Source organism: Scomber japonicus, chromosome 3, assembly GCF_027409825.1.
Source record: "Scomber japonicus isolate fScoJap1 chromosome 3, fScoJap1.pri, whole genome shotgun sequence".
NCBI classification, from domain to species: domain Eukaryota; kingdom Metazoa; phylum Chordata; class Actinopteri; order Scombriformes; family Scombridae; genus Scomber; species Scomber japonicus.
In genome coordinates, this window is record NC_070580.1 from 34,058,406 (window position 1) to 34,130,494 (window position 72,089).

The 72,089-nt window shown below is 40.8% G+C and overlaps 1 protein-coding gene and 6 non-coding genes across 7 annotated transcripts; 6 read left to right on the plus strand and 1 right to left on the minus strand.

The window, feature by feature from the left end:
- Window positions 1-31,899: 31,899 nt before the first annotated feature.
- Window positions 31,900-50,556, minus strand: zgc:171566. Its single transcript, XM_053316713.1, has 9 exons — window positions 50,441-50,556; window positions 49,003-49,117; window positions 43,071-43,121; window positions 42,043-42,127; window positions 41,035-41,173; window positions 39,115-39,221; window positions 35,173-35,263; window positions 33,988-34,125; window positions 31,900-32,179 (listed from the first exon to the last, which is right to left on the minus strand). The coding sequence occupies exons 1-9, from the start codon at window positions 50,550-50,552 to the stop codon at window positions 32,058-32,060; spliced, it is 960 nt and encodes a 319-aa protein (XP_053172688.1). The 5' UTR covers window positions 50,553-50,556; the 3' UTR covers window positions 31,900-32,057.
- Window positions 38,780-38,851, plus strand: trnat-ugu (transfer RNA threonine (anticodon UGU)). The gene has a single exon. It is a non-coding gene; the product is annotated as a tRNA-Thr (tRNA).
- On the plus strand, window positions 43,741-43,797 carry LOC128356337 (U7 small nuclear RNA). The gene has a single exon (XR_008321186.1). It is a non-coding gene; the product is annotated as a U7 small nuclear RNA (small nuclear RNA).
- LOC128356325 (U7 small nuclear RNA) lies at window positions 44,538-44,594 on the plus strand. Its single transcript, XR_008321175.1, has one exon. It is a non-coding gene; the product is annotated as a U7 small nuclear RNA (small nuclear RNA).
- LOC128356338 (U7 small nuclear RNA) lies at window positions 45,408-45,464 on the plus strand. The gene has a single exon (XR_008321187.1). It is a non-coding gene; the product is annotated as a U7 small nuclear RNA (small nuclear RNA).
- Window positions 46,199-46,255, plus strand: LOC128356336 (U7 small nuclear RNA). Its single transcript, XR_008321185.1, has one exon. It is a non-coding gene; the product is annotated as a U7 small nuclear RNA (small nuclear RNA).
- Window positions 47,067-47,123, plus strand: LOC128356315 (U7 small nuclear RNA). The gene has a single exon (XR_008321165.1). It is a non-coding gene; the product is annotated as a U7 small nuclear RNA (small nuclear RNA).
- Window positions 50,557-72,089: the final 21,533 nt, after the last annotated feature.

The window sequence follows — 72,089 nt, forward strand, 5'->3', positions numbered from 1 at the left end:
CTTCCTTACTTCCTTCCTTCTGTCCTTCCTTCCTCCGTTTCTTTCTTTCTTTTTTCCTTCTTTCCTTCCTCCATTCCTTCCATTTTTCCTTCCTGTCTTCTTTTCCTTCCTTCCATTTTTCCTTCCTTCAGTCCGACCTTCCTTCCTTCCTTCCTTCCTTCCTTCTTTTCCTTCCTTCCATCCATCCTTCCTTCCTTCCTTCCTCCCACCCTTTCTTCCTTCCTTCCATTTGTCCTTCCTTCGTTCCTTCCTTCCTCCCACCCTTTCTTCCTTCCTTCCATCTGTCCTTCCTTCCTTCCTTCTTTCCTCCCACCCTTTCTTCCTTCCTTCCTTCCTTCCTCCCACCCTTCCTTCCTTCCTTCCTACCCCCCATCTTTTTAATGGTCCGGCCCATATGAGATCTAACTGGGCTGTATGTGACCCTTGAATGAAGATGAGTTTGACACCTCTGCTTTAAGACAAGATATATAAAAGTCCATGTCTGGCTTAGGGTTAGAGAGAGACTTGCTTTAAAGAATGAATTGTTGGTCTTTCCATAGGATTTACAGCAGCCACCTCAGGGTCTGTCATTAAATCTGTATGATTTACTGTGATGCCCCATGGTTAAGGTGGATGGAGGAGCTGTCACTTATCTCCATCGACCCAAAATGGGAAAAAAGGGATTCCTCAAGGTTCTTTTCAGAGCTTCTCTTTAAAAAAAGACTTTTAAAACTTTCTGAAATTCCTCAAGCGATATATAAATGAAAAAAAAAAGTTGTATTTTGGTCTAAATTTGACCTTTATGTCATGGTCTTTTTTTAAATTTTCTTTTATTGAAAAACTTTTACTCTCCTGTTGTCCTCAGGGCAAGAAAGGAATGAAGGAAAGGAGTAAGGAGGGAGGGAGGGAGGAATGGAGGAAGGAAGGAAAGGAGTAAGGAGGGAGGGAGGAAGGAAGAAGTAAGGAGGGAGGGGGGACGGAAGGAAGGAAGGAGGGAGAGAGGAAAGGATGAAGGAAGGTAGGGAGTAAGGGAGGAATGGAGGAAGGAAGGAAGGAAAGGAGTAAGGAGGGAGGGAGGAAGAAAAGGAGGGGAAGAAGGAAGGAAGGAAAGAAGCAAGGAAGGATGGGAGGAAGAGAGGAAAGAAGTATAGAAGGAGGGGAAGAACGAAGGAAAAATTAAAGAAAGAGGGAGGAAGGAAGGAAAGAAGGAACAGTCAAAAGAGAGACTTGGGAGGATGACAGGAGGGTTAACAGCTTCTCGAAATTGTGACAAAAGTCTAAGTGAGAAAACTCTCATTACTAATATGACTGTAAAGCAGGGGTGTCAAACTCATTTTCATTCAAGGGCCACATACTGCCCAATTTAATCTCACGTGGGCCGGATCATTAAAAAGATGGAAGGAAGGAAGGAAAGATGGAAGGAAGGAAGGAAGGATGGAAGGATGGAAGGAAGGAAGGATAGATAGAAGGAAGGACGGAAGGAAGGAAGGAAAATAAGACAGGACGGCATGAAGAAAAAGAAGAAATGAAAGAAGGAAGGAAGGAAAGATGGAAGGAAGAAAGGGAGGAAGGACAGATAGAAGGAAGAAAGGAAGGAAAAGATGGAGGAGAAGGAAGGAAGGAAGAAAAAGAAGTCATGAAAGAAGGAAGGAAGAAAGGACAGATGGAAGGAAAGAAGGAAGGAAGAAAAAGAAGACAGAAAGGAAGGAAGGGAAGATGTAAAGAAGGGAGGAATAAGGAAAGTGGGCCGGATTAGACCCCTCGGCGGGCCGGATCTGGCCCACGGGCCGCATGTTTGACACCCCTGCTGTAAAGTATCTGCTCAGCGCTGTTTATGACGGGTAGAAAGAAAATCCACACTGTTATATTTTAGGGGATGAACAAATGAAGGCTGATTATCATTTAAATAAATACAAGTTTGAGCAGTTAAAGCTGTTTTTTTATGAATATTTAAAGTTATTTTTTGACGCATTATCTATTTTGCCCTTGCAGCAAATATTCAATTAGTTGCTGTGATGGATGTTTGCTGTTGCAGGGGGTATGATAATTTTAATTTTCTCTTTTGTTAACTTAGAGATTTGTATACAGCCATAGTCTGGTTATCTGATTCAGGGACTTACCGGTGCTAAAAATGGCCTTTTTGGACTTTTAAACCCAATTCAGCCCACAATAACCAACCCGCAGATACTCCACCACCCCCAACTGATCTCTGACAAACACACCAGCCCTCAATACCACCACTTATACACATAATGGATGGATACTCTAGGCTATTGTAACACTAATAGGGAGCTATTTTAAGAGCAAGTAAAAGGTTTGTCGCCAGCAGGACTCCACTGTGAGGATACCATGATAGATTCAGTCAGTGTTTCATGATGAATGCCTGATGAATGTCTATGTTTCCACAGCCCTATGTTCCCTCAAACCTATGTTCCCACAGCCATATGTTCCCACAGCCACATGTTCCCACAGCCCTATGTTCCCTCAAACCTATGTTCCCACAGCCATATGTTCCCACGGCCACATGTTCCCACAGCTCTATATTATCTTATCCTTATGTTCCCTCAGCCCTATGTTCCCTCAAACCTATGTTCCCACAGCCACATGTTCCCACACCTCTATATTATCTCATCCTTATGTTCCCTCAGCCCTATGTTCCCTCAAACCTATGTACCCACAGCCCTATGTTCCCTCATCCCTATGTTCCCACAGCCCTATGTTCCCTCAAACCTATGTTCCCACAGCCCTATGTTCCCACAGTCCTATGTTCCCTCAGCCCTATGTTCCCTCAAACCTATGTTCCCTCAGCCCTATGTTCCCTCAGCCCTATGTTCCCTCAGCCCTATGTTCCCTCATACCTATGTTCCCACAGCCCTATGTTCCCACAGCCACATGTTTCCACAGCCCTATGTTCCCTCAAACCTATGTTCCCACAGCCATATGTTCCCACAGCCCTATGTTCCCTCAAACCTATGTTCCCACAGCCATATGTTCCCACAGCCACATGTTCCCACAGCTCTATATTATCTCATCCTTATGTTCCCTCAGCCCTATGTTCCCTCAAACCTATGTTCCCTCATCCCTATGTTCCCACAGTCCTATGTTCCCACAGCCATATGTTCCCTCAGCCACATGTTCCCACAGCCCTATGTTCCCTCAAACCTATGTTCCCACAGCCACTTGTTCCCACAGCTCTATATTATCTCATCCTTATGTTCCCTCAGCCCTATGTTCCCACAGCCCTATGTTCCCTCAAACCTATGTTCCCACAGCCCTATGGTCCCTCAGCTCCATGTTCTCTCATCCCTATGTTCCCTCAGCCCTATGTTCCCTCAGCCCTATGTTCCCTCAGCCCTATGTTCCCACAGCCCTATGTTCCCACAGTCCTATGTTCCCTCAGTTTAATAATAAAATAAAGAATTCACATTCAACAGGCTGTGTAATCTATTTCAATACATGAAATAAGTCAGAATGCCAGTTTTTGATAGTGGAGCCAGCAGGTAAAGTGAAGCCAGTAGCACTCATGGAGATGAGGTGTTTCACTTGGCAGGAGACTCTGTGTTCTCTTGACAACGCTGAAGCAGGAGAACGCCACAGAGCCACAGACAGACGAGAACCAGGAAGTACTGAAGTTTATATTAATAGGTAGATTCTTCATGTGTTGATGAAGAAGGAAACCACTGATGACACGTCTCACTTGTATATTTGAAAGGTTTTATTACAAAAGAGAACAGTGTCAAACATCCAATCTTGAGAGAGTCCTGGTCCCAATCTGAAGCTCTCTCCCTACTCCAATTCTTACAACACTATATATAGTACCTCCACCTTCTAAACAAATGGCCAATCTGGGAAAACAGCCCTTGTCCCATCATTTATGACTTGTTTTAACACATGGTCAGTCTAAGGAAATAGCCTTCGTCCCGTCCTTTATGGCTAGCTGTAAACTTTAACTTAAGTAAATGTCAAGTTCAAGTGACACGGGATGTCTTAAAACGTCACAGAACCGACGACCAAGGCAGAACAGACACCTCAGTAGACAGCAGGTAGAGACGAGGAGAGGAGGTCAGTCCATGAATAAGTGCTGGAAGGTCTGACATTTGAGCAAACACAATCTGGTGACGAGTGAGTGGACCGAGGCTGCTTAAATACTGGCTTGATTGGAGATGGAGTGCAGCAACAGGGAGCAACAAGTGGAAACGGGGAGGCTGATGAGGAGGTGTGGCAGAGTGGAGAGTGAGATGGAGGCAGGTCTGAGTGGAAACTTCAACAGCAGCAGGGGGGTAACAGAGCAGGCTGTCACACTGAGAGGGGGGAAATAGAAACTTGAAGCCTTGAAGTGCTTGACTGTTAATATATGGACATGGGTCAGAAGATTTAAGTTTGTCAGTATTGTCTCATACTTGAGGTTAATCATTTTGCTTTGACTCAAGCACTGGTCTTTATAGTTCCCTGACAGTATGAGGAGCAAATCCATATAGAGCCCCTGATCTGGGTTTCCAAAGACCTTCTTCAATGGGGGTCATCCCTATGTTCCCACAGCCCTATGTTCCCCCATTTCTAAGAAATGTTCCTCCAATGAAAATTAGGCCCTATGTTCCCTCAAGTATTTTCCACAAATTTCCCTAATGTACATAACGGGTTTCATCTATGAAAATGAGGTGACGGGTGAAATTCTGTGAGTCTGTGGGAACATAGGGCTGAGGGAACATAGGGCTGTGGGAACATAGGGATGAGGGAACATAGGGCTGTGGGAACATAAGGATGAGATAACAGAGCTGTGGGAACATATGGCTGTGGGAACATAGGACTGTGGGAACATAGGGATGAGGGAACATAGGGCTGTGGGAACATAGGGCTGACGGAACATAGGGCTGTGGGAACATAGGGCTGAGGGAACATAGGGCTGAGGGAACATAAGGATGAGATAACATAGAGCTGTGGGAACATATGGCTGTGGGAACATAGGGCTGTGGGAACATAGGTTTGAGGGAACATAGGGCTGAGGGAACATAAGGATGAGATAACATAGAGCTGTGGGAACATAGGGCTGAGGGAACATAGGACTGTGGGAACATAGGGATGAGGGAACATAGGGCTGTGGGAACATAGGGATGAGAGAACATGGAGCTGAGGGACCATAGGGCTGTGGGAACATAGGGCTGAGGGAACATAGGACTGTGGGAACATAGGGATGAGGGAACATAGGGATGAGAGAACATGGAGCTGAGGGAACATAGGACTGTGGGAACATAGGGATGAGGGAACATAGGACTGTGGGAACATAGGGATGAGGGAACATAGGGCTGTGGGAACATAGGTTTGAGGGAACATAGGGCTGTGGGAACATAGGTTTGAGGGAACATAGGGCTGTGGGAACATAGGGATGAGGGAACATAGGGCTGTGGGAACATAGGTTTGAGGGAACATAGGGCTGAGGGAACATAAGGATGAGATAACATAGAGCTGTGGGAACATAGGGATGAGGGAACATAGGGCTGTGGGAACATAGGGATGAGGGAACATAGGTTTGAGGGGAACATAGGGATGAGAGAACATATGGCTGTGGGAACATAGGGATGAGGGAACATAAGGATGAGATAACATAGAGCTGTGGGAACATAGGATTGAGAGAACATAGGGATGAGGGAACATAGGGGTGTGAGAACATAGGGGTGAGAGAACATAGAGCTGTAGGAACATAGGGCTGAGGGAACATAGGTTTGAGGGAACATAGGGCTGTGGAAACATAGATATGCTCCTGTTCAAGGCATCATCCTGAACCCACCAGCATGAAGCGCCTGTGTCATGTGTCCTGGTTCTGGTAGTACTCACGTAGAGACACAGCAGTGTCATGATGAAGACTGAAGAGTGACCTACTTGCTATCCCAATTTTTCTTGTGTCAACCAAGACCAGAATCAGAACATGTACATCACACCACAACATGTACTTCACTGGGAGACTCAACAGAGCAGAAAACCTTTATATTGGCCTTGCATGTTGGCAGCTCTGTTTGTCCAATTTTAGTTTTTTCCTCTACCTCTGTCAGCAAACTGGGCAAAAGCACATAATACAAAACTACAAAGCCGAGGCCCTTAAAAAGTATGTTTCAGCACAATTCCTTTGCACGCCACTCTTTTCACGCTCCTTTTATACGTTGGTGGACATGTTTGCAATCTTTCATGCCAGTTGTGAAAGCACTGCTGTCAGTCAGCGTTGCAAATACCATACAAACCAAACAACCAGATGCTCCCTGAGAAAACTTTCTGCACCACAATGTTCGTCTGATATTTTCTGCTGTGGATGGAAACTAAAAAAAAAACCTATTGTAAAGTTGTCTGATTTTGTGCGTGTAAAAATCATTAAGGGGGCGGCTGGCCTCCTCCTTTCTCTGCAGCTGCCGAACCTGGACATGAATGAATAGACACAAATCAATCAAGGTCTAACATACTCAGGCTATCTTTGATCAAAGAATACTTTTTTTTCTTTCTCCATATATTCACAATATGTTTCAGTAATCACAGGCCTCCATGTTGCATCCCTGCCAACATGATAATCTCTGCACCTGTGAAACATAAATAATGATATTTAGCATCTAATTCTCCGTTTTTCAGCACTTACACTTATGAATGAGTGTTAGACATTGTAGCAAAAGCCTTAAAATTGTTTAACCTTTACATAATGTTCATATTCTGACTCATAATATTAGTCTCCACACCAATTAACATTCATGAATTCCTCATCAGTCATTAACAAATGGTCGATTAATCCTAAATGAAGCTGTCAGAGAGGAGTGTATTCTATTTATTTATGGGAAAAAGTCATTCACAATCACTATATAACAGGAGAACATTTGATAGAATATGAACAATATAACATTTGCAAAAAAAAAAAAGTTAAAAAAGGGGTTTGTGTATAAATGTAAAACCAAAATGAGTCAATTTTGACCATGAAAAGTAAATAAGGGTTAAAGAAATGTTAAAATAATACAATATTTAACCAAGGAAGGAAGGAAGCTGGGAGGGAGGGAGGAAAGAAGGAAGGAGGGAGGGAGGGAGAAAGGAAAGGAGGAAAGAAAGAACAGTCAAAACAGACGGGTCAGTTTGACCCGGGAGGACGACACGAAGGTTAATCAAACTAAGGTAAGACACTTAAAATTACTAATTAGTCAGATGCGGCAACAGACTGACAAAAAGCTGCAGAAAGAAAGAAACAGAAAGGAGGAGGAAAAAAAGTGGATAACTAAATGGAGAGAGAGAGAGAGAGAGAGAGAGAGAGAGAGAGAGAGAGAGAGAGAGAGAGAGAGAGAGAGAGAGAGAGAGAGAGAGAGAGAGAGAGAGACTTGTCGTTAAGCTCCACATTGATTTGACAGTTCTATTATGAAGAAGGATGAGTGGTAGAAAAGTGGAATTCAAGCAGATCACTCTTTTCTCTCGCTCTATCCAGTTGTCTCTCGCTCTTTTTTCCCCTTCTTTTTTTTCAGACCTTCCCTCTTTTTCTACATCTTTCTCTGTCTCCATTGCTCCCCGTGTGCCTGCCACCTAAATGAAAAAGGAGAGCTCTAATCTTTCGCCCCTTCTGGATGATTACCATTTTATCTTTCAATTACCAATAATACTTCTCCTCCATCACCTCCCTCCCTCTTTATTTCTATCTCATCCCTTTAGTTTCTCTCTAGCTTTTTTTTTCTCTCCATCCTTCTGAGATGTGGTGTGGTCAGTTCTGGTCCTCGTGTCATAAAACTTTTTTTTTTTTTTTTAAATAATTGTTTTATTTAAAACTTCTTTTGCTAAATTTATTGTGACTGAAAAACAAGTGAAAGTGTTGAATTCATGATATTAATTTTTAACCCTCCTGTTGTCCTCAGGTCAAGGCAGGACAGGAGGAAGGAAGTAAGGAAGGAAGGAAGGAAAGAAGGAAAGGAGTAAGGACGAAAAGAGGAAGGAATTTAGGAGAGAAGGAAGGAAGGAAGGAAGGAAGGAAGGAAGGAAAGAAAGAAAGAAAGAAAGAAAGAAAGAAAGAAAGAAAGAAAAAGAAAGGAGTAGGGAGGGAGGAAGGAAAGGAGGAAGGACGGAAGGAAGGAAAGAAGGAAAGAAAGGAGGATGGAATTTAGGAGAGAAGGAAGGAAGGAAGGAAGGAGGAAGGAAGGAAGGAAAGGAGTAGGGAGGGAGGAAGGAAGGAAAGGAGGAAGGAAGGAAGGAAAGAAGGAAAGAAAGGAGTAAGGACGAAAAGAGGAAGGAAGGAAGGAAAGGAGTAGGGAGGGAGGGAGGAAGGAAGGAAGGAAGGAAGGAAGGAAGGAAGGAAGGAAGGAAGGAAGGAAGGAAAGAAAGGAGTAAGGAGGGAGGAAGGAAGGAAAAAAGGGGGGGGGGAGCGAGTTAATTGTATGTTTGCCTTGCCTTGCCTATCTCGTGAGTGTAGCAGAGTCGCTGCCAAAGAGGGAAACTATCATGGAGCTCCTGTGTGCAGCTGCCCGGTGTCCAGTCCCGTTTCCATTGGCGACACAAACGTACAACACCAAACACCTAAACTTAAACTTGGACTCCTTCTCTTCGGCTGAACTTTGCATGTGTGCTCCTCGTCCCAGTCCAACCGCCGGAGGTTGATTAGTCAACTCACCCCAGCTGAGCTAATCAACTCACCTGACTCACCTGTCCAAACCACGCTCACCTCCACAGTGACTATTTCATGAACTGCCGTGAGACTGCGTTGCAAACAGGCGGGGAGTTCCTGTCCTCTGAAAAGAAGCCAATGCGGAAGTAACTTAGAGCTGCATTCTAGCAAAAGGCCACCAGGGGGCGACCGTCTCTATACAAGTCAATGGAGAATTCACCAACTTCTCACTTGATTTCTAACCTCAGTAAACGTTTTCAAAATGTGTTTATGGTCTCAATCGCTAGTTTAAAGCCTTCTTCAATGCAGTCTGATGTTCATTTGGGACATTTTGGCCTCCCTGATTTTATATTTGACGATAAAGCAAGCTACGTGGCTACGTTGTGATTGACAGGTTGATTGACCAATGTCCTTGAGATCCAGCCCTCGCAACCAATCGCAGCCTCCCCGCTCCGCCGTTGGTCCCGCCCATACGTCCGTTCATGACTCCGCCTCATGCCCATATAAGTAGAATCCGTGTTAATTTTTTCCCAGAATGCACCTAAAATGTTCAAGATGGCGCTGCCTAGATTCGATACTATTGGCTTCCGAGCAGCAGTCCACAAACCAATGGGTGACGTCACGGATGTTACGTCCATTTCTTATATACAGTCTATGGTTGCAAAGTACAATAAAGTAGAACTAATACTTATGAACTAATGAATTTGATCGTCATCCACATGGACTAATCCAAATCATTGTGACTGATTGTGTAATGTGCTTCAGCATCAACATAATAACCTCTACTTGATGAAGAACTAATTTGGCCTCAATGCTTTTTGTTCTTTTTCTAAATGTATGAAAGTTTCTAAAAGGGATTATTCTGCAGACTTTAGGAAGCATAAAAGCAACATTATTTTATATTACATTGCAAATTGTACATTTCTCAATGCTATGGTATTGCTTTTGTAAATCCAACAACCAAACACTTCAGACTACACCATCACCTGCAGTCATTTTAGGGATGTTTATTTCCTGTAGTTTTTCAAATTAGACTTCGGATAACAGTGAAGCATTAAAATGGGCATTTTCACATCACAGTCACACAGGTGCAGCTCTGCTCAACAAACCTGAGAACAATGATTTTCTTTTCTTCCAACAACTCCAATCAATTCGTGCTGAGCTACTGTAAGTGGTTCAGTGCATTTCGGAGTTAGATGAACAGTGACATTTTACGTAAATTGGCAGATGTTCTTACTCAGAGCAACTTGCCGTCGCCGCTCGGTATTTGTGATAAAGACAACAGATCAGGTGAAAAGAGACATTTCATCAAATCATCTCAACGATTTACTGTCTGCAAGTACAACAGGTGCAACAGAGAGTAAAGCTGGATGACAGACTATAAGCTTCACATTGTGCAGAGGAAGGGTCTTTTGTTTTTCATAGAGAACACACTTAACCTACTCTCATTAAAACCTGACAAGGACATCATACAACATGATATAACATACAAAATAGAAAAGAATCAATAGAAAATGAGATAGTCATAAGTCTTTGCCTCTTGAACTCCATGAGAACAGCCCTGAGAGAGAGAGAGAGAGAGAGAGAGAGAGAGAGAGAATGCGGTACTGAATTGTGGAGATAGAGCCTTAAACTGTTTCTCACCTTCTCATTTTTCCTGATTTTCTGACCCTGCAAAAAAGGGGATACTCCGTGACATAGTGGCATGCTAGCGTGATCTTGGTCCCTCCCCTACTATATAAGATCAAGAGGCCGCTCTCCTCAGTGGTTAACCTGCCTAGTGGCGAGTCATTGTTACTACATCTAACACTACTACTACTACTACAGTCTATAGTTAGCCAGTTAGCTGAGTTAGCCGCCGAGTTAGCTGCCGAGCTAGCAGCTGAGTTAGCAGCAGAAAGCTCTCAGACGTAGCGTCCATGTTTCTGGTAGAGGTGGTGACTTTGATTGACAGGTGACACTTGGTAGGGGGCGGGGTTTCAGCGTTTGGGAGCAGAGAAAGAGGCTGATTTTTACACAACTTTGAAGCCTAATTTCATATATTTGGCGATTTTTTTTAATCATTCAAATTTGGCAGGGTGGTTAACAACACACTTTTCTGTGGTATGTCAAACTCAGAACACATATTTATTCTTACTTTACACAGACATTAAATGGGGCCCATTTAACCAGCCCACGTGGGCTTCACTAGTGGGGCCCTTGTTTCTGAAACAATATAGGGCCCATACAATTTGCCTTGTTTATGCCCATGCCCACTTAGCTCACTTACAACCCTTATGGGGCTCATACAGTCAGCCCATGTGGTCTTCACGTGGGGCCCTTGTTACTGAAACCAAGTGGGACACGCAAAGTTTACCCAGTTCAAGCCCCTGCCCACTCAGTACCCATGTAGCCCACATTTAACCCATGCTGGGCCCACATGGACATACTGACTAGGAAAAACATAAATGCTGACCTGGTGCATACAGGTTACCCTAACACTTTTAACTATCAGTTTCAGTGTGGCCAAATACTTGATAAATGTTGATATTTATTTTATTTTTTCCTATTTATGTTTTGCACAGGTAAGAAACTGTGGTTTGATGTTTGTTGCAGCAGCTGCACAGTTACCTTTACCACTACTAAACAGTAAATCATGTCAACATTAAACAGCATGTCTATCCAAATAACTTGAATCTGTAAAACGCTTTTCACTGATTCTTCCTTTCTGCAGTACCTGCCAGCATGCCTACGCTATTTTACCTTGACGAAATCTGATGATTTACCTCAAAGCTGCACCTCTGGAGCTGTGCAGTGTAGGAGTCGCTGAAACATTAATGATGGGAGACATGTCAGGTAGAAACAGACACACAAACATGACCATTCCTGACTTCTCCTCTCTTTCTACAACTCACATACACATTGTCTTTTGTCTCTTTATCTCATCCACCACCTTCATATTCTTGTTCTCTTCTATCCCAATTGTCCTTCTTTCTGTCTCTTTTCTCATATCCTTTCTCTTTCCCCTCCTTCTCACTTTTTTCGTCTTCATCCTCTTCCCTATCTATCTCTTTCTAAAGGTTTCTGGTTTCTCCAATTGATGTATTTTACTTCCAGGTGTCGGACCCACACACACACACACACACACACACACACACACACACATACACATATTTACTCCCCCCACATCGTCTTCCATGTTTCCAACTTCAGCCAACCAATGCTTCATCTCACTTCACAGGCGAGGCGAGCTGCAATTACCTACAAACTATCTCGTCTCATCCAGACTTAGAGTGTGGATGAACAGGATCCCTGCTGTGTGTGTGTGTGTGTGTGTGTGTGTGTGTGTGTGTGTGTGTGTGTGTGGGAGAGAGACAACAGAACAGTCTAGATGTGAACGTATGCTGTGTTCTAATACTTCTATACTTACGAGGACCAATACTCACATAAAATGAAACCTGAGGGGAAACCTTCATGAGTGAAAACATTAAGTCACATTTTGATTTTAGGGCTGACTGACACCTGTAACCTTCCACTCATATTTGTCTTCATTGGTTGAATCTGAAATGAAGTTTGAACTTCAATAAAAACTTGCTTGGGGAGTTGTGTGGGAGGCCTCTGCAGTTTTTTTTTTTTGCAAGTTACAGCACCTACTGCATCTAAACATGATGCTACACTGACCTTGTGCTGTTCATTTTAAAATGGAAAGCTATACAGTTGTGTATACCTGTATAGAAATATATATATATATAAATATACATAAGCTGAGCCACTTTACTAGGAATAAGTGAAATGTCCATGACACAGAAGATCATATATTGTGAGGCTGAAGAAAAGGAGAAGGTTATTTGCGTGTTTGTCAAATATTTCTCTTTAAGCAAAATACCTTGTTGGTTTATTCTCTGAACTTTTATTAACCTTTATAATATTATTCATATTCTGACCAAGTTTAAGTAATCCTTTATATTTTATACCTTTACCACAATTTGAACCACATTCATGTTTTGTTTTGTCATGTTATCAAAGCCATAATTATTCCAGTTCCTTCCTTGCTCCCTTCCTCTTTTTCTTTCTCCGTCCTTCCTTCCTTCCTTCTTTCCTCCGTCCTTCCTTCCTTCCTTCTTTCCTCCCTTTCTTCCTCCATCCCTCTTTTCCTTCCTTCTTCCTTCCTCACCCCCTCCCTTCTTTCCTTTTTCCTCCTTTCCTTCCGCCTTTCCTTCCTTCCTTTCTTCCTTCCTCACCCCCTCCTTTCCTTCCTTCTTCCTTCCTCACCCCCTCCTTTCCTTCCTTCTTTCTTTCCCCCTTCCTTCTTCCTTTCAGCCCTCCTTTCCTTCATTCCTCCCTCTCTCCTTTCCTTCCTTCTTCCTCCCTTCCTTCCTTGACTCGAGGACAACAGGAGGGATAAACTTCCTTAGGTCTAGCACTGAGTGGCTTGTTACCTCAATCATTTTGTTCAGTTTTTAAATGAAGGCATATTGGTCCCTCACCGCCAATCTAAGTAATTAATGAAGCTCACATAAATGAGACCATTGGGGGAAGTTTGACTTAGTAGTAAATGCTGCTTTACCTGTTGGCCATTGCTCCATTGACACACTCCTTCTAACAAGTTTGTTAGGGAAACTTTGTTATAATAATCTGTAATGTATACTTCTTAAGGCTCTAAAACTGGAAAATACAAAGTTAACTGAAGTCAAGGCGAAGGACAAACTGCAGGATGCCGCTCTGGAAGCATGCACAAATCTCAGTGTGGTCATATCTTTGTTCATACTTATTACGGAAAGCAGTAAGGGGTAGCAGCAAAAATCAGACTGAAATACTGAGGTATTAATTTGAATTGGATTGCACTGTATGTCAATTTTGGAGTAAAGTCAGGGGTCCGTCTTTGCATTTAGTCAGAAGAAAAGAGGAAGGGTGACATAGGCAGCTGACTTGTGAATGTCAAACTCGTACTATTTTTGAAAGATGGCTGTAAGTAACGTTGCTTCCTTATTCCTGCGCCATAATATACCTGCTCTTTGTTTATCCATAACCTCCAAACATTTAATGAATATGGCAAGATAGAACCATAGACTGTATAAAAGAAATGGACGTAACACCCGTGACGTCACCCATTGGTTTATGGACTGCTGCTCGGAAGCCAATAGTTTCGAATCTAGGCAGCGCCATCTTGAAAATTTCAGGTGCATGCTGGGAAAAATAAAAACACGGATTCTACTTATATGGGCATGAGGTGGGGCCATGGGTGGAGCGGGGAGGTTGCTATGGCTGGATCTCGAGGACATTGGTCAATCAACCTGTCAATCAGGACGTAGCCACGCCCTAATGCATACCCTGCTTTATCATCACATATAAAATCAGGGAGGCCAAAATGTCCCAAATGAACATCATACTGCATTGAAGAAGGCTTTAAACTAGCGATTGAGACCATAAACACATTTTGAAAACGTTTACTGAGGTTAGAAATCAAGTGAGAAGTTGGTGAATTCTCCATTGACTTGTATAGTGACGGTCGCCCCCTGGTGGCCCTTTGATAGAATGCAGCTCTAAGTTACTTCCGCTTTGGCCTCATTTCAGAGGACAGGAACTCCTACTTTTATACGGTCTATGATATTGACGAGTGAAGAAGCTGTAAAAAAGTTAGAAGATGCTTCCTCTGATGTGCAGCTTTTACATTTTCATATAACAAGTTCCACTGTTTAAGCTTAGACTCGGCATCTGACTTTGTGAGACAAAGTGAGAGTATTTTTGGTAGTATGGGTTTCTATATTGTGTCTATAAACAGTTATTTATATTACTGGGAAGTTCTAGAAAACTCTTTATTACACAGTGTTTTGTTATTGGTTTTAGGACTTTATGCAGCTTGTGAAATGGATAAAAGCAATCTACAAAAGGCTCAAAAAAAGAAAGTAGAAATGTTATTTGACCCTCATGCTGAGCTTCGCCGGTTCAGTTCAGGCAATCAGGTTCTTGTTTTACTGTCAGCAGTGGATTCGCTTCACTCTCTCAGCTCCTGCAACTGCTCCTGGTTTTTATTTGTTTGATTTATTATTATTACTTATATTTGATTTCTTTCAGCATTCAAATATATTCACGCTTTGAGAAAGAAGAGGCTTGTGGCAACATATTAAGGTATGAAATGGACTTAAGGAGTTAAAACTGTGGGAGTGAGACTTTATTTTATTTATTTTTTCCTGATCTATAAATGTCTCTCTACTCTGCAAAACACACAATACACTGATGATAACTAAAAACTGCTGTAAAGTCGCTCACTTTGGACTTAAATTGTTGCTTAAATGTACAAAAGGAATCACAGCATGGATTACAACTTTGAAAATCCAAAGTTTTGTGAACATTTTGAAGTCTGAACGAGGTCTGTAGGATAAGCAATGTCCAAATGTTTCAACTCATTTGGATCATTACGACCAAAAACACCAATTATAAATGTTGATGTTTAAAAATGAATGTAATATAAGTGGAATATGCTAGAAAACATAAAAATAATAGCACACATCTGCTGAATGAGTTGCACAGTTTGACATTTAAAAGTTTTTTTTCCTAGCTCAAAGTATGCAGCAATTGAAAACGTACGAAATGTGGAATAATAAGAAGAAAGAAGTGAAGTAGGCGGAATAATAAAGAGCGAGAAAAACAAAGTATGATTGCTTACAGCAATTTTTGCATGTAACTCTCTCCATGCATATATTAAACCAGTATCTTTACATAAACTATTAATAATACGGTAAGATTTTCAGTTGGACATGTTCGCAGTGGAGGAGGATCTGTCCATGATTGGATTCATTATACAGTTGAAGCTACCAGATAGAAAGCCGTGGCCTTTATAGTACAGTACAGATTGAACATGAGCTCATATGTGTGTTAGTATAGTAAAATGAGATGAATTCGTATTTGGGCCACCAAAATAAAGCTCTCCACTGTGTACTTCACTTCCTGTTCAAATATGAATATTCTTATTAATAAAAGCATTAAAACTTTAGCACTTGTAGTTGATTCCACCTTTGAAACATTCCTCCTGTAGACTTCCGTTATTCAATATTTAAAAAAATTACTGGAATATATTAGGAAAAAAAGAAAAAGAAGAAAAGTAATGTCTTGAAGAAGAGTTTCTAGCGCAGAAAAATATAGATGCTTGTTGTGTGTCGTGGTGCACTTGTCTTCTTTTCTTTCTCCTGACATGTAACTGCCCTCCTCCTCTCTCAGGAAGGAAAGGAGTAAGGAGGGAGGGAGCAAGGAATGAGTAAGGAGGAAAAGAGGAAAGGAGGAAGGAACAATGGAAGGAAATGAGTAAGGAGGAAAAGAGGAAGGAAGGAAAGAAATAAGTAAGTAAGGAGGGAGGGAGGAAGGAAGGAAGGAAAGAAAGGATTAAGGAAAGGAGGAAGGAGAGAGGGAGCAAGGAAGGAAAGAAGGAAATGAGTAAGGAGGGAGGGAGGAAGGAAGGAAGCAAGGAAGGATGGAAGGAAGGAAATGAGGAAAGAAGTATGGAAGGAGGAGGGCGCAAAGAAAGAGGGAAAAGTTAAAGAAAGAGGGAGGAAGGAACGAACGAAGGAACAGTCAAAAGAGACAGGGTCAATTTGACCCGGGAGGACGACAGGAGGGTTAAACAAAGTCCGTCCTTAGGAAGTTTTTGGTTTATGATTGTTCTTATTTGTTAAATAAATCCTTGGTTTTGCCTTCACACTACTTATTTCTGTTATTAGTACCAATGGTTACTTCCTTCCTCCCCTGGATGTTTTTGGCTGGAACAATGATAAAAAACAGACAAACCTATTCTGAGACATTTCTGTCCCTTCTTTGTATAAAAGTTGAACATGTTTCTCTGCAGATGTTTTACCAGTCAGAAGTTGCAGAGGTGTTCTTGTCTGTACTGTGCAGTGAAAGGAGCATTAAGATGACGAGGGAAGTTGAGAGTTGATGCTCTGCTCTGCTTCTCTGCTTACTATGATAGTCACTTTAATTACTGTCATAGTCACTTTATGTACTTTCAGGCACTTTATCACTTTATTTACTGTCATTGCATATTATTTTTGCACCGTGGAACCATCCATCTACTGCAGCTATAGTTATGTAACGCTGAGTGTATGTTAACGTCACCTTAATTAAATCTATCTACTTTGGGTCGTGGGTAAGAAACAACACAGAGACAGGCCAGCTTCTTCAGAGAGCAACTTTTTAATGTCTGCCTGTAAGAAGAGAGAAGTGGCACCGACAACAAACTTGATACATGACTTCATTGTGCAGCGTATCACTCCGCCCCAATCTAAACTAATGCATGCAATATAAACTATATAAGAAGAAGTAGTTCCCACTTAACATAACGATATCTTTAACCCTCCTGTTGTCCTCGAGTCAAGGAAGGAAGGAAGGAAAGGAGGAAGGAAGGAAGGGAGGTAGAAGGAAGGAAAGGAGGGAGGAAGGAGGAAAGAAGGTAGGAAGGTAGAAGGAAGGAAAGGAGGGAGAAAGGAAAGAAGGAAGGAAGGTAGGTAGGAGGGAGGGAAGGAAAGGAGGGGGGAAGGAAAGGAAAGACAGAGGGAGGAAGGTAGGGGGAGGAAAGAAAGAAGGTAGGAAGGTAGAAGGAAGGACGGAGGGAGGAAGGAAAGGAAAGGAAAGAAGGAAGGACGGAGGAAAGAAGGAAGGCAGGAAGGAAGGACGGAGGAAAGAAGGTAGGAAGGTAGAAGGAAGGAAAGGAGGGAGAAAGGAAAGAAGGAAGGAAGGTAGGTAGGAGGGAGGGAGGAAAGAAGGAAGGAAGGAAGAACGGAGGAAAGAAGGTAGGAAGGTAGAAGGAAGGAAAGGAGGGAGAAAGGAAAGAAGGAAGGAAGGTAGGTAGGAGGGAGGGAGGAAGGAAAGAAGGAAGGAAGGTAGGTAGGAGGGAGGGAGGAAAGGAGGGAGGAAGGAAAGGAAGGACGGAGGGGGGAAGGTAGGGGGAGGAAAGAAAGAAGGTAGGAAGGTAGAAGGAAGGACGGAGGGAGGAAGGTAGGGGGAGGAAAGAAAGAAGGTAGGAAGGTAGAAGGAAGGAAAGGAGGGAGAAAGGAAAGAAGGAAGGAAGGTAGGTAGGAGGGAGGGAGGAAAGGAAAGACGGAGGGAGGAAGGTAGGGGGAGGAATGAAAGAGAGAAGGAGGGAGGGAGGAACCGTCAAAAGAGACGGAGTCAATTTGACCCGGGAGGACGACACAAAGGTTAAGCTAAAAATAAATCCCATCTTATATTAACCTTTACATACTATTCAGGGTCAAATTTGACCCATTTTAACATTGTAACCCTGTAAAAACCTCATATACATGTTTCCTCGAGGTGGATTTTTCCGAATGCGACCGAATTATACAAAAATGGAAATAAAAAGCATTTTTTTGTTAATTTTTGTGCAGCTGATGCATCCTTTTGTGTATGAACAATGTCCAAATTTGACTTGTTTAGTTGAGTTGAGTTTATTTGCACTTAAAAAAAAAAAAAATCATACTTGCAGATTTGTTGAGATTAGGAAAGTAAAACCCATAAACCCCCCCACCTATAAAACCCATCAGGTGGCCCTCCTATGTGACCCCAGGAAGAGTATAGCTGTTGCCCGGGTAACAGCTAATGGGGATCCAAATAAACTAAACTAAACATAACACCTAAAAGCATAAGAATAAGGAAATACAGACAAATAAATATAACTTACCTGCATATAAATCTGACTTGTTTTTATCAGAAAATTCAAAAATCAGCTTTCAAACATTTTAAATTCTTCATATTGTATAAAATGTTCCTCCTGGACCATAAAATAGTGATTGGAATAAATACAACATTTCTATCTTATCTATCTTATGTATGGTCGTAGCTGCACATAATGTTTATTACTATCATCCCACAGCACAGACACCATGATGTATAATGATGTTGATGGTGTGTTGGCTAACTTACTATTATCCATGATATGGTACATGGATAATAACGGGTTGGGGGATTGCACATTTATGGATCGACACCGCTCCGCACGCTGCAGGTGTCTGTGTGTAGAAGGCTGGGTTGTGTAGTCTGCTTCATTTTTTATGACTGTGTTTCACAAGAAGAGGCGTTTATATACGTTACACATGTGTATGTTGTGTGTTTCTACTGATTGTGTGTGTGTGTGTGTGTGTGTGTGTGTGTGTGTGCACTCAGAGGGTCGTGACACCCTTGTCTCTTACTTAATGAGATGTGAAGATGTTGAAATGCTGCCAGGAAGATAACGATCATGATGATGATGAGAGGAATTACTCTGTGTGTGTGTGTGTGTGTGTGTGTGTGTGTGTGTGTGTGTGTGTGTGTGTGTGTGTGTGTGTGTGTGGTAGCGTGTGTATATGTATCAGGATGGCTGGATTGGGAGATGAGCGGTCGGCCTATGTATGTATGTGTGTGTTTTTGGATTCAGGAGGTAAAGTTCCAGCTGAGTGAAGCTCGGCTCTAATGCATAAAGCATGTCTGATGAAGATTACCCTGCTTATAGTACCATCACAACTCACCACACTCAATCATTTAATAAACTCCAAATATTCTGATTGGATCCCATGTGTCCTTACGCTTCAATAATGCAGAGGGAAATTGAGTTATTTCATGAATTGATGAGAAGTAAGCTCTGTGTAATTAATGGGTCCCAGAGAACAAATATGAAACTAGTTGCAGTCCTTGCTCCGATCCACTATTTAATTAAAAACACTGAGCATCATTCATCAAATACCGTAGTATTACATTTGTGTGGAAAGCATGTTTAATAGATACGGTACTGTGGCGAGGGGGGGCGGGGCGGTGACAGAGCCTTAAGCCTCATATTAGACTTTGAGTCATTAGGAAATAGGCATCGACTCTTTTTCCATGTCCTAAGTTCATTTCAGTCCAGTCCAAATATGTATTGAATTGTAAAGGACGTAATCATGTATAATTTAAGGTCAAACACAAAGTCTGGCTGAGCACAACATTCATTCATCATTACAAAATAAGTTAGGACTAAAGCTCCAGAGGCAACGTGATTACATGTGCAAATTAAATCATGTAATTGCAGCGGGGCTGAATGAGCTCATGGCTCTTCTTCTTTTCGTTGTTGAATTTTTAGTTTCAAAAGCAGCTCAAACTGCCCTGCAGGGAGGGAACCAGGGCAGCACGGCCTGACATTGTGAACAAACTGTGTGTAGTTTGGACCCATAAACTTTTCAGACAATGTAGGTAAAGAAATGTAATTAATTCACAATAAACAATCAATGACTGAAGTGATGCCTGTTGCCTGTGTAAAGGTGTGCAATGATGGTTTTCCCCCCTTTTTTCCATAAAAAAAATGAAAATCAGATCACCCATTGATAGAGATTTTAATTCAGCAGCCCATACTGTACATCAGTGGAGAGAGTAGACAGGAGTCCAGGATGTCTTGCATTGAAAAGGTTTATATTCTTGGCCAATGAGAAGTGAATGAATGATCAGTACATGTTATGATCTGATGATTCCTCCGGCTAAAGACTTTAAACCACACAGATAATGCCCAAGGTTGAGCCATGCCCAAATATGGTCATATCCAACACATCTACAATATACAGAATTTAGTCTACTGGTCTATAGACATTAAAACATTGCTTAGACCTCACTCAGGACCTTTGACCTACATCCAACACTATATCAGACTCCAGTTACCTTTAACCCATTCAGGGACAACAGTCAGAGACATATCTGTCTTTGCCATAGCAACACTATCAGATGCCTCCTGTGTTCCCCAAAACGAGCAGACTCACTGCTTACCACTATCTCAAGGGGAGACAGTGTCTAAACCCATCATTTGGTGAGGCCTTGCTATGACCTCAAAGCCTACAGTAGTTTGACCCAGAGTTTATTAATGATTGAACATTTCCTAACACCCATGAGGTGACTGTCTTGTATATAATGTTGAACCTGTGATAATAGGCCTTACTAATGAGACTGTTGTAAAGAAAGAGTTAAATTATTAATTATTTTTGCCAAATTAATATTTTAAGAAAGGAAAGAATCTAGGAGTTGATTACGAACAAAATAGGATATTATCTAAAATGACTATCTGAAAGTCTTGCTCATTTCTGGTGAGGTTAATGTGCTAAGTGTGAAATATAGTATGTGTAAAGTTTCAGATGACATTGGAGTGGAATCGCTCTGAAATCAGTAATTTCCTGTCATACACCCACACAACTGGAACCGCATACTTCACCATCGTCAGAGCCTTGCTTAACCCTCCTGTTGTCCTCAGGTCAAGGAAGGACAGGAGGGAGGGAGGAAGGAAGGAAGGGAGGAAGGAAGGAAGGAAGGAAGGAAGGAAAGGAAAGGAAAGGAAAGGAAAGGAGTAAGGAGGGAGGGAGGCAGCAAGGAAGGAAGGTAGGAAATGAGTAAGGAGGAAAAGAGGAAGGAAGGAAGGAAGGAAAGGAGTAAGGATGGAGGGAGGAAGGAAATGAGTAAGGAGGAAAAGAGGAAGGAAGGAAGGAAGGAAGGAAGGAACAGTCAAAAGAGACGGGGTCAATTTGACGACAGGAGGGTTAATGTGAGAGTTAACGTAGCCAGCTTTCCCCTGGTCTAGATTCTCCTGTTTTAAAATCAGAGTCAGATGAACATCAGATTAATTTAAAGATTACACGGTCGATTACACGGAAGAACTTGACATTTTTCTCATTGTTTCAAAAACTGTAAAAGTGGAGAAATTCCAGTTTTTTTTCATACATCAGTCGAAAACCAGACATTGTGTGCATTCAACCGTGTTGTTGTGTGAAGTTAGATATTCAATTTGCTATCTACTCTATTCCCCATATCACCTGTCTCTGCAAAGTGGATGTATTTTTTTTACTGCTAATCAGTGTGAGTGACTTATTTTGATGAATGCATGGAGGTTAAAATATGTGTTGCTGAAACACAAATGGGTCATGACAAGAAAATATTGTGTGAGTTAGCCGAGCTGGGTAGACTTAGATTCAACATAGATCACCAATCACCTCCTGTTGTCCTCAGGAAGGAAGGAAGGAAGGAAGGAAATGAGTAAGGAGGGAGGTAGCAAGGAAGGAAGGAAGGAAGGAAGGAAGAAAGGAAGGAAATGAGTAAGGAGGAAAAGAGGAAGGAAGGAAGGAAGGAAGGAAAGGAGTAAAGGTGGAGGGAGGAAGGAAAGGAGGAAGGAAGAAGGGAGGGAGGCAGCAAGGAAGGAAGGTAGAAAATGAGTAAGGAGGAAAAGAGGAAGGAAGGAAGGAAGGAAAGGAGTAAGGATGGAGGGAGGAAGGAAGGAAGAAAGGAAGTAAGGAAGGAATGAAAGAAAGGAGTAAGGAGGGAGGGAGCAAGGAAGGAAGGAAATGAGTAAGGAGGAAAAGAGGAAGGAAGAAAGGAAAGGAGTAAGAAGGGAGGGAGGAAGGAAGGAAGGAAGGAAGGAAAGAAGGAAGAAAGGAAGTAAGGAAGGAATGAAAGAAAGGAGTAAGGAGGGAGGGAGCAAGGAAGGAAGGAAATGAGTAAGGAGGAAAAGAGGAAGGAAGGAAGGAAAGGAGTAAGGAGGGAGGGAGGGAGGGAGGAAGGAAGGAAGGAAGGAAGGAAGGATGGAAGGAAATGAGGAAAGAAGTAAGGAGGGAGGGAGCAAGGAAGGAAGGAAATGAGTAAGGAGGAAAAGAGGAAGAAAGGAAGGAAAGGAGTAAGGAGGGAGGGAGGGAGAAAGGAAGGAAAGGAGTAAGGAGGGAGGGAGGGAGGGAGGAAGGAAGGAAGGAAGGAAGGAAAGGAGTAAGGAGGGAGGGCAGAAGGAAAGGAGTAAGGAGGGAGGGAGGAAGGAAAGGAGTAAGGCGGGAGGGAGCAAGGAAGAAAGGAAGGAAATGAGTAAGGAGGAAAAGAGGAATGAAGGAAGGAAGGAAAGAAGTAAGGATGGAGGGAGGAAGGAAAAGAGGAAGGAAGGAAAAGAGGAAGGAAGGAAGGAAATGAGTAAGGAGGAAAAGAGGAAGGAAGGAAAGGAGTAAGGATGGAGGGAGGAAGGAAAGGAGGAAGGAAGAAGGGAGGGAGGCAGCAAGGAAGGAAGGTAGAAAATGAGTAAGGAGGAAAAGAGGCAGGAAGGAAGGAAGGAAAGGAGGGAGAAGGAAGGAAGGAGGGAAGGAAGGAAGGAAGGAAGGAGGGAAGGAAGGAAGGAAGGAAGGAGGGAAGGAAGGAAGGAAGGGAGGAAGGAAGGAGGGAGGGAGGGAGGGAGGCAGCAAAGAAGGAAGGTAGGAAATGAGTAAGGAGGAAAAGAGGAAGAAAAGAAGGAAGAAAAGGAGTAAGGATGGAGGGAGGAAGGAAGGAAGAAAGGAAGTAAGGAAGGAATGAAAGAAAGGAGTAAGGAGGGAGGGAGCAAGGAAGGAAGGAAATGAGTAAGGAGGAAAAGAGGAAGAAAGGAAGGAAAGGAGTAAGGAGGGAGGGAGGGAGGGAGGGAGGAAGGAAGGAAGGAAGGATGGAAGGAAGGAAGGAAAGGAGTAAGGAGGGAGGGAGGGAGGGAGGAAGGAAGGAAGGAAGGAAGGAAAGGAGTAAGGAGGGAGGGCAGAAGGAAAGGAGTAAGGAGGGAGGGAGGAAGGAAAGGAGTAAGGAGTAAGGAGGGAGGGAGCAAGGAATGAAGGAAGGAAATGAGTAAGAAGGAAGGAAGGAAGGAAGGAAGGAAAGGAGTAAGGAGTAAGGAGGAAAAGAGGAAGGAATGAAGCAAGGAAGGATGGAAGGAAATGAGGAAATAAATATGGAAAGAGGAGCCTTCAGCCTAAAATTAGACTTTGAGTCATTAGGAAATAGGCATCGACTCTTCTGCCATGTCCTAAGCTCATCTCAGCTCAGTTTAACGTGTATTGAGTTATAAAGAACATAATCATGTATAATTTAAGGTCAAACACACATTCTGGCTGGATAGAGCACAACATTCATTCATCATTAGAAAGATAAGTTGTGACTGAAGCTCCAGAGGCAACGTGATTACATGTGCAAATTAAATCATGTAATTGCAGCGGGGATAAATGAGCGTCTTCTTTACTCTTGCTACTTAATGCTGCTTAATACTCATTTCGCCTGTGAATGAACCTACAGTCTCTGGCACGCTGGTCCATGTGGTTGCTGATTTACTATAGGAAGCTTGGAGATGAGCCCGATCACATGTTCCTTATGTGGCTGGTTGTGCGATTGGATGCATTTAGGAGAAGAGGGTGGAATCAACTGCTGATATATATATATTTTAGTATTAAAAGTGTCAATATAGGTCTAAAATTCAGGCTGGTAGAAAGTGACCAGATACAGTAGTTATGTTTACATCATCGTAATGAGCATAAAAATGCACTATGGCTTTCCAAAACTGATCACTGATCAAGTTTAGGTAGGTTAGGGGTTAAAATCAGTGGCAGCTGGCCAAAAGAGGGCGATAGGGTGCCGCCCCCCCCAAACTGATTAATCCAGGTGTGTCTGACCGTTGTTGTTGTCACCATAGACATATATAGGTAGACGCTGCATTGACTGCTGCTGTTGCTGATTGGAGCGACGTGCCTACACGGTGGCCATCTTGGTACAGAGCCACTCGCTCCTGCAGTGCATTATGTCTATAGAGGAATGACATGTTTGCACTATTAAAAAGTGATCATATGGGCGCGCAGGTGGTTGAGTGGTTAGAGCGCATACCATATACGCAGCCGACCCCGGTTTGAATCCTGATCGGAGGTCCTTTGCTGCATGTCACACCCCCTTCTCTCTCCCATGTTTCCTGTCTATCTACTGATAAATAAAGGCGTCTATGCCAACAAAATCCTTAAAAAAAAAAGTGATCATACATCGCTCAATTGTAATAAAAATAAAAATAAATAAATAAATAAAATTGCTCAATTGTCAACATATATTCACACGGGGTGTTTGTTACAAATGACAGACAGACAGACAGACAGACAGACAGACAGACAGACAGACAGACAGACAGACAGACAGACAGACAGACAGACAGACAGACAGACAGACAGACAGACAGACAGACAGACAGACAGACAGACAGACAGACAGACAGACAGACAGACAGACAGACAGACAGACAGACAGACAGACAGACATGTTTTTAACAAATCAAACCGTTTGGAAATCGGTCGAGAGTTCAGTGAATAATTCTACTTTGAGATTATGGAGTAGCTCTTACCTCCATAGATATGCATGCACTACTGTCTCTGCTAGCCCTGTACCAAGATGGCGGCGCTTTAGGCACGCCTCTCCACAGTCAATGCGGCGTCTACGTATATATGTCTATGGTTGTCACTAGAGAGGTCAGACACACCTGGATTAATCAGTTTGTCCAATAATGTAAGATAGGAAATAAAGGAGCTGTATTGAGTTCAGGAAGTAGTGGAGCTGTGCGTAAAGTTCATAAAGCCCCACCTAGAATATTTTTCACCAGCCGCCACTGGTTAAAATGATTTTATACTTCCTTAAAGTTACTCCACCTTCATGAAACCCCATCTTTCTGTTGGAAACATGACACTTGCAGAAAACGCCACCATTTGTGTCACCATTAACCCAACCGATCTCCTTAATACAATCATCTGTAAGTCATCTTATATTGACATCATCTTCCCCCGGGTCATAATTACAACAACTCCAAGATGCCGGAAATGTAACTATAGGACTTTTTTTTACTGGCCTTAATTTTAGATCTACACTGTTGTTTTTCCTGTGAGGACGGACTTCACAAAATCAATTAGTCCACCCTTTAATATAAGTCAACCCAAACAGGGGCCCATGTGGGGGTCTAAGGATCATTGCTCCCTACTTGTCACTCAGCTTAGCTCCATTACCCGCCACATGGACAGACATGCATCAGGTTTGTACGGAGCCAATGGATAAATCTGACCCATTAAACTCATGTATGTCCCACGTTGACATGCCGACTCGGTGCTTGATTCCCTTTCGCCTCATTCGTTCTCTCTTCCAACTTTCCTTTGTTCTCCTTTCTCCTTTTTACTTCTCTCTCTCTCTCTCTGGCGGCACCCTCACCTCTCGCTTCTCAAATCTACCCTACTTTTGTTTCTTTTTTCGGACTCCTATTCTCGCCTCTCCACTCAAGACATATATAAAATAAATATATATATACTGTATATTTTTCTGTAGATCTTTGAAGCTTCAGCATCAGAGATGAAATAAGAAAAATCCCCAAGACAATCCAACAAAGCCGTGAAACAGCAACCGAATTATGTGTGTGTCTGTGTGTGTGTGTGTGTGTGTGTGTGTGTGTGTGTGTGTGTGTGTGTGTGTGTGTGTGTGTGTGTGTGTGTGTGTCTCTGTAAGTCCATCTGGATATAAAAACTACCTCTCACTCAAGAGCTGCCTGGGGTGAGCATAAAACTGATCTCTCGTCTAGACAACTCCTCATATCTACAGTCACATATCTGAATAGCAAACACACACACACACACACACACACACACACACACACACACACACACACACACACACTGTATCTAAGGATCAGTGTTCAAGGTTCCTATGTATAATGTATAAAGCAGTGGTGACCAAAGAACAGTTTATGCCTCAATAAATATTTTATTTGATGTTCATGTCTCAGTGAAAAAGTTTCAGCATTCAACTAAGCAGAATATAACACACTAACTGATGTATGAAGGGAGACATTGCTTGATCTTTGATAGCTTTTAACTTTTTATATTAGTTTATATCCCTTATCTGAAAATGCATTACAACAATAGTCAAATATTTGTGAACTTTGGGGGGGGGGAAACACTTTAAAACTCAGCTAATCTACTTCTTCACTGTGTGGGTGCAGTTTGATTAGTATTGACAGACGGTGACCGAACAGACCCACCAGCTGTCATCAGATCCTGATTTAGCTGAACCCTGATTGGTGCATGAAAGTCTTTGACATCATATTATTTCTAATTGAATCCCAATACAATTCAAACCAGTCACAAGAGTGCAGATAAAAATTAAAATGTCTCATGCACAATGAAAAAAAACTGGTCTAACTTTTGCAGAAAATGCAGCTCTTATGTAGGATTCTCTCCCTCGGAGCACTTTTCAAGGCATTTAAAGAAACCTCATGGAGAAAGTAGAATTAATGTTTAATCATTTCTCATCATTAGGTCTCAAGCTAGTCCATCATTGAATATCTACATCATATAACTTGTTTTTGTACCAGTTGGTGGGCAAGCAGGCTCTCCACTGCCTTTAATTATCTCTGTGCATTTAGTGGTCTCATGCTGCCATCTGGTGGACGTTGTGCGTATGACACGTGCCGAATCCAAACACAGGATTGGAAACCTACCAGCAGGGATTTATAAACTGGATACAGCATTGGAGGCAGGGCTCTATTCATTTATATAAAAGTTGCTCAGTGTCCCATGAAGCCACAAAAAAAAAAAAAAAAAAGAAGAAGCTATTTTGCATGTTTCTGCATCTATACTTGAGACTTCTACCAGATTAGCTGACTACTTCCAGTTTAGCCATAAACTTTAACTGGGTTCCAAATGATATGAGACTAAAAGGATAAAATTCATGTTCTGAAATAAAAGGTACGTTTTTTCATTGTGTGTGTCAATGTCGCAAAGTAAATGCTTTTTGGAGGGAGGATAAAAGAGCAATATAGAAGATTACATCAAAAGAGATTCCTATGGAGCCTGGTTTCTTTATTTTAGGATTATACCCAACAGGTCACAAGTTCCTTAAGAGTGAACAAACACTGATAAATATTTGTCTTCTGCATGCTAAGAGATCAATTGCAATGTTTTGGAAAAAAACTCATAGTCCAAGTATTACTTTTTGGGCCAGGCAAATGCTCTTCACCTTGCCTCTTGAAAAAATAACATACATACAAAAAGGAAGCAAGGTTTGTAAAAAGTTTAGATCTAACAGAGGATGTAGAGAGTGAATAAAACTGATGTAGGTGATAGCTTAATTAACGCTCGATCAAAAAAACGCTGAATTGTCCTTCATATCTATAATTGTATTTGTCTGAGAAGATGTTCTTTTGTAATGTTGGTCAGTTTGTATATGTTGATATGGTGTGTTTGCATGTATGTGATGTAAGCTGATCTATCCTGAAAAACTTACAACAATAAATATAATGTTGGGAAAGACAAAAAAAAAATCTGATAGTGATGAAATGAGTCATTTCGTTGGGCATGTGATGCTCAAATAAATGCATCCACTGATTCACAGATGTCTCTTTCACAATGTAAGTCTATGAGAAAAAGTATTTTTGGGCCCAAGAGCATCGTGTCATTTTATCCTTACTTCCTCCCACCTTTCCTTTCTCCCTCCCTCCTACCTTCCTTCCTCCCATCTTTCCTTTCTCCCTCCCTCCTCCCTTCCTTCCTCCCTCCCTCCTCCCTTCCTTCTTTCCTTCCTCTTTTCCTTTCTCCCTCCCTCCTCCCTCCCTTCCTTTCTCCCACCTTTCCTTCCTCCCTCCCTTCCATCCTTCCTCCCTCCTACCTTCCTCCCGTTTCTTCTTTCCTTCCTTCCTTCCTTCCTTCCTTCCTCCCAAAGTTTTTGAATTTAAGAGTTTTTAAAAGTCATTTCACAGATGTCTCTTTCACAATGTAAGTCTATGAGAAAAAGTATTTTTGGGCCCAAGAGCATCGTGTCATTTTATCCTTCCTTCCTCCCACCTTTCCTTTCTCCCTCCCTCCTACCTTCCTTCCTCCCATCTTTCCTTTCTCCCTCCCTCCCTCCCTCCTCCCTTCCTTCTTTCCTTCCTCTTTTCCTTTCTCCCTCCCTCCCTCCTCCCTCCCTTCCTTTCTCCCACCTTTCCTTCCTCCCTCCCTTCCTTCCTTCCTCCCTTTCTTCTTTCCTTCCTTCCTTCCTTCCTTCCTCCCAAGGTTTTTGAATTTAAGAGTTTTTAAAAGTCATTTCACAGATGTCTCTTTCACAATGTAAGTCTATGAGAAAAGGTATTTTTGGGCCCAAGAGCATCGTGTCATTTTATGGTTTGGACACTATGTCAAATTTGCTTCAAAGCCCAAATTAAACTTGACATAGAAGCACAATGGTGGAGTTAAAAGCTATGTATTTAGATCTTTTTTTCCCTTAAAGAAGAAACAAAGAATGTTGAATACACTGAGGTTTACTTGACTTCCTTTATTGTCTGATCATGTGACACATGGTCGAACAAACATAACCTATACAATCAGTTGTGCAATCGATGCATGTATCCAAAAGCCACTTATAGCTGAACTGGTAAATATAATATAATACAGAAAATGATGAAGCAGGATTTGGACAAGTATTTTAGTTTGTAGGGCTCATCATTTTAGGTTTCATTTAACAAAATAAAAGCACTGAAAAGTAGGTGAAACTTTTAAAAATGGTATAAAAGAAGTTTGACTATGTTGATTATGAATGTTGGAAGGTATGGAGGATCCAAATTGGGGGAAACAAATCTGCTTTTCAAAATAAAAGGGGAAAAAAATGATTAAAAACCTTAAATGATGAGCCTTTTTGGTTTGGTATGCTAGTTTTATAATGCTAAAATAGCTAATGATAAAAATGACAAAAACGTTTTAACACAGTCATGACGTCACACCACACCAATATTTAAAGTTACATTTTTTTAAAGGCAAACAATCATACAGTGATTCACATGGTAAATAATATACCTCATTCTTACAAGACTTCCCTTTTTGTTTAATGCCTACAAAAATATCTTACAGTGTAAAATTTGGCAAATGGGAGTAAATGTGAAAGCTATCATTTCTTAAATCTTGGTTATTTTAAGAGAGATTAAGAGATCTGGCATTCTCTTGACAACATGTTATACAAAATACTCCATTTCCCATTTAGGAATAACATGTTAAAAAAAAAGAAAGAAAGAAATACACTGTATAAGAATGAATGAATGAATGAATGATGTTACACCATATTGAGGAATGTGTTGTTTACTGTAGAATAAAGTCAAAAATAAAGACATGAAGAAAAAAAAGGAGAAGTTTCCATTTCTAGAGAAGGAAATGTTTAACCCTTGTGTCGTCCTCCTGGGTCAAATTGACCCCATCTCATCTTTCCTTCCTTCCTTCCTTCCCTCCTTCCTCCCTTCCTTCTCTCCTTCCTTCCTTCCTCTTCCCTCCCTCCGTCCTTCCTTCCTCCCTTTTCTCCTTAATTCCTTCCTCTTTTCGTCCTTACTCCTTTCCTTCCTCCCTTCCTTCTCTCCTTAATTCCTTCCTCTTTTCGTCCTTACTCCTATCCTTCCTTCCTTCCTTCCTTCTCTCCTTAATTCTTCCTCTTTCCGTCTATCCTTCCTTCTCTCCTTAATTCCTTCCTCTTTTCGTCCTTACTCCTTTCCTCCCTTCCTTCTCTCCTCCTTTCCTTCCTTCCTTCTTTACATTCATTATTTCACACTGCTACTGAAACAGCAGTGTGTCTGTGATCTGACCTTTAGTAACCTTTTGCTGACGATCAAACTCAAAGCACGGGAACTGAGGCGAGTCAGTGTTTACTGGTTGTCCACGTTTAAGCTCAGGCTTAAGTGGCATTTCCATCAGGCTTTAGCTACACTGACACCACAAAGGCTTTATTATCTCTTCCCACCCTGCTGGACTTTTACGAGCTAAAGGAGGTTCACAATCCCTCCCTATGATGCAACGGCCGATTTGCAGTCCCCGTTAAAGTCTAAGCACACGGATTTTGTAATGTATACCACAGAGAAGAAAAGTTTTTGAATTTAAGAGTTTTTAAAAGTGATATCTGGACATAAAGTTAGTCATTTCATAATGGAGGGAGGGATTGTTTTTCTATGATATGTGATCGTGCTTAAATTATATTAGGGAGAACTAAGAGGCTGGTTCCCTCCTACCTTCTTTCCTCCCATCTTTCCTTTCTCCCTCCCTTCTTTCCTTCCTTCTTTCCTCTTTTCCTTTCTCCCTCCCTTCCTCCCTCCCTTCCTTTCTCCCACCTTTCCTTCCTCCCTCCCTCCTTTCCTTCCTCCCTCCCTCCTACTTTCCTCCCTTCCTCCCTCTCTCCTCCCTCCCTTCATTCCTTCCTCCCAAAGTTTTTTGAATTTAAGAGTTTTTAAAAGTCATTTCATAATGGAGGGATGGATTGTTTTTCTAAGGTATGTGATCGTGCTTAAATTATATTAGGGAGAAGAACTAAGAGGCTGGTTCCTGATGCCGGTGTTTACTGAAGGGAACTTAAATGAACCAGATGTGCTGTTTCCAGAGGTTGGGTAAGACAACAAACTCGGAAGAATCTCATCACAAAACAATGTTTACAGAGACATGCAAGGAATGGCAGTGATTTGGGAAATGATTGGACCTGGAGTGGGTGTATGCAAACTTCAGACAGCTGTGATGTTAAAAAAAAACAGCAAAGTTATCCATTTATTCTCATGGGAATATCAGCGTCTAGACTTCATAAGTGCTATTCTGTGGTAAAACTACTGCAGGTATCATGGGCATATACTGCAATGATAAGAATAGTATATCTGTGTCTAATCTAATTTAATTCAATTTAGCATAATCAGTCCCTTTCAAATCTTGGAGTTGAATATAGTCCTATATTGTGACACTGCAAGCTGATTTGGATTGAATAAAGGAATCTAATGGCGCTTTTCCACTACACAGTTCCAGCACGACACGACTCGACTCGTTTTTTTTGCTTTCCCACTAGGGATAGTACCTGGTACCTGGTACTGTTTTAGTACCTGCTCTGCTGAGGTTCCAAGCGAGCTGAGCCGATACTAAATGTGACGTCAACAGACTGCCGGCCGCTGATTGGTCAGAAGAGTCGTCGCTGGAAGAGTCATGAGCCGTCTCACTCAAGAATCAAACCCGGCATTTTTAAATACCAACAACAGCGTTACAGCCATACGGCTCAATGTTGTTTCTTTGTGTGTGACAGAAAGCCTCATACAGCAGCAAGTACACCATCACCTCCATGTCCTCCATTGTTTATGTGTTTGTGTTGCGTATAAAACGAAGTCACGGCAGTTTCGCGGAGTATTGCTATGATGACCCCACCCACGTTGAGTAGGTACCTTTTTGTAATGGAAAAGGTCGTTCCTGGAACCGAGTCGAGCCGAGTCGTGCTGGAACTGTGTAGTGGAAAAGCGCCATAATAGGAGGACAGTATAGAAAGATATCCAATAAGGAAATAATATAGAAAATGTTGCAGTTTATTGGAAATGGGATCAAACTAACAGATTCTGTCTTTTTATTCCTAAATCTAAACTAATATCTTACTTTTTTCACCTCTGAACTGAGTGATTTGTACTTGCTATTTTCCTTTTATATGATTAAACTTAAAGATCATTAAGATGTTTTAATTATACGTATTCTTACTTTCCTCCTGTAGTCTTTATCAGTGCATGTTTATCTCTGTACTGTTGGCACTTCTGCAATTTCATGTTACTGTGCAAATGAGCTAAGCTAAGCTGCTAATTATTGACTTGATTCAAGGCTACTGAAAGTGACTCTGTCAAGCTTGGTGTTGATCTTGGGCCTACCGATGACACGTTAAGACTAGATTGAGTCCACGTTCTGTTTTGTCTTCAGTATACTGTGCATCAATCAAAGTAATAGTTCTGCACAAAGACCGCATGGATGCCTCTGAAGACAGGAGAGAAGTTGTAGATGAGAGCCCTCTCTTCTTCCACGGGACTGGAGAAACGATGGTGGTTCTTCATGGCTGGATGAGAGAAAGAAGAAGAAAGGAAGTACAAGAAAAAAAGATGAAGAATGATAGAAATAAAAAGACAAGGCAGAATCTAGTAGAGACGATTTAGCTCGTGTTGAAGCTATTATTTATCTTTCTTATTCTCACTAGTTGAATTTAGCTTGTTATAAATTCAATGAACAATGATTAATTCCGCTCTATCACTTTGTCGGTCTGTCTTTCATTTGTGTGACTACATCCATTATATTATATTTATACTCTGTGTCAACAGTTTAATCATACTGAAAGACTAATTTAAAACTTTAATCTGTCTCTGGATCTGAATCACAGATGTGCTTGTTTCGAGACAGTCATGCTGATTGTCTAATGGTGGTGGTTTTTAACCGTCCTGTTGTCCTTGAGTCAAGGAAGGAAGGAAAGGAAGGATGGAAAGGAGGGAGGAAGGAAGGAAGGGAAGAAGAACGAAGGGAGGAAGGGAGGATGGAAGGGAGGAAGGGAGGATGGAAGGAAGGGAGGAAGGAAAGGAAGGAAGGAAGGAAGGAGGGAGGGAGGGAGAAAAAAAGGGAGGAGGGAGGGAGAGAGAAGGGAAAAGAGGAAGGGAGGAAGGAAGGACAGAGGAAATAAGGAAGGGAGGAAAGAAGGAAAGGAAGGAGGAAGGAAGGAAAGGAGGGAGGAAGGAAGGGAAGAAGAACGAAGGGATGAAGGAAGGAAGGGAGGAAAGGAAGGAAAGGAGGAAGGTAGGAGGGAGGGAGAAGAGAAGGGAGGAGGAAGGGAGAGAGAAAGGAAAAGAGGAAGGGAGGAAGAAAGGACAGAGGAAAGAAGAAAAGGAGGAAGGTAGGAACGAAGGAAGGAAGGTGGATGGAGGAAGGAAAGAAGGAAGGGAGGAAAGAAGGAACAGTCAAAACAGACGGGGTCAATATGGCCCGGGAGGACGACAGGAGTGATTTCGGCTGTGTGCAAGGATGAGTTAGATTCATGACTTGTGAGTTACAGTTATATAAATTTATCATATTGCTTAATTAAAATGCTTCTTTTGTAGGATTGATCAGAGTTGATATGTTAGTGTGTCATCATTATTATCTTATCTCAAATAGGCTACACCTATAATAATGTGGTTATCAGTTACAGGAACATGCCGTGACATCAAACAGACTCATTTATTTGCTTTGTTCATTTTGAATCAGCTCAAATGAGAGGTCCTTAAAATGCTATAGAAAAAAAAAATTGGGCATGCACAAACCGATTACATGTTTGCAAACTCATTTGCTGATTAAATTTATTTGATATGATCAGAGTCTCCAGAACTACTAAAATGAGACTTCGGGGTGAGGTAGTTTTGAAGTTTGAAATGCAATTTTTAAGCCAAAAACAGGCAATAAGTTCGGTAGAGAACAAAGGAAAAATGAAAACGGAGCAAACGCTGTCTGCTAATGAAAACCATGATGTGATCAAAAGCTCCAGAAACCATTTCTGATTGTTTGCAGGCTCATTATAATATGTAAGAAATCCTGTAATTAAAAAAGCGTCATTTAAATTTTCATTTTGGATTTGTTTGAAAAGTTTAACCATAAATACTTATATTATACTTTACTATTACTATATTATATTATTACTTATATATTATATTTTTGCATCAGGAGCCAAATTATGGAGATCTCTGTCGGCTCATGGCCAAATATATTAGTCCACCAAATATTAATTAAATCAGTAACTTCCTGTACTGTACATCTGCTGAGAAACATGCAACAGAAAAATGGACAAACAGTACATATAACAACCTTAATATAAATAATAAAAGATGAATAGACACCACATGTTACCTTCAGAAACAAAGAAGCTGGCAGTGTAGAAGCTGGCTCTTACAGCAGAGCTGGAGTGAACCATGCCAGGCTTATCTATCCACTCAAAGGGGCTTTTCTCCGGATGCCACTGCACGGCGTAAAATGGGTAACGGTAGGCTGAGGATAATCAAGAATAAATGTAAGATAAAAACAAAGATAACTCCCTCATATATAAGAAAATAAGTCTAAATATATTATAAAAAGATTATGGTGTAAAGTCATGTTGACATGTACCTCACATTTTAAAAGACAGTTCACAGATTAAACCTTTATTTTATATTTTCAATCAGTGTTATGTAAGGTGTTGAACAATAAAAGTAAATCATTTTTATCAGCAGGGTTATTATAGTTAATGAAAACTAAGACTAAAACTCAAACTAGCAATGAAAAAATAATTTAGTTAACTGAAATTAAAATAAAAACTACAATTAAAACAAAAAAGAAAACTAAATAAAAACTACAATGAACAATGTAAAACTAACTAAAACTAAACTGAATTGCAGATAAATTCAGCTTCGATGACTTCCTGTCCTGCAGCAGCCGCTATGCTTCGTGGTTAAAGAATGAAATCAAAAAGGACTTGATGATAAAACAGATTGGTGTCACATATTCTTTCATCCTTTTCAGCTTCTACAAGTCAAGGCTTTCTCTTAATACCTGAAAAACTAAGACTAAATAAAAACTAAACAGAAACTAGTCAATTCCTTCAAAATAAAACCAAACTAAAAACTAGTCAATTCCTTCAAAATAAAACCAAACTAAAAACTAGTCAATTCCTTCAAAATAAAACTAAACTAAAACTACTAAATCACACAAGATGAACTCACTAAAACTAAAATGAAATAAAAAAGCAAACTGAAAAACTAAATAAAAATAAAATCTAAAGAAAATTTCAAAACTATAATAGCCTTGTTTATCAGGTGATTTTTTTTTTAGGGTTTGAGGGTAGGGTAGGGCGAATTGAGCTGTCCTTGATAAATGATGTGGCAACGCTGCCATCTAGTGGACAAATGCTGACATTACAGCACTGTGCTATTTGTTAAATTATAATATTTGCATCAAGCAGGGGGGCTATAAATGTGTGTAAGTTTATGGAAATTGTGTAGTGAATAATATAAATTGTATGGCACTCAAACTGTAGAGTCCATCAGTGAGGAACAGTACCTTCCATGGTGGAGATGAACTCTTTCTTTCCATCATTGTTGGTGGATAGGATCTTGTAAAACCTCTTCAGCTTGTTAGTCCGACTGTAGTTCTGTTGGTTAAAAGGAATTGATTTACATTAGTTATCACACCATAAAATGAGATGCTTTACTCACTGTGCATGGGGGAAAAAGAATATAGAAGTAACTGATGTATTGAGGTTTAACCTTTGTGTCATCCTCAGTGTAACTGTAAGAATAGTCAGATGTGGTTTGGTCTACATCAGGGGTGTCAAACTCATTTTCATTCAAGGGCCACAAACAGCCCAATTTGATCTCATGTGGGCCGGATCATTAAAAAGATGGAAGGAAGGAAGGAAGGAAGGAAGGGAGAAAGGACAAAAGGAAGGAAGGAAGGAAGGAAGGAAGGAAGGAAGGAAGGAAAAGAAGGAAGGCAGAAAGGAAGGAATGTGAGAAGGAAAAATAAGGAGAAGGAAGAAAGGACAGGTGGAAGGAAGGAAAGAATAAAAATGAGGAAGGAAGAAAGAAAAGAAAGGAAAGGTTGGAAAAGATGAAAGGGAGAAAGGAAAGATAGAAGGACAGATGGAAGGAAGGAAGGAAGGAAGGAAAAAAAGACAGGGAGGAAAATGGGCCGAAGTGGACCCCTCGGCGGGCCGGTTCTGGCCCACGGGCCGCATGTTTGACACCCCTGGTCTACATGGAACAGCAACATTTAGGCCTTGGGTGTGCATTTACTTTTTAAAACCTTACATACATAGATACTGTATATGAACAATGTGGATTTAAGATGTGTTTTCCTCACTGGATAATAATAATAATAGTAATAATAATACTTTATTTTTGGATAGGGACAGTGCATATTGATGAGCATCGATATTAGACATCTCTGTAAATATGCCGGATTATAGCAAAGTTGCTAATTTGCATCCGTAGTCCCTAGTGAGTAAAATAAATATAAAAAAGAATACAAGTCGAAGAGACAGCAAATAAATAGATAAGATACAAATAAATAAACACACACAGTACAATACAATACACAATCAAGAGGATGTCCAGACAGGATACAGCAATGTAAAAAAGGAGTTCAGTCAGTGTTAAGTCCAGTTAGTGGTTGCTTTTTTGATTCGATTTGAGCCAATGTTTTAGTTGTCCTTTAAAAGAAGAGTATGTGTGGCATTCCCTTATTGTGGAGGGAAGACTATTCCAGATGTCCCCCCCCCCCACTACAGACAACACATTCGACTAATATGATGGATGAACAAATATAAGACAATGATATTAACATCGTTTGATTAGCAGTGTTATTAGTTGGCATACTGTTGAAGTTCCCTTGAGAAATACCTTCTACTGTATGTTCAGCTGCTGTATATTACAACACTATCACTTTAATTTGCAAGGTGACGAAGATAGCATACAGTCACCTACTATACAGTAACAATGCCATACAGTGCAATGAGTATAACTCCCCTTACTTTATGTGCTATGGCATGGTGGCCAAGTGGTAAGGAATTAGTCTTGTAAACCAAAAACCATGGTTCAGTGCCTATCCATGCCTTTAAAAGTTTATGTGAGCATTTAAATAATCCAAAAATCTCATGTGGTTAATTTATCTCATTAGTTTTAAGGACCTGCACACCCACACAGGTGATCTCATTTATCCTGGCTTTTGGCCTTTGGTTATGGTGCAAACAGAGTGAAATCAGCCTGTAAAACAGCATGGGTAGGGTTGTAAACAGACTGCAAAGGTTAGCGTGGTTAGTAACGACAACAACAGCCCGCAAAGCTGTGAATTAGACACTTCACTGTCAGTTATCGTCAGTCACTGTCAGTATCGTTAGTCACTGTCCTTCACTGTCCGCCACTCACTGCATTCAAACAGCATCTCGTCTTCTCTGCTGGTGGTGTAACTTTGTGTGTAGTTATGAAACAAGAGGGGAAAAAACTATATTTCTTGTAATGAGGGGTCTGTCCCACCCCTCTCTTAACCCTCCTGTCGTCCTCCCGGGTCAAATTGACCCCATCTCTTCTTTCCTTCCTTCCTTCCTCCATCTTTCTTTAATTTTTCCTTCATTCTTCCCCTCCTTCCCTCTTTCTTTTGCTCCCCTCTCCTTCCATACTTTTTTCCTCACTTCCTTCCATCCTTACTCCCTTCCTTCCTCCCTCCATCCTTACTCCTTTCCTTCTTTCCTCCCTTCCTCCTTACTCATTTCCTTCCTTTGTTCCTTGCTCCCTCCCTCCCCCCTTCCTTCCTCCTTTCCTTCTTTCAAATTGACCCCATCTCTTCTTTCCTTCCTTCCTTCCTCCATTTTTCTTTAATTTTTCCTTCATTCTACCCCTCCTTCCCTCATTCTTTGCTCCCCCCTCCTTCCATACTTCTTTCCTCACTTCCTTCCATCCTTACTCCCTTCCTTCCTTCCTTCCTCCATCCTTACTCCTTTCCTTCCTTCCTTCCTCTTTTCCTCCTTACTCATTTCCTTATTTCCTCCCTTCCTCCTTACTTATTTCCTTCCTTTGTTCCTTGCTCCCTCCCTCCCTTCTTCCTCCCTCCATCCTTACTCCTTTCCTTCTTTCAAATTGACCCCATCTCTTCTTTCCTTCCTTCCTCCATCTTTCTTTAATTTTTCCTTCATTCTTCCCCTCCTTCCCTCTTTCTTTGCCCCCCCCCTCCTTCCATACTTCTTTCCTCACTTCCTTCCATCCTTACTCCCTTCCTTCCTTCCTTCCTCCATCCTTACTCCTTTCCTTCCTTCCTTCCTCTTTTCCTCCTTACTCATTTCCTTCTTTCCTCCCTTCCTCCTTACTCATTTCCTTCCTTTGTTCCTTGCTCCCTCCCTCCCTCCTTTCCTTCCTCCCTCCATCCTTACTCCTTTCCTTCTTTCAAATTGACCCCATCTCTTCTTTCCTTCCTTCCTCCATCTTTCTTTAATTTTTCCTTCATTCTTCCCCTCCTTCCCTCTTTCCTTGCTCTCCCCTCCTTCCATACTTCTTTCATCACTTCCTTCCACCCTTACTCCCTTCCTTCCTTCCTCCCTTCCTCCTTCCCTCCCTCTTTACACCTTTCAGTCCCTCTTTCCTTCCTTGCTTCCTTCCTTCCTCCTTTACTTCCTTCCTTTACTTCCTCCCTTCCTTCTCTCCTTACTTCTTCCTCCTGTCCTTCCTTGACCCGAGGACAACAGGAGGGTTAAACTGACTAGACAATATAGGGAGTCAATTTCAAAAGTCAAGATTCGACCGGATTGAACTTTGAGCAAAGTAAAGGAGGTGAGTCAATTCACAACCGGAAGCAAATATGTCTGGTCATGTATGGGAAGCAAATTATGGTCCGTCTGCACCAATAGATTGGAACACAATTAATGGCTTTATTTAATTAAACAAAAAAAACTGAAAGACTAATTTGTAATAATTATAATAGACTATTGGCAGCCCTAAGCTCTACACAATTCAACGTCTTTCACACTGGATATAGTTTTGACGATTAAAAAATTAGTTTTTAATGTCGAAGGTTTGTATAATGTATAATTGCACATGGTTTTTGGGTTACAATGGCAATACCTTGTTAGTATATCAAACCACAACCTAACGAGCTCTCCCCTCACTATGTGTGGTGAGGCATGGTGGCCAAGTGGTAAGGCGTTGGTCTTGTAAACCAAAGATCATGGGTTCAACCCCCATCCATGCCTTCAAACTCAATACAAGCTGTTAAATAAGAGAAGTATGATTTGACAAGTCATGGTCTTCATGTGAACAGCTACTTATAGTGGCTTTTACAAATAGGGAAATGCTTTAGAACAGGTGTTTGTGGTTTTACACTCAGTTGAATAATGATGATTATGCACAGCCCCACTAATTCTGACATGAGAACGGTGTCAAAAGACTGAGACTTAGTTTTCATTTGTTTGATGATCTGAAGAAGGGGGAAAAAATCAAGTGGAGCAGAAAATACCTGCATAGACAGACTCCAGCTGTGGAAGTTGGAAGTGATGTTTTCCTCAGCCAGAGACTGCAGCAGATCCTTCGGAAACCCTCGGAACAAACGGCTGGATTGGGCCGCTGACAATGAAATAGTGATGTTCAGAAAATTTAGGAACACAATATAGAGATAATGAAAAGTCTATGCAAGATGTATATAGAAGATCTACAAGATATAGCATCATTAATGCTATACTGGAGTCTTTGGACAGTTGGATTAGAAGAGGAGTGACTGCACAAAGTATGGTTTAATGATTACTCCTTCAACTTAATTTAGAGATGTGAACACAAATGTGGCTGTATTAAAAACTGAATTAAAAGCAGAACTTAAATTTACCCTGACATTTAGGCTTGTGTGCTACTGAAAGTGATTTCCTTTCTCATTTGCATAGGATCCACCCACATTTCGCCACACAGAAAACCATGAGCGAAACTGCTGGGAGTCCAACACGAATCACTTCTTCTTCTTTGTTGAAGTTTGCTTGCAATGTGATCAGATCTCAAATGTGCAAATAAACTGTGTAGAGTTGACATATGATAAACTTGTTCCTGATCATGGAAACTACTGCAATGAATGAATGTCATTAATTCCTGACTCTGTTATTGACTCTGAGTTTCTGCATTACTTCAACTTTATTTATATATCACTTTAAAACAACGCAGGAACATAAAACAATTAACAGGAATTAAGTATTAAAATAATTGTATTAAAATAACTAAAGAACAAACAAACCATAAAACACTATTACTCATAACTTGTGTTGTGTGTGCTTTAACTGGAAGGAAGAGGTGGAGATAGGTGACCTTCCAACTTTATGTGAAATGTTTTTCCTACAAAATATGATCACACTATGCAGATTGTATTTATACCTGGCTGACATCTGATGGTGATGCAAACCTGACCAGCTACAAATGTGGTCTTTGTGTTCATGTTTGCTGAAGTTTGCCTGCAATATGATCAGATCTGAAATATGCAAATAAACTAGGCAGAGATGATATATGATAACATTGTTCCTGGTTAACTGCCACAATGAATGAATGCCATTAATTCCTAACTCAGTTTTTGTAATGGAGGGCTTTGAGCTTGTGCTACTATGTATAACTTATGTTCTGTGTGCTTTAACTCGAAGGAAGAGGGTTAGGGTTAGGAGAGGTGGAGATAAGTGACCTTTCAACTTTATGGGAAATGATCACGCAATGTAAATTGTATTTATACCTGGCTGACATCTGATCACAATGCAAGCCTGACCAGCTCCAAATGTGGTCTGACCAATCTGATCCTGTTACAACTTCCATTTACACTTTCTATTAACATGTATTTCTCCTTGTCCAGATAATGCATACAAACATTAGTGAATGAAGTAACACTAAATTGCCCATTTTATTTGCATGGGCTCCACCCACATCACCCTACATCGCACCATGGGTGATACTGCTGTGGGTCAAAAAGGAGTCCCAGTGGTAAAGAACAGGCAGGTAGGATTAATTGCTCTTTTGTAATTTTTGAGGAGGATTTCTATAAAAGAAATCCCACACCAAATGTCAAAAGGAAATTTTATTATATAATGTTCTTGGTTCACTACTAAGGAACTAGTGAATCTCACAGTTTCAGGCCTAAAATAGCTCTCTTGCTGAGTAACAGCAGTTAGACAGGTTTGTTGCAACAGCTTCCTGTGAGACACAGGTTTATCAACCAGGAAGTTTGAAGGCTTGAGAAACATCTTTGAGCCAAGAAGTGGAAAAGGAAGAAATAATATGGGTTTGTGTGAGAATAGAGAAGGAAATTAGTGTAAACTGAGAAAAAAAGCCTAGAAGCAAAGAGAATAGGAAAAAAGAAAAACAAAGTGTTCCTCTTTATGATGAAAGGTTGCTGGGGAGGAAGAGAGAAGGATACCTGGTGTGAGAGTGAGAGGTAGAGCCACAGCCTTGGTATCAGTGAGGGTCAGCAGGTTTTTATTGGCTGTGAGGACAGTCAGCTGCTGGAAACCCTGACAAGTTCCCCAGATAGGAAAGTAGTCTCCAGCATCGTTGGCCTGCGGGGGGAAAAGAGTGTGAGCAACGAGAAGGTAACGCCAGTTTTTAAACGAAACTTTCACCTACAAGCCAAGTGCTTCACTTTCATACAGTTGCACACAATCAATCCCTCTCTCTCTTTTTTTTGCTATCCCTCCACTGTAGCCCATCAAGGATCACATAATAATAATAATACATTTTATTTATAACGCGCTTTTACAAGTGCTCAACGACGCTTACAAGTAAAAACAACATGAAATGAGAAGAACAAACAATATAGAAGGTTAAAAAGACATAAAATGAGAAGACTCAACTTGTTTTTGCTGCCCCCAAGTGGTAGAAAATATCAAAATGAAAAGAGGATAAAAGAACAGTTTACAGGTTAAAAGCCAGTTTAAAAAGGTGTGTTTTTAGGAGTGATTTGAAGGTGTGGGAGTCTGTACAGTCTGTGATGGGTTTGGGGAGTGAATTGCAGAGGGTCGGGGCAGCAGTGGAGAAGGCTCTGTCCCCCCAAGTTCGGTGCTTGGTCCGAGGGGGTAGGGCAAGGAGATTTCCCTCTGAGGATCGGAGGGCAGGGGAGGGGGTGTAATGGTGGAGCAGGTCTGTGAGGTAGGTGGGGGCCAGGTTGTTAAGTGATTGGTGAGTGGGACTATCTGGGAAACAAAAAAGGGAATTTCTTTCTATAAAAAAAAAAGAAAAAAGAAAAAGACTATATTTGAAAGATACCCACTTATCTAACTTCGACTGCTGAAGCTTCAGACTGTATTACTACTTCTGCACAGTGGATTTTCTCCCCCATCACTTACATTGGAATTACATCAGTATAAAAAAAACCCCCACTCATACTGAGATGTCACGTCATCTTGTAAGTCGGTTATCCAAGTATTACCTTCAGAGCGAGGTTATAAAAGATCTTTGCGGCTCGACTGAACTGGGATGTCTGAATGTCTACATCTCCTCCCGGCAGCAGCAACCTGAGCAGACACGTTAAACATGTTAAACATTTAGTTAGCATGCAGGGAAATGCTGCTAGGAAGCTAATAGTGGTTAATATCACTTTTTTCACATCTTAAACTCGTGTCTAAACATGACTAAATATGATCATTTAGGTTCTTGTTCTGTGTGAGCTCGCCAAACCAAATTCCTATCAATTATGTTTAAAGGCCAATAAAGTATTAAAACCCATAAATACAACATGTTGTCACCCTCTTTGCCTGATAACCACTTCTAGCTAATTATATTGTTTTGGCTTGTATAACAGTAACTAATGTAGTGTGCCTCATAAGCTAACATTAGCATGGGATCATCCCTATGTTCCCCGGGTCCTATGTTCCCCGGGGAACATAGGGATGATCCTGTCTACAGTTAGCCAGTTAGCTGTGTTAGCAGCCGAATTAGCCGCCGAGTTAGTCGCCGAGCTAGCCGCCGAATTAGCAGCCGAGTTAGCCGCCGAGCTAACAGCGGGGTTAGCCGCTGAGCTAGCAACGGAGTTAGCCGCGATCAGGGAACACAGGACCCGGGGAACATAGGTACGTTCTCCATTAGCATCACTTATGGCAGAAATCTAATGTTTATATTAATCTTCCCTCATGATGAAACATTGCTGATTGACCTTGTTAGCCTGTCACTCTTTTAGCTAGCAAACTATGCTACATCCTGCTGTTAGAGCTTCTGACCAGATTTAGCAACACATCTACTATAATGTAAGTGTTTTAATCACGACTTTTTATGTTATTTTTCTATTGTGAATACGACTAAATGCCAAATGAATGAAAACCTGTAGAACAATGTAAAGCAGCAGCCTGGCAGAGACTTCTTGATTTGTGTCATTTTTTTGACTTACGGCAGCAAAACACAGCCAGCGTGTCATAAAAGAGCTCCACAAAGCAGAAAACCAAAGAACCTCGGTGAACTCACCCATTTATTGAGTTGAATATCTTTGCATATTCTTCTTCTGTGCGATTGATTCTGGTGAGCAAATAATGAAGAGAAAGACAGATAATGGTTAAAGCCATTAAGTATCCAAGACAATGGACCATGTAATGAATCACTCTGGTTTGAAGCAGGAGATAAACGTCTACACACACAGGGACATTTCATGCATGGCCAACAATGAAAAATGATCATGCATGAATGGAAATATAGACATTTTTCATTTGAATTCATGTAATCTCAAAACTTCACAGGTATTTAATCTGTATTAATACTCAGGTCTAATACCATTTATTTTATTAATAATCACTATTATGACACAGACAAAGGAGAATAGGACTATGGTAAGCTAAGACACCTCTTCTGTCTTTAATCTATTACTGTGCATACATTACATCTAATATGTATCTAAAAGTACCTCCATAGATATATGACTTTAATATTTTAAGAGATGTAAAAAAACAACATTTTGCATTAATGGACAAACGGCAGTTTTAATATAAGTCATCATGTTTCTTTCTAGGTGAACTACTGACAGACATCCCTCTCATCTGCACCGGCTCCGCCTCCATCAAACCTCATCAGTTGTTGGGCACCATGACTGACATGGCTATGACTCAGATAGGGGATCACAGTTCAATGAAGGTTTCAAATCAGGATTTAATGCTCTTTTAGTATTTCTCTAGCAGGATTCCTATAAAAGGAATCCCTCCTCTGATGTTAAAAAGCAAATATTGTTCATATCCTAATAGAAATGAGGTGTACCACATTCAGAAAGCTCATAATGTGCAAGGTATTACAAGTGTGCAGATGACATAATGGACACACTCTGACTCTGCATTTAACCCTGTATTGTATATATATTAAGCAAAATGTAGATTAAATGTGTCATATGAACTCATATAAGCCTTTACATTTAACACTGGCCTCTCTAACTTCTCGTCAGTAAAAAGGAATGCAGATCTTTCTGAGTACACATTTCTTTATAATCCTTAGACCCTTGATTTATGAAAATTGCTAGACTGCCTTGACTCATTTTTAAGGTTACAGTTGATTTTAAAAAATGGCCACAACAACTAAAAAAGTCTGTAGTGAGTATTGTACTACTACAAAGTCACATGTTGTGTCTGCAATGAAACATAATCCCTTACAACCATCAGCAGACACATTGCTTTCTCTTCAACAATACATCTAATATGTATCTCAAAGTACCTTCACAGATATATGACTTTAATATTTTAAGATGTAAAAAAAAACAACAACATTTAGCATTAACAGACAAAAGGCGGTTTTAATATAACTCATCATGTTTCTTTCTAGGTGAACTACTGACAGACATCCCTCTCATCTGCACCGGCTCCGCCTCCATCAAACCTCATCAGTTGTTGGGCACCAAGACTGACATGGCTGTGACTCAGATAGGGGATCACAGTTCAGACCATGGTTTCAGTCAGGATTTAATGCTCTTTTAGTATTTCTCTAGCAGGATTCCTATAAAAGGAATCCCCCTCTTGTTGTTGAAAAGTAAATATTGTTCATATCCTGATAAATATGACTTATACCACATTTAAACAGCTGATAATGTGCAAGGTCTTGCAAGTGTGCAGATGACATAATGGACACACTCTGACTCTGCATTTCATCCTAACTATGTATTAAGACATGCATAGATTCATATAAGCCCTTGCATTTAACACTAGTCTCTCTAACTTCTCTTCAGTAAAAAGGAATGCAGATCTTTATGAGCACACATTTCTGTATTTATAATCCTTATAGTCTTATGATGAATTCCAGCATGAAGATTTCAACGATTTATGGAAACTTTGAATTTCTAGACTGCTTTGACACATTTTTAAGGTTATAGTCGCTTTTTAAAATGCCCACAATAATTTAAAAAAGACTCTAGTCAAATTTGTAATGAGTATTGTACTGCTACATGTTGTGTGTGCAATCAAAGATAATCCCTTATAACCATAAACAGAAACATTTCTTTCACTTTAACAATGCTAGTGGGAACCTTTATAAAGACATTCTACTGAAAAACCACTAAAAGTACATTAACTCCCTCCAAGACAAGCCTTCAAATTGTGATCCTTATTTCACTCACAGCAGTATCAGTCATGGTGCTGATTTTGAGGGCTGGTCTGATCAAAAGGCAGTTTTAATATAACTCATCATGTTTCTTTCTAGGTGAACTACTGACAGACATCCCTCTCATCTGCACCGGCTCCGCCTCCATCAGACCTCATCAGTTGTTGGGCACCATGACTGACATGGCTGTGACTCAGATAGGGGATCACAGTTCAATGAAGGTTTCAAATCAGGATTTAATGCTCTTTTAGTATTTCTCTAGCAGGATTCCTATAAAAGGAATCCCTCCTCTAATGTTAAAAAGCAAATATTGTTCATATCCTAATAGAAATGAGTTGTATCACATTCAAAAAGCTCATAATGTGCAAGGTATTACAAGTGTGCAGATGACATAATAAACACACTCTGACTCTGCATTTAACCCTGTATTGTATATATATTAAGCAAAATGTAGATTAAATGTGGTTCATATGAACTCATATAAGCCTTTACATTTAACACTGGCCTCTCTAACTTCTTTTCAGTAAAAAGGAATGCAGATCTTTCTGAGTACACATTTCTTTATAATCCTTAGACCCTTGATTTATGAAAATTGCTAGACTGCCTTGACTCATTTTTAAGGTTACAGTTGATTTTAAAAAAATGGCCACAACAACTAAAAAAGTCTGTAGTGAGTATTGTACTACTACAAAGTCACATGTGTCTGAAATGAAACATAATCCCTTACAACCATCAGCAGACACATTGCTTTCTCTTCAACAATACATCTAATATGTATCTCAAAGTACCTTCACAGATATATGACTTTAATATTTTAAGATGTAAAAAAACCAAACATTGTGCATTAATAGACAAAAGGCGGTTTTAATATAACTCATCATGTTTCTTTCTAGGTGAACTACTGACAGACCCCTTTCATCTGCACCGGCTCCGCCTCCATCAAACCTCATCAGTTGTTGGGCACCATGACTGACATGGCTGTGACTCAGATAGGGGATCACAGTTCAGATATGGTTTCAGTCAGGATTTAATGCTCTTTTAGTATTTCTCTAGCAGGATTCCTATAAAAGGAATCCCCCTCTTGTTGTTAAAAAGTAAATATTGTTCATATCTTGATAAATATGACTTATGCCACATTTAAACAGCTCATAATGTGCAAAGTCTTGGAAGTGTGCAGATGACATAATGGACACACTCTGACTCTGCATTTCATCCTAACTATGTATTAAGACATGCATAGATTCATATAAGCCCTTACATTTAACACTAGTCTCTCTAACTTCTCTTCAGAAAAAAGAATACAGATCTTTATGTGCACACATTTCTGTATTTATAATCCTTAGATTCTTATGATGAATTTCAGCATGAAGATTTCAACGATGTATGAAAACTTTGAATTGCTAAATTGCTTTAACACATTTTTAAGGTTATAGTCGCTTTTTAAAATGCCCACAATAATTTAAAAAAGACTCTAGTCAAATCTGTAATGAGTATTGTCCTGCTACATGTTGTGTGTGCAATCAAAGATAATCCCTTATAACCATCAGCAGACACACTGCTTTCTTTTTAACACTGCCAGTGAGACCCTTTATTAAGAATTTCTACCTAAAAACCACTAAAAGTACATTAACTCCCTCCAAGACAAGCCTTCAAATTGTGATCCTTATTCCACTCACAGCAGTATCAGTCATGGTGCTGATTTTGAGGGCTGGTCTGATCAAAAGGCGGTTTTGATATAACTCATCATGTTTCTTTCTAGGTGAACTACTGACAGACATCCCTCTCATCTGCACCGGCTCCGCCTCCATCAAACCTCATCAGTTGTTGGGCACCATGACTGACATGGCTGTGACTCAGATAGGGGATCACACTTGAATAGAGATTTCAGTCAGGATTTAATGCTCTTTTAGTATTTCTCTAGCAGGATTCCTATAAAAGGAATCCCTCCTCTGATGTTGAAAAGTAAATATTGTTCATATCTTGATAAATATGACTTATACCACATTTAAATAGCTCATAATGTGCAAGGTCTTACAAGTGTGCAGATGACATAATGGACACACTCTGACTCTGCATTTCATCCTAACTACTAGGAAAACATACATTCATATAAGCCTCTACATTCAACACTAGCCTCTCTAACTTCTCTTCAGTAAAAAGGAAAGCAGATCTTTATGAGCACACATTTCTGTATTTATAATCCTTGCATTCTTATGATGAATTTCAGCATGAAAATTTCAACGATGTATGAAAACTTTGAATTGCTAAACTGCTTTGACTAATTTTTACAGTTATAGTTGCTTTTTAAAATGCCCTAAATAATTAAATAAGACTATAATCACATCTGTACTGCGCATTGTACTGCTACATAGTCACATGTTGTGTGTGCATTCAAAGATAATCCCTTATAACCATCAGCAGACACACTGCTTTCTTTTTAACAATGCCAGTGAGACCCTTTATTAAGAATTTCTACCTGAAAAGTGCATTAACTCCCACCAAGACAAGCTTTCAAATTGTGATCCTTATTCCACTCACAGCAGTATCAGTCATGGTGCTGATTTTGTGGGCTGGTCTGATTGTGGGCGGTCACCATGCAATGAGAGGGGTATGACTGTCTGTAGCTTGCCAAGAAAGAAGTATGATGATGAGATATTATATGACAGCCTTCTACAGTGTCTTTACTGAAAGCAGCTGTGGTTGACAATTGATGAGAACACTGTAGTAGTAGCTCTCTGTAGTAGTGGAGTAGAGTAAAACAGGAAAGATAGTGATAATAAAAGGGATAAAAGCCTCTGAAGAGCTGAGGATCTGATGATAATTCTCTGTGGCTTTGTCACTATGAAACTCTTTCACATCACACAGAATCACTATCTACTGATACTGATACTGATACTGTACAGATTGAATTCGCTGGTTTTAATCTAACATTCAGAAACTCAATGTTCCCAACTTCCTGCACTCTTGTTTGTTCTAAACATGAAAGTCTTTAAATGTGATAACTTAGTGTAAATGTAAGCATTGTTTTTAACTCTAGCTAAAAACTACATGGGTTCTTTGTTGTTATACTTCACATTTTGCCCAGAAAAAAGGAGGCACAACAGGAAAACTCTATAGGCGCGTTTCCACTGCAGGAACTTCAGGGTAATTTTATGGGGCCAGCCCCGTTGGTGCGTGTCTCCACTGCAGGAACCTCCCCCACAGGGCCATTTACAGGAACTTTTAAGGGGGCCAACGGAGTACCTACTCCAGGGTAGGTACTCCGTTGGCCCTGAAAAGCTCCTGGGTGGGGCTTGAGGTTAACCCGGCGCTGATTGGCTAAACCTAGAGCAGGCTCTGACGCCATCAGAAAGCACCAAAACAACCAGCATTTTTAAAATCCAGCAGAAGGGGAGCATTAGCCTCGCAGACACCGCTGCAAACAACAAGAAAACAGCAAGATGTACGGCAAATGGACCGATGATGAGGTGCAGGCATTGATTGCCGTCTACGATACCGAAGAGATTCAGAGGAGTTTTGTAATCGCACAACAATTACGTGGCGATCAAAACTCATGACGTCACCGAGGGGTCCTACTCTGCAGTGGAGACACGGCCACTGGGAGGGCGGTCCCTGTAGAAGTTCCTACCCCCTCCTTTTACCAGGAACTCCTGCAGTGGAAACGCGGCTTATGCTAGTTTACATCAGAATGCAGTTGAGGGTTCGGTCTAATTACTGGTGGAGACCCATCAACAAGAACTTGGCCCCAGGGCCCCTTTGACAAGTTAATCTATCAATGCTCTTACATAAAACAGGTATTACTGAGGGGCTTCCACCTGGTCCCTACCTGATGGGAACAACCCTGGCCCCAGACCCCTCCAGGTATTTGACGTATGAGGCGGCGATGTAAGAGGAGCCACGTGCAAACTGGTCACCTGGGAGATTTTCCTGTGCCAACACACCTATAAAAGACAGCAAGCAGATAACATTATAACACAGATACATATAAAGGTTAATGCCGCATGGTTGAAGAATTCTTTACACTCAATGGTTTTGAGGAGAAAAACACCAAAGCAGTTTTCAAGAGATCATATGACCTGCAGGTATTGACTTGTTCAGTCTTGTGACACGTGTGTCTCCCTAAAGAGTGTGTGCCTCCTTTTGGGTTTTCCAGAAAGGTCTCTAGAATATTACATCATGATTCATATTCATTGTAAATGCAGTTTACTAACACAAAATAACCTCCTTCGCCCACACACACACACACACACACACACACACACACACACACACACACACACACACACAATAAATAATTAATATAACTATACAACTTAAAGGAAGAATAGAGAGGACTTATTCAGCATTTGGTGCATTTTCATACTCCAAAACTGCCCAATACACTCAGCTTAACAAGTGTTTTTAATCTGAATTAGAACACAGTGAAAGATACTCATGAGATACCACTTCTTTCTAGATCAAAGTATTTTTAGACACCCTGCTGCCAAACAAACAAGTTACCAAGGTGACACAGTCTGAGTCCAGTATCACAGTACAATGTAACACAAATGTACTTTACTCATAACCACAAGTCATGAGTCACGGCAGTGGTTTGGGAACTTTGTTGAGTTCTTCTAACCACGATGATTCAAGTAGATTCATTCAAGCCTGAAATGTTTTAATGTCGCAACACCCTGATGCTTATCAAGAAAGTCCATTTTTAATGTGTCTACACTACAGGCCAGAAATAAGGTTCAAGTAGCTTACAGTCCCTCTGCTCACATAATTCACTCAAAGGTACAAAGATATGCAGACCAACCTGAAACTCCTGTTCGAGTATGGTTGATAAAATAAACATACGTCACCCTCATTGTAAACATACCTCTCCCTGTTTATCATGACATAACATCACGGAAAGACAAATCAAACATAACTGCAGCAGCCTTTCATCCATTCATACCTCTTACTCACTGCTCTAATCTGCTCAAATATATTACTATATATGTGTCCTGTGGTATTTTTGCGTTGAAACACAACCTTAATAATAATAAATATACACAGGCATACACAAACACACCAGGAAGCAGAAGAAATACAGTAGAGAGAAACGTTGGTTACTGTCTTGACAACCTAATACAGGTTGCCTAGTACGCACGCACGCACGCGCACGCACACACACACATACACCTTTTTCTCGAACATTCCCGATGATAGTTACATAAGTGAAATAATAATCCGACACGCGCAGCCGGACACGCACAGCTGTTAATGGGGTTGAATCTTACCGATGACCGGCCGGTAATTGAGGTTCTGGCTTCTCCCGGCCGCGCACAGAGGCGGACCGTACCAGAGGCAGGCGGACAGCACCGCAAACACCGCTGCAGCCGGACGACACATCCAAAAAAACACAGCGTGCAGTGTTAATAAACCGCTTGAGATGAAGGATGCAGGCTGGAGTTTGGGCGGTGTTAGGTTTAACAGGCAGATAAGATAAAGGTAAATAACACGCAGGAGCAACGGTGTAATAAAAGGTGTAAATGGTCCGCTTCAGTCTTCAGTCTGAGTGATGATGCTGCGTGACTGGAGACTGCTGTCCTCTTCTGGTCTGTGTCTCTACTATCTGCCTCTGTTCAGGCTTATGTAGCCAGACCTAATCCATAGAAACAGATCAGACAGATCAGCTGCTTCTTATCCCAGTCTATAGAGAAGCATGCAGCACACGTGGTGGGAGATATAGGCTTTTCATATTCTTTGCTTGAAAGTATAAAGATATAAATTAATGTAAAAACGATTCATTTTAAGTAAAGGTCCAGCATTCATTTTTTTTCAAATATTATTAAAGTGTGTATTTAAATAACTATGGTAAAGAATGGTTTTGACTTATATATTATTATTATATAGTACATTATTACATGTTAATTCTGATGCATCAATTTTTACTCCATAAGGTGCATAAAAGTAGTTTTAGGGTCAAAAAAGAGACATGTACAGTAAATTTATTGATGTAAAATAATACAAATAAAAAAACAAACATATAAATATAATATTAAAACACTGGACTCTTACTCTTCTTTTCACCCAGAAGTACTAAATTAAAGGAGTTATTGAGCTGTAAAATGTCAAAATGTCATTCAGTGTGACTGTCCTGATTAAAAATGTTTATAAAATGTAGAAAATCATCCTAAAATGTAAATGTAATCCATGATTATGTAAGTGTTTGCAACAAACATATTCACTCAAAAAACGAAGTTTTTGCTATTGTAAAATATACTAGTGTATTCAAATAACTACTTGTTCTCCAGAAGAATGGTTCCCTCTACATATAATCTTATTATATATTATATTATGACATGTTATATACTGATGCATCAACGTAGCCTATATCCAGTGTTTTATTTTTACTCCATAAGGTGCATAGAATTAGTTTTAGGGTTAAAGACGAGACGTGTAAATTTAGTGTCTGAAGACCATTGTAGTAAAGATTCACTATTTTTCTTTTATTTATTCCACTTCCTTTCCCTCACTTCACTTCCTGTCTTCACCTTTCCTTCACACTGATTGGTTGGTTGGCTTACCCCAGATTATCTTGATTGATTTCACCTGAACACTCAAGCCTTACTTAAAGACAGCCTTCCTTTTTGCTCATTGTCTTTCACCTACACATGGGGAGGCAGACCTGATATTGAGATCCATGTTTCTTTTCTTTTCCCTGTTCATGCACTGCAACAATACAGATTATTGAAATAAACCTCTTGAGAGTGAGTGAAGTTGAGTTTCATGGTCTTGTTTTCATGCATCCTGACCAGTGCCCATCATGATAGTATACCTCATATGAACCTCCTGCTTTACAACCATAGAGTAAATTAACATTAACTAACATATTCTACATTGTAATATTAAGATTCACTGAGTCCTAGAATTTCTTAAGTAAAAATGTATTTTTTTAACAAATTTTAATCATACAATAAATTATCTCTGTGGGAAAAGTAAGTTTCATTGCAGAATTTCTCTGTCACATCCTTCCTGTCGTTTCTGTTGTGTTACTTCCTATTTTATTTTGAAAGATTTTCTCCGTGCGTGAGCGGTCATTTTTACTTCCGGTGTTTTCCCGCCTCAGTTGATTTCCTCACGTTTCACTCACCTGTGTCCTGTTTGTAATCAGCCCTTGTCTATATAGGTTTAGGTTTGCTGTCCGAGTCTCTGTTTGATTAGCCTCTGTGTTGAGTTTCCCGCGTGTTGACCAATACACTACATTTTCCAGTTTCTGCATTTAGGTCCACCTGCTCCGCCATACATTATATTCTTATACTGTTTACATATTGTAACGTCCCTCAATAACCACACGCCGAGACGTTAGCCGGTTTAGCTGGCTCTTTTTTCTTGATTTTTACACAGGCTACTGTGGGCCGTAGCCAACGCCAAAACAACAAAAGCCTAACATCAGTAGCTCATTAGCCACACACGTGCTGCAGTCTTCTTATGCAGAGGCTAATAACAACAAACACACCTACAAGCAAGCTGCAAGTCTCACTCTCAAGACGCGTTCACAGACACTCGGAAAAAACAGCACTTTAACTGAACAGAACAGAATCTGGCTTAAACTCTCAAATTTATAAAACATAAAACAGTAACATGCCCAGTTCGTTACAATATTTTATCATCAATGCACATTAACCTAAAAATCGTGAGTTTTAATTAATTTACAGCCCATTTGTACGATGGAATATTGGGGCCATATGTAAGAAGAGAAAAAAAAAACGGACCTGGAGTTTCTTCAAAACAAAACTGGCTCAAGAAACAGCTGACTGAGGATGTAACCGGATGTTGCAACGTCAATAGCCAAGTAAGTACATTATGCAAGTGAGAGTAAGGATTAGTAACATATTTGTTATGTAGTGTAAAGTTGTCATTAGCTTTCCGATGCTAACGTTAGCTAACTGCTAGTAGTTGAAAATGAACGAACTGAACATAGTCGCCATGGTAACAACTACACATTGACAATAGGTGTGCCCCAATTCAGACGCTGCATCCTTCGAAGTACGCGGCCTTACTAGCACTACTGGCAAACAGCTGTGACATTTTGGTTTTTGTGCATGAACTGTCTCTGATATAGCTAATACCAAATGTGTTGTTCTTAATAAAAAAAATATATATAACATTATATTATAATTGCTGCACACGTCGTTGTAAGACCAATAAGTCTATCAGAAGCAGACTATCTATATTGTCATTGTAACAGGTACAAAGAAATTAAGTGCAGTTCTTGGCAGTGAAAAATAGCTAATAATAATAATTAAAAAAAATAACAATATAAAAACACACAAACACACAACACATAAAAACAGTGTAAAACAACTCACTTACTAATCTCTATCAAAGTAACAGTGACAGTATTTCATCACCATTGCAATAGCTTTTTTTTTTAGGACACAAATATCATACTTTACAGTTAGTCAAAAGTTTCTGATAGCAAGGAATAGTCCAGTAAAGTATGGTTAGCCGTAGCACTATAGTTATTATTATGTGTACTGCCCTGACAGCTTTACTGTGTTTGGTGAACTAACATTACACAGGCCAAACCCAAGCCATAAACTCTTTTATACTCACTTCTCTCCCTTTCTGCTGTCTTATGTGGATACAATGTGATAACACACAGCACTAGTCGTAAACATACCTATTCCTTCCTCTTTTGCTATTTTACAATGCTTATTGCTAACGTTAGCCGTGTCAGCATGGCTTACTGAACTAACACTATGCAACTTCTCTAAATTATTCAAAAATATCACAATGTTTGGACATAACTGTTATCTCCATTAGCTCATAGCCTCTGAATCATAGTAAGGGACCTCTAGTATAATGCTAGCTCACTTTGCTTAGCTTTAGCTCATTTGTGGTAACAGTAAAATAACTGGGGGATTTATTTCCAGCACTACACGAGTCACACACAGCCTCTTTCTTCTTCTTTGTCGCTCTTCACAGAGGAAAATTAAATGTATAACTACCTTATTCACTGTGGCTTTTGCTACCACCATCTTTTACACATACACTACCTAGGATACCTTTGTCCTACACCTCTCTGTATCTCACACACACACACACAATATTACTTTGTGCTTGAATGCTAGTTTATTCCATGGAGCCTCAAATATAACTAATGTTAGAGAGGCAACAGCTCAAGCCCACGACCATTAGCCCATCCGAAAACTGTCAACTGAATGGATATGATGTGTGACATTATGTGTAACGTTAGTCAAACACCAACTTAAACAAATATGTGATGTTATATACCCATAAAGCTACTTACCTGTGAGCCAGTGACTGTAAAACAAAGCAAGATTGAAATACTCTGTAAGAAAAATAAGACACACCATCTTTCAAAGAATATCAATGCAATACCTTTATTATGTATTTTTTTCCCCAATACAATTGCATTACAACCATTGTGAAATAATACAGAAATAATGAGAAACTAGATTTGCAGTTCCGAGGAATTACATGGATGAAATCTGCTGGCTAGGATGTTGGTGGGGAAATTGACACTCCTACTGTAGGTGTGAATATACCAATGGTCTTGTCAATTGTCTAGTATTGTACTTATGTAATTGTGAGTTGACTTAGAAATATTCACTGAAAGGTTTTAGGAATGGACGTTGGAATGTACATGTACTTAAAGATAAAAATGCGTTTTTGGAAAAGGGGAGCAGAAGGATTTAGTCGTTTCGAAAATGTGGCCAGGCATCGTGTTGGAGGCCTTTCTGACACACATTTCTGTATAAATGTTCTCTATGGAAGGAAGAGAGACACCTGTGATCTTCCCAGCTGCTCTCATTGTTCTCTGCAGGGTACCAGACAGTGATGCAGTGTGTTAAGATGCTCTCGATGGATGGATTGGAGTTTACTTTTCTTAGTCTCTGCAGGAAGTGGAGGTGCGGCTGGGCTTTGGTGCTGCTGGTTTTTTCAACAGTGGTCCCATTGATGGTCAACAGAGTGTGCACATGACGGCCTTTTCTGAAATCAACAATTACTCCTTAGTTTTCTTAACACTTAGGGAGAGGTTGTTGTCGATGCACCACATGACCAAGTCTTTGACCTCCTCTCTGCAATGTGTTTCAACATTGTTAGTGATAAGACCAACTGTCGTGTCATTGGTGAATCTGACAGTGTGGTTGGAGCTGCTCTTGGCAGCACAGTCATGATGTGTCAGCTGGGTGAGCAGAAGCGGGAGGAGCTGATAATCATTGTGGTAGTGTTCAAGGTTTTGTTTCCTATCTTGACTGGCTGTGGCCTGTATAAAGTAGCATAAAATGGAAATAGTAAAATACAAGTAGCTGAGGTAGATGCATGTGTTCCAGCTTGAACAGATCAACTACAATGGCTCTGCAGCTCATTAAAGCTAACTACAAGCAATGGACCAGTTAAGAGCGACTGCCATGTGTACGGCCTTTTCTGAAATCAACAACCATCTCCTTAGTTTCCTTAACACTTAGTGGGAGGTTGTTGTCAATGCACCACATGATCAAGTCTTTGACCTTTTCTCTGTAATGTGATTCAACATGGTTAGTGATAAGACCAACCACTGTCGTGTCATCGGTGAATTGGTCAATGTGGTTGGAGCTGCACTTGACAGCACAGTCATGATGTGTCAGCTGGGTGAGCAGAAGTGGGAGGAGCCGATAATCATTGTGGTAGTGTTCAAGGTTTTGTTTCCTGTGGCCTGTGTAAAGTAGCATGAAATGGAAATGGTAAAATACAAGTAGCTCAGATAGAACATGCATGTGCAACTACAATGGCTCTGCAGCTCATTAAAGCTAACTACAAGCAAGTACATTAATGAGTTATGGGCCTCTCCGTGTCATCAGTGAATTTGATGATGCGGTTGGAGCTGGGCTTGGCACACAACCCTGCGAGGAGCTGATAATCATTGTGGTGGTGTTCAAGGTTTTGTTTCCTATCTTGACTGACTGTGGCCTGTGTAAAGTAGCATAAAATGGAAATAGTAAAATACAAGTAGCTCAGGTAGATGCATGTGTTCCAGCTTGAACAGATCAACTGCAATGGCTCTGCAGCTCATTAAAGCTAACTACAAGCAAGTACATTAATGAGTTATGGGCCTCTCCTCATTTTCCATAAAAAGACTAGAAATTTCTACTGTCTTCAGCTCATCTCCCTCGCCATCATTTTTCAAATATAACACCATCAGTTTGATCATCTCAGGTGTTAAAGGGTTATGGTTCAAAAAGACAAATCTCAACTGCAAAGCTAATCAACCTTTTAGCCCTTTTGTGAGATTGAAGCAACAACACTCTTCTTGTTTGGTGTCATTATTTTCCAGCTTATCATAGTGGTGCAGATGTGGCGAGTATACTAAGCTGTCAGCTCTCATGTGTGATTAGACCTGCCATGGAATTTTTTTTTTGTACATGCAATATTGAACCTGCAACATGGCATGTTTCATCATGTGGGAAAAATAGGAAAGAAAGAAAGGAAAAGATTCTGTACCATTACTTTGTTCGTTTTTGCTTACATTGCACATCTGCTGCATTCTGTAAACTTGCAAACTTCTGCTGACCTGCACATTTGTCATCGAAAACACTCTGCTTATTATTTGTTGTTATGTCAGCAGGTCCTTTCACTGTAATTGCATGTTATACTAACGGAAATGCCCTTTCTTTATCTACATCTTACTCTGATCATAACAGCTGGAATATGAGTGTGTTTGTGTGTTTGTGTGTGTTATCTTTTCACCTCTACAGCATGCACTCATATAGCTTATCCTATACATTTCTCCTTTTCACCTTATCTTTAGGCAGCGATGGGACAGAGGGGGCAAGATAAAGGCAAAGAGAGAGTAAGAGAGGCTGTGGAAGTGATAATAATAATAGAATAGGTATGAAGTAATGTGTGAACACTGCAGTATAGGAGCAGGTGTTTTTTATACAGTGTGCGTGTGTTAAATTGATGATGTCAGCCGTTTGTAATGCAGGTAGCCCATGGATCAGTGGCTTTCATTACAGTATATTGCAGTGGCACAAATTGAGCTGCGCCGCTACTGATTGACCACTAGAGGTCTCACTCCTCCACCAAACAGCCCCTGTTTGTTTTGCAGTGTTTGTGTGAGGTTGTGTGTTGTGCAAATGTGTGTCTGTGTGTGTCCCATGGACCATAACTACGCATGAGTTTATCACTGTTAATTCAGCTGGATGGTTTGTCTTTTTTTATAATAAATTGGATGTCAGCCTCTAATGTCCTACTCCATTGTGACTCAGCTTTAGTTGATGGTTGAGTTTTAATCTGTGCAGTGCAGCAGTCAGATATGTCTGTATTACAGTATGTGGTGTTTTCTATGTTTGTATAATTATCTAATGTAATTATCTCTCTGTGGAATATATTGTCTCATGGTCTAATGTGGGGGTTTAAAACACTCAACTTTGCATGCTGGTGGTGAGTGAAAATGTTAGGTGAAGGTTGTCAGTGGTAGTCTATGTGTTTTATTATCAGGGGGTAAAACTAAATATTTGAAGTCTGCTCTAAAATACAGACTGATGCACCCTGGACTTGGCCTGCATGTGGAAATGAGGGTGTCCCCTGTTGGGCCAATGCTTTTTTTAGTTTTGGCTTGTTGCCTCCTTTGTTTTGGTCTGGCACAGCCTTGACCCTCTTCTGACCAGCCCCCACCTTCCACCCCCATAATGCAGGTAGCATTTGCTTTTAACCTTCGTATCGTCCTCCCGGGTCAAATTGACCCCGTCTGTTTGGACTGTTCCTTCTGTCCTTCCTCCCTTCCTCCTTCTCTCTTTCTTTCTTTCCTCTCTCTTTCCTTCCTTCCTTCCTTCCTTTCCTTCCTCCCTCCCTTCCTCCTTCTCTCTTTCTTTCCTACCTCCCTTCTTTCTTCTCCATCCATCCTTCTTTCCTCCCGTCTTTATTTCCTTTCCTCCATTCCTTCCTTCCTTCCTCCTTTCCTTCCTGCTTCCTCCCTTCCCCCTTTCTTCCTTCCTTCTGTCCTTCCTTCCTCCCTCCCTGCTTCTTTCCTCCATCCTTCCTCCCTTCCTTCTTTCCTTTCATTTCCTCCCTTCCTTCCTCTTCCCTTCCTTCCTTCCTTCCTCCCTTCCTTCTTTCCTCCCTTATTCCTCCCTTCCTTCCTTGACTCGAGGACAACAGGAGAGTTAAGAGCAGAGGCAAGCCAGAACAGGATTGCTATCCAAAATGTGTTTGTATATAGTACTTGTGTGTCGCAGGTTCTTCAGTTATGTGGTTAAAGATGGTATTACACCCATAGTGAAGACAAAATGCCAAAGACAAGAATGGAGAAGTTAGTATTCTGTGATTAAACAGTCAAGGCAAAGTAGTACTTAACACTAAACACTAACATTAAAAACCAATAAAAATTAGAACATCTAAAGGGCTACTTTACTTTCTTCCTAAAAAGGTTAGAAATGTGGATAAAGTGGTATATTTACAGAGTTAGAGCTAAAATGAAATCAGCTTCAGCCTGATGATTTCAGCTCGGGTAGGAACCAAATGCATTGTGGGTTATCGTGTAGTTTACTACAGTGTAAACGGTCTGCTTACTATCTGGTCCTTTAGTGTGTAGTGTGTAGTATAGAAGTATGTAGTATGTAATATAGAAGTATGTAGTATAGAAGTATGTAGTGTGTAGTATAGAAGTATGTAGTATGTAGTATAGAAGTATGTAGTATAGAAGTATGTAGTATGTAGTATAGAAGTATGTAGTATGTAATATAGAAGTATGTAGTATAGAAGTATATAGTATGTAGTATAGAAGTATATAGTATGTAGTATAGAAGTATGTAGTATAGAAGTATATAGTATGTAGTATGTAGTATGCGGTTTCGAACACAGCCAGAGTGTCTTGTGATAAAAAGCTGAAACACCCAAATGATGTTGGCAACAATGGCGGCTCCATCTGGCAGTCAACGTTAGCCAGACAGGAACATTTTGGTAACTTTTCTGTAAGTGTATTTGTACCATTGACCTCAGTCTCATAACTGTCTAAAAAAACACGGCTCCTTACTTTGACAGGGTTACATAAAAGTGGAAAGAGAAAACAACTAATAAGCTATGACAGCTTCCATTTTGGACTCTGCAGCTCTCTGCTCCAAACAAATGTCAGAGCTGTTATAGTGGTCAACGCTGCAAGTGTGTGTGTGTGTGTGTGTGTGTGTGTGTGTGTGTGTGTGTGTGTGTGTGTGTGTGTGTGTGTGTGTGTGTGTGTGTGTGTGTGTGTGTGTGTGTGTGTGTCAAACTTCACCAGTGTTGAACTCCAGACAAAATATATGTGACATTTATTTCACTTTAATGATGGGTCTCCGAGCTTCTGAAAAACACCAAGCGGACATTGTAATGAGAATTTTAGCCTGCTGTTTCCAAGGTCAGGAGTGAAGAGAGCGAGCCTTCAAGCGTCAATTTAAACGTCTGTGTTTGTAAATTACACAAATTACAGAAAGTGACATTGGAACTGAGCTGATCTCTTGACCCCGACTCTCTTACCCGACTCTGCTGTAAATGCAGCTCAGGCAGGCAGCTTTAGAAAAACAGTGAGACGGAGAGAGAGAGAGAGAAGGTATAATACTTTCAAGGACAACTACAATCTCTGTGACTGTGTGTGTGTGTGTGTGTGTGTGTGTGTGGTTTGCCATCTTACACTAAGATTGCAGTCTATTAATGTGCATTCAGATGTGCTCGTCCTACGCCTCGGGGTAGTTCAGTTTGTGCTCTCGTCAGTCCACTATCACCAAACGAAGGAGAAAAGTCTGTTCTACCCCCTCATGTACAGCGACGCTCCGCAGAGACCGAATTAGAGAACATCCAGTAAATGAGTGTGACAGTGAAGCTATGGGAGGTGATTTTCCCAATGATGCGTGCACGCTGTTCTACGTATGAATACAAACTGGGAGAGAGAAAGCTTAAAGCATCATCAATACTTTCTAACATCACACACAATCAGATGAAATGACTGTGTGTGATGTTAAAGGGGGGTTACTCTCCTATACTGATAGAACCACTACAGAGCGTTAAAGTCTGTGATCACTCATTGTTTTGGTCACATTTGATGTCTGATCCGTCAAACCAATTCCCAACAGCAGCAGCAGCCATCTATTGTCAATAAACAAGCTCTGATAAGAATTCATACGTTAAACGGACAGAAACATGACTCCAAATGAATGGATTTTACTCTAAATGAATCAAATAAACCTTTTCTCTTATTCTCTCTTATTTTACTTATGTATTTAATTATTTATTTTAACTTATTTTATTTACGTTTTAAAGCATTTTTATCATTTTTATTTTCTCTTGCGTGCTGTCAGGTACAGTCACATGACCTCAGATACAGTCACATGACCTCAGGTACAGTCACATGATGTCAGGTACAGTCACATGACCTCAGGTACAGTCACATGACCTCAGGTACAGTCACATGATATCGGGTACAGTCACATGATGTCAGGTACAGTCACATGACCTTAGGTACAGTCACATGACCTCAGGTACAGTCACATGACCTCAGGTACAGTCACATGACGTCAGGTACAGTCACATGAAGTCAGGTACAGTCACATGACCTCAGTTACAGTCACATGACGTCAGGTACAGTCACATGACCTCAGTTACAGTCACATGATGTCAGGTACAGTCACATGAAGTCAGGTACAGTCACATGAAGTCAGGTACAGGTATTTTCTCTTGCCTGCATTGGTTTCCAGTTTTATCTTTAAATTGTTCTTTGTTTTTATTCCTTTTTTCAAATTATATATATATTTTTAATATCAGCTTGTCAATCAGTTAACTTTAAAGCACTTTGAACTACACTAGTCTGTATGAAAGGTGCTATATCAATAAATTTTGATTGATCGATAATGTAATATTTAAATAGGTTGAAGTTATTGTTTCTTCAGACAATACTTTGCATTTGAAGTTAAACTATCTTTGTTGGATGATCAGTTCATTGGAATCAGGAATCAAGATGTCTAGACTGAAATCATGAAAGTATTGAAAATATTCCTTCATCAAAAGAATGGACTGGATCTCCTTTTCTCATCTAACAGAAAAATACATGAGTTGATTGGTATTTATAAAGCCAGACTTTCCTCACGATCTCAGTATTTAATCCAAATGAAACAAAAAAAAAACATTATTTATATATTATTGTTGTTTTGTGAGAGCACAGATGATCCAAATCAACTTTGGCAAAGCACATAGTACACATTCCCAGTTTCAGAATAACAACAGGAGAAAAAGGAACCAGTTTTATAGAGTAATTTGTGGTTCTGTTTAAATGTAACTAAAACCATCTAATTATACATGCTGCTTCTGAAATCACTCCCTCATTCACCACTCACTAAACTAGAGACACTCCAGAGTTTACTAACCCTCATTCACCACTCACTATACTAGAGACACTCCAGAGTTTACTAACCCTCATTCACCACTCACTATACTAGAGACACTCCAGAGTTTACTAACCCTCCCTGATGAATCATGAATTAGATCATGTTATACAAATGTTATCTACTACAGTAGATAACACAATAAATACAGAGGGGAACGAGTAAATGTGCTCAAACACAGAGAGAGAGAGAGAGAGAGAGAGAGAGAGAGAGAGAGAGAGAGAGAGAGAGAGAGAGAGAGAGAGAGAGAGAGAGAGAGAGACTGACTTTGTCCTTTAACCCTTGTGTCGTCCTCCCGGGTCAAATTGACCCCGCCTCTTTTGACTGTTCCTTCTTTCCTTCCTCCTCCCCTCTTTCTTTAATTTTTCCTTCCTTATTCCCCTCCTCCCCTCTTTCTTTGCTTCCTCCTTCCTTCCTTCCATCCTTCCTTCCTTCCTCCCTACCTCCTTACTCCTTTCATCCTTCCTTCCTTCCTTCCTTCTCTCCTAAATTCCTTCCTCTTTTCATCCTTCCTTCCTTCCTTCCTTCTCTCCTTACTTCCTTCCTCTTTTCCTCCTTAATCCTTTCCTCCCTCCCTTCCTTCCTTCCTTCCTTCCTTCCTTCCTTCCTTCCTTCCTTCCTTCCTTCCTTCCTTCCTTCCTTCTGTCCTTCCTTGACCCAGGAGGACAACAGGAGGGTTAAGCTGTATGATCATTTTCACATGTATAAAATGTAGAGTGTTGTATCGGGGGAACTGTTGGCAGAAAGAAAGAAGAAACTATGTGTTGGATAAAGTTTTCCACAGTATAGTTCACTATCATGATTCAACCACAGGTGTTTTAACTTTACCTGATTAGACTGTGTGCATCTACAGACTGATTGATTGACACTTGTAATGTGGGACAAAATGCATATCATCATAATTAATACATCAAGTTTTATGATCTCACTAAAGTACCAGCATAGATCTGCTCCAATGCAACCTGAGATAAAGTTTAATAGACCTTTTATTTTTTTTGTACCTCAGCAGCTATTTTAACTTGTTATAGCAGGAAATGCACAGGAGGTACTAATAACACTAATGAAGCCAGAGCTCCATTTGTTAACCACTAGCAAACACACACACACACACACACACACACACACACACACACACACACACACACACACACACACACACACACACACACACACACAGCTGAGGAACACTTTAAATGAGTGCCCACTGGTGGCTGCTGCTTGTTAAGGCATTTAGATATGTATATATGCATCTCCCTCTATGTCCTTATATGCATTAATTCCTTAAATTACACGATTAAAAATTAATTAGTTCGTTAATGACTTTATTAAATATTGATAAAGGCTCCCATTTTGTTCGTTTTTTAATTGCCTTGGAGATAAAATATTGTGTCTTTTTTGTGTGCGTGTGTGTGTGCAAATAAACAACCTTTGAACTGACAATGAACCCAGAGAGGAAAAGATGATTGGATACACAGAGAGTGGAGCAGTAGAGGGGGGGCTGGGTGGTGTAACATGGAGTGAGAGAGCGGGGGGGGGGGGGGGAGAGGGATTATTGGGGAGGGGAGAGAAAAAAAAGTAGTCGGAAAAAGTGGAGATAGAAAGATGTGGAGAGGGAGAGCAAGAGTGTCACAGAGAATGTCAAAATATAGAGAGACCGAAAGAAAGTATGAAACAGGGGTGAGTGGACTGCGTTATTAGCGAGAGAGAGAGAGAGAGAGAGAGAGAGAGAGGGAGAGAGGGAGACTGAGAGAGAGAGAGAGAGAGAGAGAGAGAGAGACCATTGGTGCCGCAGCGGGACCGACTGTCACACGGACTGTCAGCGGGGTCGTTACCGGAGAGAGCAGCCGCTACTTGCCGTTTACCGAAAGACTCACCGGGGGAGAAACAAAAAGGGGGGAGAAAACAAAGAAAAGAAGAAGAAGTAGAGAAGAAGAGAAAAGAAAAAAAGGGGGATCGTTATAATTGTTGTCGCCTGCGTGTCATCACCTCCACAGGACAGGATCTACTGCCCTCATCATCATCATCATCACTACCATCATTCCTCTTCATCATCCCTCATCATCATCATCACTCTCATCCTCCTCCTCATCATCGAGACCTCTCCTCATCTTCCTCCTCTCCTTCATCATCATGCCGGGTTGGCGGAGAAACCTCACTTTCTGTCTGCAGCGGATGCACGAGGAAGGTAGGAAGGCAAAACAAATTAATGTGCGTGTGTGTTTGCGCTAGCACGTGAGTGTGTGTATGTAGGTGCGTGTGTGTGTGTGCGTGCGTGCGCGCGCGTGGAGGATGTGGGTTTCTTGCTGCTCAGATTTGTGCTGAAATGTGAGCAGTTTGGTTTCTGGAGACACTTTGAATCTTTCCAGTTTCTGCTTCATGTGTTCAGAGTTTTCTGGATCGCTGGAAGTGTGTGCGTGCGTGCGCGCGCGTGTGTTTTGTTGCGCATGTGTTGTGTTGGCTGATTGAGAAGCACCTGCAGCTTTGGTATATGTGTGTGTCGTTGTACATGTCTTTCTATGTTTGTGTGTGTTTAGTGTAGCCTATGTGTGTGCGTGGACACGCTTGGTCTGTTGGAGCTGCGCGCTGTGCGCACACGTGTCACCACGGGTTTGTTCCGCCGTTTCAGCAGAGATTGCGCGAGGCTACTGATGCTGGCAGGTCAGGGTGTGTGTATGTGTGTGTGCTTGTGCGCGTGCGTGTGTGTGTGAGTGAGAGAGAGAGAGACTGCGTGTTGGTCCTGCAGCATGAACACAGGAGGAGGCAGACAGTGATGATGTTGGTCAGCTAGTGTGCACGTGCGTGCAGTTGAGAAAGTGGCCTATGCGTCGCATTTGAAACAGAGACAGAAAATGGTGTTGACAATTGTATGGATGAGAGAGGGAGAGTTTTTTATTCAGGGCACTGTGTGTGCTTCTGTATGTTAAGGTCATCTGAGAGAGAGAGAGAGCTGAAGATGACCAACAACTTATTTTATTGGCATTTTGTGTAAATGATGTCTTTTTGTTGTAAGTCAAGTGAAGTCAATATTTACCTTGAGTCAAACCACAACATTAAGTTATCTCAGGGCACTTTCCACATAGAGTAGGTCTAGACGGTTCTCTTTAATTTACAGCATGAACAAGCATTTGTGGAAGGAAAAAAACCCTCTCCTTTAATGGGAAGAAACGTCAAGCAGAACTGAGCTCTATAGGTGAGCAGCCATCTGGCTTGACCAGTTGGATTGAGAGAAAGAAAGAAGGAGGAGAGGAGAGACACAGCAACAACAATAATGACAACATTTATAGTAGAATAATAATAACAGAAATATGACTAATAATAATAATCATAGCAAAGTAAGGAAATTAATATTTAAATCAATATGTTTATTGTGTCAGGTGTATTTTGTGTTTTCTCCCTATACGCATGTTTCTCTGCTAATTGTGTAATATAGCCACTGTCCACATACTTTTGGTCTTGGGCTGTTTTACTTACAACTTTGTGAGAACAGTTTGGGGTAGTTTCCATAAAACAAATAGCTGAGTGTGGAAAAACTTCACCTGCCTGCTTAAAGCCCTCACCCCAACCCCCCATCCAACACTTCTGGGATGAAGGAAGGTCTTTTTTTTGCCCAATATCAGTGATGGTCGACTTCATGAATGTTGCTGTGGTTGAATGTTAGAAAATTCCTTTTAATGCAGTCCGAAAATCTGCTGGAAAGTGAAGAAAACCTAAGAAGATTATGCTGTTATATAGCAGCAGATTAATATGAAATACTTTTAGTCATTTAATGCATATAACACATAATATATTTGGTATCACATGGATAGAAGTTACAGAGATACTGATGTTGAATACTGCTCAGCTCCACTTTCTAAACCATCCACCTGCCCTTCTGACTGTATTCCCACTTGGTTCATTAAAGCAGTGTTTTAGATGTTTCATCCACATATTTTATTCATTATCAACTACTCTGCTTTTACTGACATTACTAATATTTTTCACTCCAGTTTTAAACATGCCTACTGTTTAGTCATTTTTAAAGAATCTCATTTTTAAGTTTTAAGATGTCTACTCACGATTGATCTCTTTCATAAATACCAATTCAATTTTCACTTCTTTACACAACACTGAGACCGCTCTGGTTTAAGGTAAATGGTTTATGACTTCCTGCTCCCTACAGATGCAGGCTCATACTTCATTTTAATTCTCATTGACCTTAGCTCAGCTTTTGACACACTGGACCACATATGTCTTAATCTGCTGTGTGAAAAACTAGATCGGCATCCGGGTTTGGCTCTATGTATCAAATAGTTCCTTCCTTCTCATTTGCAGATCTAGAAAAGGTCTTATCTGCTTTTATATCCTCCAGACTTGACTACTGCAATGCACTTTATTTTAGATCTAAGTAGGCGAAACACCCAAAGACTAAAACTAACACAAAACGCTGCTGCCAGCCTTTTAACACCATCCAAGAGAAGCAATCAAAGCCTACCGATCGTTGCTGCCCTTCATTGGTTGCCAGTGAGTTTTAGCCTTGAATTTAAAGCCTTGCATGGTCAGACTCCTGCCTATATCTGTGACTTACACTCACCCCATATGAGCCTGATCGCTGCTTGAGTTCCTCCAGCAAAGCTCTATTAATGGTTCTGAAATGTCGCCTTGTCACAAAGAGTAACCGGGCTTTTCTTGTCCGAGCCCTCCAGCTGTGGAACTGCGGATAAAGCACTTTTTTAAAACTTTGTTTAGAAAGGTGCTGTATAAATAAAGTTGTTCTAATTATTTTTATAGTGGTGTTTTATGGTTTATGTGTAATGGTCACATGACTTTAGAGGCTGCTGCTTTCACTTGGAGGCATCAGGTGATTTATTCTGTCATTGTCCCAGAGAGTTCAAGGCCGCATCATGTGTACTAGAAGACCTTGTGACCCTTTGACCCTGTGAGGGTGTTTACTTAAAGTGTGTGTGTGTGTGTGTGTGTGTGTGTGTGTGTGTGTGTGTGTGTGTGGGAAAGAGAAAGAGAAAGAGCTAAATGAGAATAGGTGTAAAGGATGGAGTGTGTGTGTGTGTGTGTGTGTGTGTGTGTGTGTGTGTGTGTGTGTGGTTCTTGTTTGATGTAAGGATTGTATTTATGTGTGAGCGACGATGCGAATAAGGTGTTTGCTCAAGATGAGTGTGTATGACAGAGAGATAGATGGGGTGACAGAGAATTATGTTTGTTTATGTGCGTGTGCGTGTGTGTGTGTGTGTGTGTGTGTGTGTATGTGTGTGTAACGGCGAGGTGTACGACATAGGGAGAGATGGTGCTAAAATGAGTGTTTGCTCATGGTGTGTATAGCAATGGGTGTGAGCGAGAGACGGAGCTTTTTAAATTAGTATGCTGGATACACAATGACCCTTCTGTCCAATGATAACTGCCTTATGGATCCATGAATGGTTATTTGAGGCCCTAATTGTACCAGTCCTTTGCTTTTAATGGCGGGCACTCCACAATATGCAGTCGCTAAAAATTTGTGTCAGTGAAGTGAATGATTATCATGAGCCCCTAATTTATTACTGTAAGTTCTCCAAGCTGCCCTTCAGCGAGGCACTGAACCCCCGAGCTGCTTGAGTAGAGCTTCTCAGCAGACACAAACAAGAGGAAAAGTTCGCTCCAAGGTTGGAAGTGTGAGTGAAAAGAAATAAATGTAATGTAAATCACTAGTAAAAGTTCCTTGAATAAATAAATCAAGTTGTCGGAAATGAATGGCATCAACCTTGATCCTCTTGATGAATACATAAAAAGGTTTTTATGCAGACTTTATATTAAAAAAAGGTATAAGTTCCTAGATAAATGTGTTTGAAAGACTGGGATGTCTGAAATTAACTCATCAGGTAGTTTATAGTTTCAAATAAATTAGACCACACGTCATACTTTATTTTACAAGAAGATGCGTATTGGCTGCATGATCAGTCAGTCATTCAAAATAAAGGCGTAAATATAGTCTGGTCCCTTCCTTTGGTAGCTTAAATCATTTGTAGTTGTCCAATCAGACTTTAAAAGATGTGCATTAGCGTTGCTTTATGACTATTTGCGATGGACAGTGTTTGGCAACTCACAAGGAAAAATGCAATTAATTATTCATTACATACTACTCATTGAAACAGTACATTAAATAACTAATTACTCATCAGTAGAAGTTATCAGTCATTATGTTATTTTCCATTACTCAGCACAACTCCATTAAATATGCTTTTAAAACCACTTTAAACCTCTCATACCAACATATCGCATTTATTGTATTTAACAAATGTAGGAATTAAAAAAAAGGAGATGTTGTTTAACAAGCAGCCGAATTACAGTTTGGGGGTATTTACTGACCATCGACAGTTATCTTAAGGCCCATTTATGCTCAACGTTAAATCCGGATACAGACGGAGCCTTCTGTCCGTGCTCTGCATTCATTTCGATACGGACCAAACGGAGCAGTACCACCGGAAACCATGGGGGGGGCAGTGTTGCTGTCACTACTCGATACGTAGCTCTAGTGAGACACGAAGAAGAAATAACAATGGAGGAACTTTTTGAGGAAAGGTTTTGTGAGTTGGTTAGAAACTTTAAACATATGTTTTTTGTCTTTTATGCAAGAGGAACATTATCAATATCTCCTCCACAGTCGCCATGTTTGTTTTTGACTCAGTGTTGCCCCCTGGTGGATGTATTGGTTAACATCCATGCCAACGTAAAGGACGCATGGAAGTATGTGAGCAGTGACGGTAACATCGTTTGAAAAGGACGGATATATTTTTGTACGTACGTTGAGCATAAATGGGCCCGTAGCCATGGTGACTGCATGCAGTTCTCCCAGAAATCCTCATAGTACAACTGCTAGATTTTAACATCCTCCAACTCTCAACAAAATGTCTGAATCTAATCTACAGCAGCTAAGACTCAACGTGTAAGTTAGACGAATTAAGTTTGTATTCCTCCTCCTCTTCCTCCTCTTCCTCCCTACTCCTCCAGCCCCTTGCATTAAATGAGACAAAACTGATATTTATTGTTTCCTCTTACTCCTAACCCTGATGCACCAGATGGTTTGTTACACATAACCATCTGAGACATCGTCCTTGGAAACTTGTTTGGAAAAGGGCGAGCACTTTCGAAAAAAAACAACTTGGCAGGTGATTGGATGAACCATCTGTCTATCGCCCTGTATCACCATCTTACCTTGCGAGGCAGCGGGATTCACCAGATCCTGCTAGAATCCTCACGGGATGCTGATTTACACCAGCGCATAACTTTACACCTGACAGGATGGATTGTCTCGTGATCTCGTGATGTTGTGATGTTGTGATCACGCAAATCCAGCTGCCTTGCAAGGAAGTCTTAATCCTGCTAAGACAGCAAACAAGCTGAAGTAACAGAGCATCACCGAGATTAATAATTGTAATTGAAAATATTGAATTTCAAATTATAATTGCATACGGAGGGGGAAAAAAAGAAAGAATTAGTCACAGTGCTGCAATGCATCATTCAGTAGTGCATCACTGCCCAGATCACTGGCTACAGACAATGTTATTATGGTGGTCACTTTTATTGTGTCAGTAGAGTGATGACAGGAAATGACGAGAAAATTATATACAACAAGAGATGGATGGATGGATGGATGGATGGATGGATGGATGGATGGATGGATGGATGGATGGATGGATGGATAGATAGATAGATAGATAGATAGATAGATAGATAGATAGATAGATAGATAGATAGATAGATAGATAGATAGATAGATAGATAGATAGATAGATAGATAGATGGATAGATAGATAATGAATATATTGATAGAAAGGACACAGTAACTCCTTTTCTGCATGAATCATTGTGTTGTATTGTGCCCGTATGTGCATGTGTGTGTGTGTGTGTGTGTGTGTGTGTGTGTGTGCATATTTGTGTGTGCAGTTAAAAGGAAATGACCACTGTGTAATGCATTTATAAGTAGCTTTGCCACTGCCATGTAACAGTTGTTTGATCACAACATCTCATTCCCATGTTGAAGGACAGATTATGGATAAGCAAGCTTGTCAGCGTGTGTGTGTGTGTGTGTGTGTGAGAGAGAGAGACAGAGAGAGATAGAGTGTGAGTGAAAGCACAGTGTGAGAGAGAGTCTGTTTTTGTGTGTGCAACATTCATCAATCAAGCGGACGATGGGGAAGAAATTTAAGGGTACAAACAATAATGGCCTGCGTGTTCTGCATGAAAGACGGGAGAGGGAAAGAGGAGGAAATAAGCATTAAAGAGAGACAAAAAGCAAATGAGAGAGAAAGAGAGAGAGAGAGACAGAGAGAGAGAGACCTGAGAAGGAACGCCATACAAGAGAAACAGATAAAAACAGAGGAGAGTGTGAAGGAGAAAGATAGAAAGCCTGGTTTCTAGTCCTTATCAGTTATAGGAGGAGATCCCATTAATCAGGACACTAGAAGATCAAATAATGTGCTGGTTAGTTGAGAGAGAGCAAGCCTGCGACTATATGTGAGTGTGTGATTGAGCTCCAACCCCAAAAACCCCTTTTTAATAAGGCTTAGTTGTGTTATCGCTGATTTTGAAGAGGAGAGGAGTGAGAAGGCAGGAAATATAAGAAAGGAAGGGAGGTCAGAGGAGGGGAGGAAAGACATGAGTCAGAGGAGAGAAGACAGCGCTGAAGGTGCCACTGGCCACATGTAACATCAGTGGGCGATCAGTGTTTTTATTTTAAGACATCAATTACCAAATGAGACTGTCAGACAACAACAGTGTCAACCAACCTGTACACTGTGGGAGGAAGGCCAAAACTACAAAGTGATATATAATCTTCCTTTAGCAGCAAGTTTCTTTCACATTTATTTAACCCTCCTGTTGTCCTCAGGTCAAGGAAGGACAGAGGGAAGGAGGAAAAGAGGAAGGAAGAAGGGAGAGAAGGAAGGAAGGAAGGAGGGAAGGAAAGGAGTTAGGAGGAAGGAAGGAAGGAAGGAAGGAAGGAAGGAAAGAAAGGAGTAAGGACGAAAAGAGGAAGGAAAGGAGTGAGGAGGGAGGACGGAAGGAAGGAAGGAAGGAAAGAAGGAAAAAAGTAAGGAGGGAGGGAAGGAAGGAAAGGAGGAAGGAAGGAAAGGAGGAAGGAAGGAAGGAAGGAAGGAAAGGAGGAAGGACGAAAAGAGGAAGGAATTTAGGAGAGAAGGACAGAAAGAAGGAAGGAAAGGAGTAAGGAGGGAGGATGGAAGGACGGAAGCAAGGAAGGATGGAAGGAGGAGTGACCAAAGAAAGAGGGGAGGAGAGGAAGAAGGAAGGAAAAATTAAAGAAAGAGGGAAGAAGGAAGGAAGGAAGGAAGGAAGGAACAGTCAAAACAGACGGGGTCAATTTTAAGACATCAATTACCAAATGAGACTGTCAGACAACAACAGTGTCAACCAACCTGTACACTGTGGGAGGAAGGCCAGAACTACAAAGTGATATATAATCTTCCTTTAGCAGCAAGTTTCTTTCACATTTATTTAACCCTCCTCAGGTCAAGGAAGGACAGAAGGAAGGAGGAAAAGAGGAAGGAAGTAAGGAGAGATGGAGGGAGGAAGGAAGGAGGGAAGGTGAGGAGTTAGGAGGAAGGAATGAAGGAAGGAAGGAAAGGAGTAAGCAGGGAGAACGGAAGGAAGGAAGGAAGAAAGGAAGGAAGGAGTAAGGACGGAAAGAGGAAGGAATTCAGGAGAGAAGGAAGGGAGGAAGGAAGGAAAGGAGCAAGGAGGGAAGACGGAAGGAAGGAAGGAAGGAAAGAAGGAAATAAGTAAGGAGGGAGGGAAGGAAAGGAGTTAGGAGGAAGGAAGGAAGGAAAGGAGTAAGGACAAAAAGAGGAAGGAAAGGAGTGAGGAGGGAGGACGGAAGGAAGGAAAGAAGGAAAGAAGTAAGGAGGGAGGGAAGGAAGGAAAGGAGGAAGGAAGGGAGGAAGGAAGGAAAGGAGTAAGGACGAAAAGAGGAAGGAATTTAGGAGAGAAGGACGGGGAGGAAGGAAGGAAAGGAGTAAGGAGGGAGGATGGAAGGACGGAAGCAAGGAAGGATGGAAGGAGGAGTGACCAAAGAAAGAGGGGAGGAGGGGAAGAAGGAAGGAAAAATTAAAGAAAGAGGGAAGAAGGAAGGAAGGAAAGAAGGAACAGTCAAAAGAGGCGGGGTCAATTTGACCCGGGAGAACGACACGAAGGTTAACTTGTATTACTCTGACTTATTAATCTGACATCATAGACATCTTACTTGTAGCCCAGCAACCTGGAGACGAACCACAGACTCTGGGATCTTATGGGGAGCATTATTCAGTATTATCTTTCAGTCCCAGCACTCAACATGACAGTTCAGTCATTGAATATGAAAGAGGAAAAATGCCCTCTAGAGCAGGGATGTCAAACATGCGGCCCGTGGGCCCGCCGAGGGGTCGGATCCGGCCCGCTTTCCTTATTCCGCTCCTTCTTTACATCTTCCCTTCCTTCCTTTCTGTCTTCTTTTTCTTCCTTCCTTCCTTCTTCCCTTCCATCTGTCCTTTCTTCCTTCCTTCTTTCA

Excerpts from the sequence above, each read along its gene's own strand:
- zgc:171566 (XM_053316713.1), bottom strand. The coding sequence starts at position 50,552 with ATGTGTCGTCCGGCTGCAGCGGTGTTTGCGGTGCTGTCCGCCTGCCTC. Across the intron at positions 49,118-50,440 it reads CAATTACCGGCCGGTCATCG|GTGTGTTGGCACAGGAAAAT; the intron begins GTAAGATTCAAC and ends TGTCTTTTATAG. Across the intron at positions 39,222-41,034 it reads ACCTCTCACTCTCACACCAG|CGGCCCAATCCAGCCGTTTG; the intron begins GTATCCTTCTCT and ends TTTCATTGTCAG.